A 60,948-nucleotide genomic window follows, 5' to 3' on the forward strand; every position below is an offset into this window, starting at 1 on the left:
CTCATGGATCACGGATCACGGAAAGCTTTAGCACGAGCCCTAGCTCTAGCCGCTCATGCGCACGGGGATTTAAAAATTCATAACTCGGCCACTGAAAATCCTAGCCCCGCCAAACTTTACAGGCCCCTCTCGAATATTACACTAAATAATACAATAATAATACATTCTATATTCACTGTTGTTTTTATTGCACAATGCAGTTGAACTAGTGTTTTAAGGTTGGCAGTATCTGATTGATCCAGTCAGTTGATTATGTCAATCCTGAGATCGAGATGCTGAACCTCTTCTGCTTCTCGGACCTGCCTGATCCATCTTGATGCCCTATGTCTGGCTGGAGTCTCATCACATCGCTCCTGTGGAGGCCGGCCCCATATGGACAGTTGAAAGTCACACTTGCAAGATGCTCTGACACTTACATTTACAGTAATGCTTTTATGGCTGAGGACTACAGTTGACTTGTTAACTTTAGGACTGCAGTTGGTTGTCATGAACAGTTTTGCACTCAAGTTTCCATCAATGAAGAGTTATGGCATCAACGAAACAGACTTCATGTTAAAACTGTTATTATCACGTTATCATCCAAATGAGGATGGGTTCCCTTTTGAGTCTGGTTCCTCTCGAGGTTTCTTCCTCATGTCGTCTGAGGGAGTTTTTCCTTGCCACCATCGCCACAGGCTTGCTCACTGGGGATAGTCTAAAGTCCTTCCCGCACCATATGGCGCATTAGGCAGCACTGATCTCCGTTTCTGTAGCCTATTATATAGCTAGGGTTACAGTGGGGGGTTGGTCCTCTGGTAACCATGAGAGTTTGACTCCCCACTCATATCTGTATTGCAGCATGCCAGATGGCAGTAGGTACCATTTTTAAGATGGTCTTTGGTATGACCCAACAACGAGTAGAACTTGCAATCTCCCAACTGAGAGGCGGGCACGCTAACCACTAGGCCAACTCACAAGGTTGGGAATAGATTAGGGATAAAATTAGCTCATGTTTAAAGTCCTTAAAATTCTGTAAAGCTGCTTTGCGACAATGTCTATTGTTAAAAGTGCTATAAAAATAAACTTGACTTGACTAAGAGTTCAGTTTACATGAAACTTTGCACAGTATTAGGTTAAGTGCCAAACTGCCAATCAGTGGTTCTTCTTCTTCTTCTTCTTCTTCTTCTTCTTCTTCTTCTGTGCATTTTTTTAACCCTTTGATGCAAAACATGGGTCAAAAGTGACCTGGCTGAGTTTTTATCTTCTATATCTTTGCAATAAATTAATTCCATCATTCAGTATTCAAGGTATTCCTCAATTAACTTGATTTTGATCATCATACATCCTTATTTCATTTTTTCCTTTCTTACTTTTTGAATAAAAGCCCTTTTTGTATCACTACCCTTCTAATGTACAACATGGGTCAAAAACGACCTGCATTCATTTTCCAGGATTTCATGTATGGCTGAGTGTTTCTATGATATACTTTTGAAATAAATTCATTTTGTCATTTACTTTTCCAAATATGCAGTAAATATCTTGTTTTTGTTTAACACAAATCATCATTTTTATTTTTCCTTTCTTAAGTTATGAACAAGCACAGCTTTTGTAATTCTACATCAAGTTTACACACATGGGTCAGAACCGACCCGCATGCATTTACTCCAGTGTTTGGTGGGAACTGTGAATTGTGCTTGTGTCAGACATTTCACAGCTCAGCACAGCGCCCTTTGCCCATCTCATACATGGAAGTAATGTTTTTCAATTGTTCTAACATTACCTTAGAAAAAAATTGATTATGTTTAGGTTCCCTTGAGAGTGAGTAGATTACTTGTCAGAAAGTTACAAGTAATTACTATTAGCTACCGAGCTGTTGACATATTCTACTTTAGTTAGCTAATTTTATTGTAGTTGGCTTAGCTAACTACATAGTTAATAAATAAATAACTGGCCCCATTCACTGCTAAAGTAATTACTTGAAACAAATTATTATTATAGTATTAAGACATTAAATCACACTTGGATGACCCATGTGTAGTAATATAAAAAGTATTTTTGTTCATAAAGTAGGAAAGAAAAAATTAAATTAATGATTTGTGGTAATTAAAAACAAGATATTTAAAGAATACTTGGAATATTCAATCATAAAATAAATTGATTTCAAAAGATAGAGCAAAGAAAAACTCAGTCAGCATGAAATAACCTGGAAAATGAATGCGGGTCATTTTTGACCCATGTTGTGCATTAGAAGGGGTGTGCATATGTTTTGCATCAAAGGGTTAAATTCATAATAAGAATGACAGTCAGTCATATGCTTTGTAGGATGTAGAATTATATTTTAGAGTTTAATAGAATTTTCTTCTATTTTCAAAGTTCTAGTCCAGCAGATTTGAGTCTGAATGCCAAATGATATCACCATGTCTAATTTTGAGTCATTTTAAAAGTTGTTTGTCACAAGCTACTTGGAATCTCATCCTCAGAATTTTAACTCTGTTATGTAAGAATAGTTGTATTGTTAATGACTAAATTTCTTATAGACTTATTATAAACATAGTATGAAAAAGTCATTGTTGACATATTGTTTTATGAGTGTTTTTATAGTACCTACTGTATATATATATGAGTACCAGTAAGTTGGAACCAACTGGAACATTCTTGGCCCCCCATACTAGACCCCGAAGCCGCCGCCAGGCGCCGCTAAAACCGCCATTTAGAATTTGAGCCGCCGCCAGCCAATAATTTTGTAAGCCAATTTGAGCCGCTATCTAATAAAATTTGGCTGAGCCACTAAGAATTGTGTACATCAAATAATGGGTTTATCCACATCATGAGCTACAAGAAAAGTGACACAAACATGATCAACTGTACACACTAGTAGTAACACAATAGAGACGTATAGGCATACACTGTAGAGATTTAGAACTGATATCACAGCACAGAGAGCCACCACAAGCTTGCCGTTGTGACTACCTGTCTGGCTTCCCGCCCCTCACACCGTTACCACGATACACTGGGGAACCCAGGAACCCACCCAGAGCATCAATCGACTCCGATATCGACGAGATGGCTGCATTCTTTGCCGCTGCTGAGGGAAAGTGTAAAGGTATTTTTTGTTTGTTTGTTTGTTTGTTTGTTTGTTTCACATACTTCGAGGTTGATAAAAAAAAAGTACTCCACCACTCTACTTTCATCATAGTAAGATAGCTGCCAGTCCTTCACTGGTCATTGCTAGTGAGAGTAGATAGCTAGATGCCTTCCTCGAACAATCCAGATTAGCTTATTATTAGCATTGAACTACAATCTTGCTAGATTTATATTTACAATGAAGTAAGAGACCAGGGGACCTGTGGTAATTTGCTATTTATTCCCCCCATTTGTTTGATCCATTCGCCCGGATATATGCCACACAGTGACGTCCAGTATCAGCCATTTGTAGCCATAAACATTTTGGTGGCTGCAGCAGCCATTAAGGTTTTGGCTGAGTCAGCTAGCCAGCCAATAATTTCATCAGCCAGCCATTATCCTGAAAACAAACGGCTTCGGGGTCTACCCCATACCTTTTTCTAGACAGGGAACTGACCTGTGTGTGCAACTTCTTGGGTAGAACTTTAAGTAGGTTTTTCTTGAACCTTCTGATATTTTCTTGTAAATTATATTCAATTTATAGTGTAATTAGCAACTAATGTCTAGTGTAATTTGGCCTTTGAAGATCACAAAAATGTGCCTGAAAACAGCTGAGAAGCCATCTCCAAGCATCTAAAGCCCTTCAGCTTCCAGGGCCCTAAGATGGGCCCCGGACCCCCGGCTGTACTGTTCCAGGCCTTTGGCCCGTCATTTCAACAGGCTGAAATTTGAACAGACAGACAACATTTCAGACTCGTCTGTCCTGTGACAGTCTATTTAAAATTTCTTATTTCCCACACAATCAACTACTTGATACATTCTTAAAAAGAAAGGACGCACTAATGAGCTCTGGAAAACCATAAAACCTGGAAGACCACGGACAACAAGTGTGGTGGATGACAAGAATTCTTTCCTTTGTGAAGAAAACCCCTTTACAACAGTTGGCTGTGTCAAGAACATTCTCCAGGAAGTAGGCGTATTTGTGTCAAGGTCATCAATCAAGAGAAGACTTCACGGAGGGTTTAGCACAAGATCTAAACCTTTGGTTAGCCTCAAGAACAGGAGGACTAGATTAGAGTTTGCTGAAAAGATATTTTTTTAAAAAGCAGGCTCATTTCTCAAACAACATCCTTCAGAGAGAAGACGCAAAAAAACAAAAATCAACTTGTACCCACTGATAAAAGAGAAGAGCATGGAGAAGGGAAGGAACTGCTCATGATCTGAAACGTACCACCTCATCTTCTGGTGTAGATGGACACCTCGCTCAAGAACACACTTCCAATGTTTATCGACATGAACTCAGTCCTGAACATTAATCATTAAAGGAAAATGGAAGCCGAGTGAAAAAGTTTTCCAGTCTTTTTCTCGTGAAGGACGCTGAGTTCATCCATCAGCTCCATCCAGCAGGTAAAGTGCAGCTCGCTGACAGGAGGAGGAGAAAAATGGTGAGCAGTCCGCAGCTTGAGGGCTCTCACGCTGGAAATTTCATGAAATCTTTTCAAGCTGTGTCTGTGTCCTCTACTCAGACCTCTCTCTCTCTCTCTCTCTCTCTCTCTCTCTCCAGTCAGGCAGAACGGGATATTTACTCAGTCCTTAATTTCAGAGAGAGCTATTTACATCACAAGAGGTTTCCCCCCCCACAAAATTAGACAAGAAATAAAAGCTACGTTTCACTTTTTAATCCACTGAATTTATTTCAAATCATAAATCATCTTCAGACTGCAATGAGCATCATTGATAATAATTATCGTACGGTCCAGCAGGGTATCTGTTTTGTATATCTAAGCTTTACATATATAAATACGTTCTCTGGCCACTTTATTAGGTACACCCATCCACCATACAAATCAGGCACTTCAGTTAATGTTCACTTGATTCAAACATCAGAACGGGAAAAATTGTGATCTCACAGTGAAGTGTGACTTTCTTTCACTGTGGTATGGGTGTTGGTTTGAGCCGGATGGGCTGCTGGTTTGAGTATTTCAGAAACTGCTGATCTCCTGGGGTTTTCACACACAACAGTCTCTAGAGTTTACGCAGAATGGTGCAGAAAACAAAAAACTCTCAGTGAGTGAGTGAGTGAGTGACAGTTCTGTGGGTGGAAGCAAACGCCTTGTTGGTAAGAGAGGGTCAGAGGAAAATGGACAGATTCTAGGTAGTTTGAGCTTTTTTGCCAGGAAGGATATAGTAACTCATATAATAACTCTTTACAACCGTGGTGAGCAGAAAAGCACCTCAGCATGCAACAGAAAACAGAAGAACACATTCAGTTCCACTCCTGCAGCCAAGAACAGGGATCTTAGAATCAACAACAAGTTCCTATTAAAGTGGCCAGTAAGTGTATATGTGTATGAATACAGTATATATTTCTCAAATATGAGCACTTTATAAATATAGATGCTTTTTAACAAATTAAGCTTTAAATTTTCTTATTTTATTTTACATTTTGTAGATTATTTTGCTTCTTTTGAGAAACACTAAATGCTTAATGTTAGAAAAATAATCTGCATTTGAATTTAGTGATCATATCCAGAAAGAGGTTTAATGATCTTTTGAATAGATGATTAATAATAATAATAATAATAATAATAATAATAATAATAGGGCGGCACGGTGGTGTAGTGGTTAGCGCTGTCGCCTCACAGCAAGAAGGTCCTGGGTTCGAGCCCCGGGGCCGGCGAGGGCCTTTCTGTGTGGAGTTTGCATGTTCTCCCCGTGTCCGCGTGGGTTTCCTCCGGGTGCTCCGGTTTCCCCCACAGTCCAAAGACATGCAGGTTAGGTTAACTGGTGACTCTAAATTGAGCGTAGGTGTGAATGTGAGTGTGAATGGTTGTCTGTGTCTATGTGTCAGCCCTGTGATGACCTGGCGACTTGTCCAGGGTGTACCCCGCCTTTCGCCCGTAGTCAGCTGGGATAGGCTCCAGCTTGCCTGCGACCCTGTAGAAGGATAAAGCGGCTAGAGATAATGAGATGAGATGAATAATAATAATAATAATAATGAGATAATAATAATAGAAGTAATTTTTTCTCTTTTTTTACTTTTTAAGCTCAAAATTAGGATAGGATTTGATTTTTTTATTTTATTTACATATTTACATATTCAGATTTCTTTTTTTAAACACAATTTCATATTTCTATATAGTTTTATTGTAGATATATCCCACCAAATTTTAGATTATTAATGTACCTGTGTACACAAGTCTGAGCCGTGCCTTTGTTACATTTGCATACTGCTTTTGAAGTTTGAAATAATAATTATGAAATGATAATAATCATTATTATGTAAATAGTAGGGCGGCACGGTGGTGTAGTGGTTAGCGCTGTCGCCTCACAGCAAGAAGGTCCTGGGTTTAAGCCCCGGGGCCGGCGAGGGCCTTTCTGTGCGGAGTTTACATGTTCTCCCCGTGTCCGCGTGGGTTTCCTCCGGGTGCTCCGGTTTCCCCCAAAGACATGCAGGTTAGGTTAACTGGTGACTCTAAATTGAGCGTAGGTGTGAATGGTTGTCTGTGTCTATGTGTCAGCCCTGTGATGACCTGGCGACTTGTCCAGGGTGTACCCCCCGCCTTTTGCCCGTAGTCAGCTGGGATAGGCTCCAGCTTGCCTGCGACCCTGTAGAACAGGATAAAGCGGCTAGAGATAATGAGATGAGATGAGATGTAAATAGTATAATAATAAATTATTTCTTTTTTTATTGTTAAATTTTTTATTTCAAACTTCAAAAGCAGTATGCAAATGTAACAAAGGCATGGCTCAGACTTGTGTACACAGGTACATTAATAATCTAAAATTTGGCTGGATATATCTACAATAAAACTATATAGAAATATGAAATTGTGTTAAAAAAAGAAATTTGAATATGTAAATATGTAAATAAATTTTAAAAAAAATCAAAACCTATCCTAATTTAGAGCTCAAAAAGTAAAAAAGAGAAAAAAATAACTTCAATTATGTAATAATAATAATAATTATTATTATTATTATCAAGATATTTTCACTTGCTGCATGCAGAGGAAAGTGTAAAATGTGTAATAGCTAATATAATACTGAATATAAAACCCTCAAGAAGTTCCTGCAAGTTAATTTATATTTCGATGAATATATGATTATGGTTCCACTCGAAAGCTTCTCGGAGATCATACAGAAGTGTAAGAGATCTTCACAGCTTTGCATATTGTACATGCATGATAAAATTATAACACAGTTTTCACTATAAGCCCATTGCCCTCTGTTTTATATCCTGTGAATGGACAGATGAATCTTTTGATGTGAAATGTAATGAAGTAGAATCCATCCCGAATCATTTCTAATGTCCCTCCTGGGAACAGAATGTCCATTTAAAGCTAAATACGAACAGAAATGAACAAATCCACCCTTGGAGACAGAAAGACAGGAAGTAGGACATGGGGTACCCGTGCACTAAATGCATTGACAGAAAAAAAAGTGATAAGACGTTATCACCTAGTTTAAAGGCTCATTTTTTAAGAGCTATATATGAATCTTACTTTTAGCTTTTTCATGCTACAGTTTTGAAGATTTGAAGGTTAAAGTGATCCCTGGGATGAGCTTCAGCAGGGTTTATATCAGAGCTGGCACAGGAGCTTTGCTTTTTTTCTTATCTTTTGAAGAATAAACACATTCAGCTGCTGGATTTCAGAAAAGTCCATTTCTAAATTAATTTCATGCACAACTTACATGTGGAACAGAGTGAGAGAGCACAGAGACGCTAAGGCAATATGGCTCCAGGTGTAAAGAGCACTGAGGCTGGAGTGATAATAAATTTGAGCTTGGATTAAGAAGCATTCAAGATGTTTGTTAGAAAAGTCCTGGAGTAAATACTTTACTCAAAATAAGTAAGTTAGCTATGGTACAATAGCTGTAGCGTTTAATATGAACAGAGCGATATGCTAATGCCAGGTAATGCTAGATAAGTAATGGTGGTGTTTTATTCCTCTTATACTAGACCACAGATATATACAGTGGTGCGTGAAATTTTATGAACCCTTTAGAATTTTCTATATTTCTGCATAAATATGACCTAAAACATCATCAGATTTTCACACAAGTCCTAAAAGTAGATAAAGAGAACCCAGTTAAACAAATGAGACAAAATTTTATACTTGGTCATTTATTTATTGAGGAAAATGATCCAATATTACAAATCTGTGAGTGGCAAAAGTATGTGAACCTTTGCTTTCAGTATCTGGTGTGACCCCCTTGTGAGAGGGGAGATACAATTCTAGTCAGAAGAAAAATGTAAGTTGTTCGCAAAAAATTGGCAACACAATGACCGTGTTTTGTGCAGAAGGTCGAGTTCTTTCAAATAAAACAATCAGAACTGAAATCCAGTGATAACTGAGGGAGGAGATACGATTTAACTGAAAATAAACAAATTGTTTACAACAGGAAAATCAACAAACAAAAGACCAAGTTTTGCTCCTCAAGGGAAGATCGACCCAAAACAAACATCGATCAGAACTGAAATTGGATGAGAAATCAGAAAGGAGATACAATTCTAGTGAGTGGCCTGGAAAATTCGTTAATTTGGCCTAATTAGTAACTCATTAGCAAAAAATTTGACAAAACAACGACCATGCTCATTTTGTGCAGAGTGAGGAGTTCTTTCAAACAAAACAATCAGAACGGAAATCTGTGGAGAACCGATGGAGGAGGTACGATTTAACCGAATTGTGGATGACAGACGCCTCGCCATAGCAACAGCTCATCGGCCTTACGGACAGCGGAGCTCAAAATAATTATAAAGGACGCCTGCTATGATTTGTGACTGTGCTTGAAAGATAAATCCCAATGAAAAGTGGTTTTGGCTCGACGCAGTAAGAAGCAATCCCACTCTCTCTCTCTCTCTCTCTCTCGAGGATCTGAGGTTGAGCTGAAGACACATTTGGAGATGTTCAGCTCTGGTCACATTAGTCACACTGCGTCATTCTTTCACTTTTACTCTGTTACACTGTTCTCTCCATCTCTCCATTAAGCTGTTGTGCCTCTGCTGACAGGGTTTATAATAAACGTTCCCTCTGACTGGTAATTTCTTGCACAGGTGTCCCTTCAGTGAAGCGTGATTGCTGGTGCCTCCTCCTTCCTTTACATCTCTGAGAAACGTAGTGGCCTTGGTTTAAGTAATTATGGGCTGAATTAGATTGTTGTAGGTCAGCGGTGTCCGATTCTTATGTATTCCAGCCAAGCAGGAGAACATCTAATTCCACCGCTCTGATCGATAGGTCTCGGTCTTCAAACGACTGACGACTTGAATCGATTCAGCTCAACTTTCAGGTCTTAGTTGGAATGAAAACTGGACTGTGGAGTAGCTGGAATGTGATATTCTCCATCAATATGCTCAGGTTAGTTTGATTTCTAATCATCCATCCACAGGAGTACAGCATCCATCGTGTCTGTTTTTAATTAATTCTTTTTAATTAAAAATATAGCACTAATGAATGCTCGGTTCTGATTGGTCAGAAGAGGATCATTTCCTGTAACAACAGTTGCAAATCACAGATTCGGATTAATGCACTCATTCTAATGTCATCATTTCTATAGTTTCTATCTACAACCCCAATTCCAAAATAATTGGCACGCTGTGTAAACTGTAAATAAAAACAGAATGTGATAATTTGCAAATCAGGGAAGCCTGATATTTAATTAAAAATTGTACAAAGACTACATATCAGATGTTGAAACTGAGAAATTGTATTTTTTTTTAAATATGCTCATTTTGAATTTGATGTCAGCAACACGTTACAAAAAAGTTGGGATGGGGCGTGTTTACCACAGTACTGCATCACCTCTACTTTTAACAACACTCCAATTGCTGTAGTTTTGAAAGAGGAATGTTGTCACATTCTTCCCTGATATACAATTTCAGTTGCTCAACAGTTTGGGGTCTCCTTTGTCATATTTTGCACTTCATAATGCGCCAAATGTTTTAAATAGGAGAGAGGTCTGGACTGCAGGCAGGCCAGTTTAGCACCCGGACTCTTTGACTATGGAGCCATGCAGTTTTAATATGTGCAGAAAGCGGTTTGTCTTACTGAAAGAAGGAAGGCCTTGCCTGAAAAAGATTTTGTCTGGATGGCAGCATATTGCTCTGAAACGTGTATATATCATTCAGCATTAATGATGCCTTCCCAGATGTTCAAGCTACCCATGCCATGTGCACTAATGCACCCTCATACCATCACAGATGCTGCTTTTGAGCTGTGAACTGATAACAAGCCGGATGGTCCCTCTCCTCTTTAGCCTGGAGGACGTGGTGTCCATGATGGTGTCTCCATCTTTACTTCTGAGAGACTCCGCCTCTCTGGGAGGCTCGTTTTATACTCAGTCATGTTACTGACCTGTTGCCAGTTAACCAAATAAGGTTTTGGGGTTTTTTTTGGAATTACACAACTTTTTCAGTCTTTTATTGCTCCTGTCCCAACTTTTCTGAAATGCATTGCTGACATCAAATTCAAAATGAGCAAATATTTTTCAAAAAACAATAAAATCTCAGTTTCAAAATTTGATTTGTTGTCTTTGTACTATTTTCAATGAAATATAGATAGGGTTTCCATGATTTGTAAATATTCGCATTATGTTTTTATTTATGTTTTACACAGCGTCCCAACTTTTTTGGGAATTGGGGTTGTATGTTAGATTTATCGAAGGAGTCTCCAGTGTCAGCTCTTTATAACAGTCAGAGTTAAAGTTAAAGCTGTAAGTTTTTCTGGCAAATCTTGTGAAATGCCCTCCAGTTTCTCAGCAACGTGACAAGCTTTTTTTTTTTGTCTGATTACCATCACAAACAAAAAAAAAGAGAGTCTGGTGAAGGAATGACATGAAGGAATGATGTTTATAGCTGCTATAATAATATAAATGAGAATAGGAACTAACTGACTGTTCTCTTTCTTGCTGCCTAATACATCCCACCACGGGCGATTGCTCTAAGACAACGAGGGAGGCTCAGCCTCCTCTAAAAATGACGAACATCGTGTAGGATGAATTGCGCTAGGCTTATGTTATAGCCGACCTTATAACATTGCTATTTCAGATCCAGAATCATAGAAATATATGTGCTCAACCCAACTACAGTGCGAAATCATTCCGTTATAACTTTCCCCAGTTCGCCTAATGTGCGCATGAGTTTTTCCCCGTCGTGACAACGCGATGCAGCCCAGCCTCAGTGGATTGGGAGCTATGTGCTTGTCAATCTCAAAATGCAAGACGATTATTGGACAAATACTGCGAAAACGCCCGCCCACGGAGTCTCGCGGACTCCCAGCCTCAGTGGACTTCAATGACATTTGGGAGCTATGCGCTTTTCAATCTCAAAATGCAAGACGGTTATTGGACAAATACTGCGAAAATGCCCGCCCACAGACTCCCAGCCTCACATGGGAGGGACATGGCAGTTTTCGCGAGGAGACTGGTGATTGGTGAAAGCGGCCGGATATTTTCTTTGATTGACAGCTCGTTTCAACTATAGACAGGCAGCGGTACAGTGTTGCCAGATTGGGCGGTTTCCCGCCCAATTAGGTGGTTTTAAGTGCATTTTGGCGTGTTTTGAACATATTTTGGGCTGGATAACGTCAGCAGTATCTGGCAACATCAGTTCAGTCCCATGCGGATTCGCAAGTGCTGTGGTGTATTGTAAGAGATCGGCTTACATTTCAATTTCATTCATTACATAGGGTTTCTACCAACTTTTTTAGTTTGTATATATTTTCATTGTAAATAAAGTGTAAATATAGTGTTGTCAAGTTTGCTATCTTAGTTCCAGAAATTTTGTTTATTTGAGTGACTGAACTTGAACTTGAGGGGGCTAGTCAGCTAGCAAGAAAGCTGCGCACGGATGCCAAGCATTGCTGATTTAATTTTGGCGAAGCCATTTGCCAGTCTTCCTTTCGAGGGAAAAATTAAAATTAAAGAGCAGGGTAGACCAACGCCTCAAATTGACTTGGTGAAAAAGGTAGGGAATAATACTCATTCCTTTCAGCTCTCCTGGTACGAGAAAGTGAATTGGCTAACAGCAAGTGACCCACATCAACAATAGTAAATAGGCTACTTTAGTAATATGTCATGGATGGACCAAAAATATAGAATCTATTTAAAATGTTTATGCTGAGTATATTATATTGGAATATATGTTTTTCTGGATATGAATTAAACACAGCTACAATTTGGAAAACATTTTTAAACAAAAACACAGCCGAGGTCAATTTTTAAACAACATGCCACAATTTTAAAATATAAAATGTTAAAATATACCCCCCCAACACCACCATCATGTATATTGGACAGTAGGCTAATGGGCCAAAAGAACCTGTTATTTCACAGTCTGTGACCCTGCCAACAATCAGTCAGATCAGAGGCAAGAGTATGGGCAAAACTGATGCGTTTTTTCTTTTAAAATCTGGAAATATCGTAACCGACCAGCCTCCCCTGTTTGAAAGACTACCAGCCGCCACTGCATCCCACCCCTTGGCAGGTGCCACTGGGCACCTTCCAAACTTTGGGAAATGAGTGTACTTGTACAGTATCTTTTTCTGACAGTGTTGATGCATGTAGCACTCACCATACAGCTAAAACAATAAAGTTATTCAATAGAATCACAGTAAATGCTGAATATCTTCTGGAAACCATCTCCATCAGTGAAAACAGAGCTGGACTCGTTGCTTATGCTTACTTTGCTTGGTTTAATACGCCCGGCTGCCAAGTTTGGCTCCAACACCTCAACAGATCCTGAGAGTGCTACAGAGATGAACAATTTCAGGACAAATCAGCATCTTTTTGGCCAAGATATAAGACACAGGGAGAGAGATTTTTTTTTTCACTCAGCAATAAATGTTTCACAGCTAATAGAACGCTACAAGGAGCTTTAATCAAATGATGCATAATTGAAGAGGTGGTTGCAGTTAAGTGGTGAAGATTTCTGTTCAGCTTTGACTGAAATCCAACCGATACTGTGTTTTGTGCTCAAGGTATCTTTCAGGATGAGTCTTAATAATTCAGGGCTCAGTGAGGCCCCCGGGCACATGTCCTTCTGGAGCAGTTTTCTTGCTTTCCTTCTCATAAAATCATCCACTAGATTGTCAAAATGTAGCTGTTTGCAAAAGATCTGACTCTATTGACGTAAGTGACAATGAGCTGAGACGTTTTTGGCACATGATGTTCCGCGGCGCATTTTTTATTCTGCTTAAAAGGGACAATACCGCTCACCCTGCCGTTTTGTCACTGGCAAAGTTAGCAAAAAAAACCAACAACCCCAAATCCCTGAGGTGCTATGAAAACAACAAATTGCAGAACAGTGACTTCAGACTAAGTGCCTGCAATGTTTCAGGTATTTTTATTGGGCACCTGAATCGGATGAGTTTGTTCGCAAAGTTCATGTCCAGGTCTGATAGATATTCCATGGAGAGTGTGTTTACTTTTTCACTATGACATCACTGTTATGCTAAGGTCACACATCGCCGGTTGATCCGTGAGAACTATGGCTGGAGCTACCGTGGCCATTCCAGCAGATTTTGGAGGTGATCCATTGCATAAATTTGGGTGGAGTAAATATGCAAATGAAGCCACCGTAGCCGTGATGAAAGACGCTAGTAAACCAATGGTGGCAGAGACGTATAGCGACGTACGGTATGGTCTTACGGCAATGACGGCCGTGTGTACAGTTTTCACAGCTGCAGTACGGCATAGCCATGACAAGATGAAATAAGCCACGCCCCCTAGGCAAACTTCACTTTCTGCAGAATGTTGTTCCGTGAACATTTTGAGCTCAACGGTTGTGACAGAATGCTACGGTGACCCCTGGTAGCCCATGTAAGCCTCATGTAGGCCTCAAGAATGCTCACGGATGCCTTCACGGTTGTGATGAATGAATTCATCTGGCACTTGACCCACGGCAGTTTTCAACGTAATGAAACTTTCCAGGGATGGAAGCCACACCCTTCAAGTTGTCAAGGCAGCTCCCCAGCTCTCACATATTCCAACAGAAGGGCTCAGAACACGTACCGGTTGACCCCCAGAAGGATCAAAGAAAAGTGATACCGTCTATGTAAGACCTTAGCTTTAGACACCAAATCTGACATGAACAGAGTTCCAAGAGACTCGTCAAACACTTATCATCCAAGAGAAGTTTAAGACATGCCACTAGGTTGTCCATAACCACATGAAACATTTCTATTTTTTTAAAGATTTTTTTTGGGCTTTTTCCACCTTTATTGGATAGGACAGTGTAGAGACAGGAAATGAGCAGGAGAGAGTCAGGGAGGGATCAGGAAATGACCTCAGGTCATAATCAAACCCAGATCCCCAGATTTATGGTATGGCACCTTATCCACCTGAGCCACGATGCCCCAAACAACTCTAGCTTTAACTTTCACAGAAAAAAGGTTAGATTCAGAAATCTATAGCTGTGTGTGTGGCTTGAGACCTGATTTCAAGCCAACCCTCCATACTGCATACATCAACTTACAGCGAAAACAAGCCATTTCATTACTTTTACCCCCTTTATTAATCTTGCCTTCTGTATTGTTAGTATGCTCGGTCAGTTGAATATAAAAAATGAGCACAACTATAATCAGATTACTTAAAGCTAGACCGCCTTTCAGATTTTTCAAGTGTAGGTCATAATAAGAATTTTCCCGACACCCAATTATTTTTGTTTAGTGGACCGAAAACTACTGAATTTGAATCACAGACTTCCAATTTTATTAGGTATTTTAAAAAATAGAATAATTAACATGCAGGTTTACCTTCTTCTTCTTCTTCTTTTGGGTTTTACAGCAGCTGGCATCCACAGTGTTGCATTACTGCCATCTACAGGTTTACCTTTGAGCGTGCACTGACAGTTCCATCATTCTGTCGCTAAACAAACAGCTGATCACACCGAGGTGCTCACTGAGCGCCCATATTTATTAGTTTGGTCCTGCGTTTCCTTTCCTTCGTATATAACATAACGTCTTTTCTTCTCGCTCTCTGTTACTGTAGTCGGTCTTTCACGTTTCATTCGCACACTCGCGTCCTCCATTTTTCTCTCCTGTTTCAAATTTGTATCCCACAATGCCTTGCATGAACGGGGAAAGCCCACCACGTGATGCATGACGTAGTATCTTGTATTGGGTCATGGTGAAGCAGGAAAAAATAGCAGAGAATTTAGGGCCACGTGGCCTGAAATTCATTAATTGTTCTATTTTTAAAAAATGAATAAAATTGGAAGTCTGTGATTCGAATTCAGTAGCTTTCGGTCCCCTAAACAAAAATAATTGGGTGTTGGGGAGAATTGTTTTTATGACCTACACTTGAAAAATCTGAAAGGCAGTCTAGCTTTAAAGAGCTTTTTGTCTCTCTCCCTTAGTGTTACAGGAATATATCTACAAAAAAAAAAAGTTTAGGAGATTTTCTATTTAATTTTGTAGTTTATTACATATGGGGAAATGTTAATTTTTTTTAATGATGATGATGATGATGATGATGATGTATACCCGTCCTAATCTTTGTTTTCATCTGATTAAACACTCTCTAGAAACATAGTACTGTACACTGTTATAAATCAGTATACATTAGAAGTCTATTTCTACCATCTACACTAATGTACTCCTTAGGGCTCGCTATTGGACCTCAGAGTAACTATGTGTACCTTTTAAGGGCCAAATAAGTTACATATATATATTCCCAACCAGTATATAAATGGTACAAATAAGTACCATAGAGAACACTGCACCAGTGACAAACCATTGCACAACTAAAGGTACTTTATCTTCTGAGAATGTACAGAGCTGAATGGGTCATGCTCTACTGTAGCACTTTGCAAACTCATTAGCAGCAGTGAAGGTTGAAAAACCTCATTAAAGCTCTTCAGTATAAGTTCTTTCCTAAGCTACTGTCAAGTTTTTAGATTCGCAGAGGGTGGGGTATTATTTGAACGCTACTGGCTGTTGTGTAAATCAATCAAACATTACTACACACCACCACACTGACTTCCTGCTTCAGAAGGAAATATGTTAATATACAGGATGAAATCATGCCTCCGAATCACTTTATAGAGAATGTTAAAGAGTCCTGTCTCATACAGTGACCTTGTGTGGTTTAATAACGAATTAATGAATTTTTATGATGTTCATCTCTAATGCTGAGGCTGAACCAGCACAGCTATATTTATATAGTGGGCAAATATCTCATCAAGATACAACAATTCAGATCATTACACACTGAATATATCCTCTATCTGTAATTGAATCAGCTGAACACACTCCAGGCGTCTGATTTTTTTTTTTTTACACCTTTGCCAAAAATGATACTTGTATCTATTTAAAAAACTCCATAATCTTTAATGTCTAATGATAATGCTTGAAATAATATAATGCCCAAACCTGGCATATCAAAGCAGATCGAATAATCATTCAGAAATATTTAACAGTTATTCCACACGTAGCACTGAGTTGGCTACAAACGATGTACGACGAGATTGAGTGGAATAACTATTTTATTCTATCCACATTCACTGGATTTTGAGAAACAGAGCATTTTTATTTTTATTTTTTGCAAATTCAATAAATGAAAACTTTATACAAAAACGTCCGACAACATCATTTCTGCTCAGAATGTAAATAAACCGGCGAAATGACAAGAGCAATTTGTGGAAAATGTGATAATAATAATAATAATAATAATAATAATAATAATAATAATAATAATAATAATAATAATAATTCTTGAAAAATAAAAAAAGATCTGTTCTTATCATCAAATACTTTCATTCCATATTTTGTTGCTTTTTTATATATATTTTTGGGGGTTTTGTTTTCGAGTAGTTTTTATTTCGTCCTCTGTTGCTTCAGCAACACGCTCCACTATTTTGTTTTCTCTACTCACGATATATGAGCTGATAGCCTAGTAGTAGAGTAGCCAATCAGAGTGCACGATTGCTCATATCCAGTGAATGTGGATAGAATAAAATAGAAATATTTTTTCACAAAGATATCAAGACAACTCATCGATAATTTCCATAGTGGGTAACTATTACAGTGGGGCAAAAAAGTATTTAGTCAGTCACCAATTGTGCAAGTTCTCCCACTTAAAAAGATGAGAGAGGCCTGTAATTTTCATCATAGGTACACTTCAACTGTGAGAGACAGAATGGGGGGAAAGAATCCAGGAAATCACATTGTAGGATTTTTAATGAATTAATTGGTAAATTCCTCAGTAAAATAAGTATTTGGTCACCTACAAACAAGCAAGATTTCTGGCTCTCACAGACCTGTAACTTCTTCTTTAAGAGGCTCCTCTGTCCTCCACTCGTTACCTGTATTAATGGCACCTGTTTGAACTCGTTATCAGTATAAAAGACACCTGTCCACAACCTCAAACAGTCACACTCCAAACTCCACTATGGCCAAGACCAAAGAGCTATCAAAGGACACCAGAAACAAAATTGTAGACCTGCACCAGGCTGGGAAGACTGAATCTGCAATAGGTAAGCAGCTTGGTGTGAAGAAATCAACTGTGGGAGCAATTATTAGAAAATGGAAGACATACAAGACCACTGATAATCTCCCTCGATCTGGGGCTCCACGCAAGATCTCACCCCGTGGGGTCAAAATGATCACAAGAACGGTGAGCAAAAATCCCAGAACCACATGGGGGGACCTAGTGAATGACCTGCAGAGAGCTGGGACCAAAGTAACAAAGGCTACCATCAGTAACACACTACGCCACCAGGGACTCAAATCCTGCAGTGCCAGACGTGTCCCCCTGCTTAAGCCAGTACATGTCCAGGCCCGTCTGAAGTTTGCTAGAGGGCATTTGGATGATCCAGAAGAGGATTGGGAGAATGTCATATGGTCAGATGAAACCAAAATAGAACTTTTTGGTAAAAACTCAACTTGTCGTGTTTGGAGGAGAAAGAATGCTGAGTTGCATCCAAAGAACACCATACCTACTGTGAAGCATGGGGGTGGAAACATCATGCTTTGGGGCTGTTTTTCTGCAAAGGGACCAGGACGACTGATCCGTGTAAAGGAAAGAATGAATGGGGCCATGTATTGTGAGATTTTGAGTGAAAACCTCCTTCCATCAGCAAGGGCATTGAAGATGAAACGTGGCTGGGTCTTTCAGCATGACAATGATCCCAAACACACTGCCCGGGCAACGAAGGAGTGGCTTCATAAGAAGCATTGCAAGGTCCTGGAGTGGCCTAGCCAGTCTCCAGATCTCAACCCCATAGAAAATCTTTGGAGGGAGTTGAAAGTCCATGTTGCCCAGCGACAGCCCCAAAACATCACTGCTCTAGAGGAGATCTGCATGGAGGAATGGGCCAAAATACCAGCAACAGTGTGTAAAAACCTTGTGAAGACTTACAGAAAACGTTTGACCTCTGTCATTGCCAACAAAGGGTATATAACAAAGTATTGAGATGAACTTTTGTTATTGACCAAATACTTATTTTCCACCATAATTTGCAAATAAATTCTTTAAAAATCAGACAATGTGATTTTCCGGATTTTTTTTTCTCATTTTGTCTCTCATAGTTGAGGTATACCTATGCTGAAAATTACAGGCCTCTCTCATCTTTTTAAGTGGGAGAACTTGCACAATTGGTGACTGACTCAATACTTTTTTGCCCCACTGTAAATAGAAACGTTGGCCAGTATTAGCATTAAAGTGATGGAAAGTGTTTTATGGACACCATCAGGAAATAAAAGTACCATTTTTGGTTTGTCTGTAGGTTCCTTCATCGTGTTGTGATAGACATCAGGGAGTTTTTCCTTTCCACTGTGTCCAGTGGAGGTTTTAGACTTTGAAAGTATCCAACTGAAAAATCCCACCTCCTCCCTTCAGGCCTCCTTCCAATGCCACGCCTCCAAAACACATGAACGCGCACTGCCTGACCACTGCCAGAGAATGAGTCCATGAGAGAGACAGAGCATTGTGGAGGAGTAGAGCACGTCATTGTCATATCCAATTACCTCATGTCTCGTTCACATATAAGAAAACACCTAAGATTTTTACAGACTGAATTTTTACAGCCCTGCAACTGCTACAGATGATGGATTTTTTTCCCCCGTTTACAGTGCCTTGCAAAAGTATTCATCCCCCTTGGTGTTTGTCCTGTTTTGTCGCATTACAAGCTGGAATTAAAATGGATTTTTGGAGGGTTAGCACCATTTGATTTACACAACATGCCTACCACTTTAAAGGTGCACATTTTTTTATTGTGACACAAACAATAATTAAGATAAAAAAAAACACAGAAATCTAGAGTGTGCATAAGTATTCACCCCCAAAGTCAATACTTTATAGAGCCACCTTTTGCTACAATTACAGCTGCAAGTCTCTTGGGGTATGTCTCTATTAGCTTAGCACATCTAGCCACTGGGATTTTTGCCCATTCCTCAAGGCAAAACTGCTCCAACTCCCTCAAGTTAGATGGGTTGCGTTGGTGTACAGCAATCTTCAAGTCATGCTGCAGATTCTTAATTGGATTGAGGTCTGGGCTTTGACTAGGCCATTCCAAGACATTTAAATGTTTCCCTTTAAACCACTCCAGTGTAGCTTTAGCAGTATGTTTAGGGTCATTGTCCTGCTAGACCCTGAACCTTCGTCCCAGTCTCAAACCTCTGGCCGACTCAAACAGGTTTTCCTCCAGAATTGCCCTGTATTTTGTGCTATCCATCTTTCCATCAGTCCTGACCAGCTTTCCTGTCCCTGCAGATGAAAAACATCCCCACAGCATGATGCTGCCACCACCATGCTTCACTGTAGGGATGGTGTTCTCAGGGTGTTGGGTTTGCGCCACACATGGCGTTTCCCATGATGGGCAAAAAGTTCAGTTTTTGTCTCATCTGACCAGAGAATCTTCTTCCATGTGTTTGGGGAGTCTGCCACATGCTGTTGGGCAAACTCCAAACATGATTTTTTACGCAATGGCTTTTTTCTGGCCACTCTTCCATAAAGCCCCGCTCTGTGGAGTGTATGGCTTAAAGTGGTCCTATGGACAGATACTCCCATCTCCACTGTGGATCTTTGCAACTCCCTCAGCATTATCTTTGGTGTCTTTGTTGCAGCTCTGATTAATGCCCTCCTTGTCCATGCTGTGAGTTTGGTGGGCGGGGCCTTCTCTTGTCAGGTTTGTAGTGGTGCCATGTCCTTTCCATTTTGCTATAATGGATTTAATTGTGCTCCGTGGGATATTCAAAGTTTGGGATATTTTTATAACCCAACCCTGATCTATACTTCTCCACAACTTTGTCTCTGACCTGTTGGAAGGCTCCAACATGAGAATGCTTGCTTAGTAGTGTTGCAGAGTCAGGGTCCTTCCAGAACAGGTTGATTTATACGGACATCATGTGACAGATTATGTGACACTTTGATTGCACAAAGGTGGATCTTAATCAACTAATTATGTGACTTATGAAGTGAATTGGTTGGACCAGCTCTTACTTAGGGGTTTCATATGAAAGGGGGTGAATACCTATGCACACACCAGATTTCTGGTTTTTTTTCATCTTAATTATTGTTTGTGTCACAATAAAAAAAAGTACACCTTTAAGGTGGTAGGCATGTTGTGTAAATCGAATGGTGCTAACCCTCCAAAAATCCATTTTAATTCCAGCTTGTAATGCAACAAAACAGGACAAACACCAAGGGGGATAAATACTTTTGCAAGGCACTGTATTGTCAGAGCACTTGATTTATTTATTTCTGTTGGAATGTAAAGAGAATCTAAATAAATATCACAAAAATGCTTCTAAGATGCCTAAATGGCCTACCAGAGCATCAAACCAGCCACAGCGACACGGGACTGGTTTTCCCAAACCGCCTCATGTACTGTCCGAGTAAATACAAACTGGGCCACAATTCAATACACCCAACCCCCAAATTTTGCTAATTCAAACCTACACGCACATTTTTTCAACTATATTGATATCTACATATCAAATATCTACATATGCTAACTCGGTCACACCGATTAATCTGCCGATCTGTGTAAGGATATTTTCTCATTATAATGAAGTCTAAACCATTATCCAGCTAACTCACTTGAGACAAGCAAGCTGGAGCGTCGATAAAAAAAAAATCCAATTAAGTTTTCACCAAGGACATAGACTTGGGTTAATAGCTTTTCCAGAATGGTTGATAAACTGGTTTCCATTTCTCGTACTCTTCCTCATATATACTGCCAAGTCCTAGATGAGATTAACTGATAAGTAGAAGATCTATTTGACTGGAACCTGCTCAGCCTTGTGCTTGATGAAGTTGCACCAGCAATCATGTTTATCAAAAGATGAAGTAACTGGAGTTTGAATCATATTTGAATGATATTTGGCTATATTATATTCTTATTACTAATATTCATGTTTACATTTATTATTTGTTCTTGTAGTCATGTTACTCTAGAAGCAAACCGAGCTCCTGGAATGATTGCTGAAGTCCCACTGGGGCAAGATGGTGGACCTTCTGGGTGATGGATATGGAATTTCTTGATCAGAATGTGGTCTAGGCCGTCTTGTGCTCGAACCTAGAAGCATTCTTCAGGGTCAGATTCAGTACTTGAACCTGTATCCATGGAAAATCATTGCCTAATAGTTAGGGAAGCAGCTTTGGGACCAAAAGGTTGCTGATTCGATTCCCTGGACCAGCAGGAATGACTGAAGTACCCTTTAGCAAGGCACCAAACCCCCATCTGCTCCCCAGGCTGCTCTGGGTGTGTTGTACGTAGGTTGCTCTGGATAAGAGCGTCTGCTAACTGCCTGTAATGTAATGTAATGTTTACCATTTAACAGCTTATGGTGCCATTTTTCTGCATGACATCACACTGTCTTCTCAATTCTCCCGAAAGTCATTATTGGCGTATCTGTCTTCTTGGCCGCCATCTTGGCAGAGTTTCAAGGTAGTTATTTACAGGCAAGAGGAGTCTTCTAACTAATTTAACTGAGAGAAGACTATAAACTAGAAGCTGTGAGTCAAAGTGATGCCTCATAAACATAATACAGTTGGTTAAAATTGCACAAGTAAGTAAGTAGTAAATAAGAAAATAAATAAACATTTATGGTCTTTCTTTGTATTTTTTCGGTTGTTCTTGTTACTACACATGCACAGACTTGACGATGACTACTTTCTGTACACTTTATACAGTATACGTTTATGTTAGTAGCAGCAGATCTCCATACTTAAGAGAATATAGTAAAGCATCGACCTGATTTTTGGTGGCTTTTGCGACCGTACGACCACCGTACATATAAACTACCTACTCAGTCTTGTCATACATGGCTTATAGCTCGATTTCGTGGAATAATTGTTAAATAACTTGTATATCCTGTGTATTCGCTTCATCATGTTCAAAGAAACTAAACATATGGTGAGTTAATGTTCATCAGGAACCAGGCAAGATATTAAAATTAGACTGCCTTTCGGTTTCATAAAATCGGTGAAATTTGTTTATTTCTGTAATATCTCACAAAATATCAGGCCATTCTGTGGCTGGGAAGTTATTTAATTTGAGGGGATTAAAGCAAATAATGTGCATGAAATCACTCGCTTGGTGCAGTCAAGCAGACAGAGGAAGTCCGTGTGCGCATGCGCAGGTTTACCTTCTTCTTCTTCTTCTTTTGGGTTTTATAGCAGCTGGCATCCACAGTGTTGCATTACTGCCATCTACAGGTTTCCCTTTGAGCGTGCACTGACAGTTCCATCATTCTGTTGCTAAACGAACAGCTGATCACACCGAAGTGCTCGCTGAGCGACCATATTTATTAGTTTGGTCCTGCGGTTCCTTTCCTTCGTATATAACATAACGTCTTTTCTTCTCGCTTTCTTTCCGTTACTGTAGTCGGTCTTTCACGTTTCATTCACACACTCACGTCCTCCATTTTTCTTTCCTGTTTCAAATTTGTATCCCACAATGCCTTGCGTGAACGGGGAAAGCCCACCACGTGATACATGACATAGTATCTTGTATTGGGTCATGGTGAAGCAGGAAAAAATAGCAGAGAATTTAGGGTCACATGGCTTTAAGTCACTGTTCTATTTAAAAAAAAAACTAATAAAATTGGAAGTCTGTGATTCGAATTCAGTAGCTTTCGGTCCACTAAACAAAAATAATTGGGTGTCGGGAAAATTCTTTTTATGACCTGCGCTTGAAAAATCTGAAAGGTGGTCTAGCAATCTGTGCATTTGTTGAAATACTGTTTGTAAGAATCATATAAATGAGACTCTTTTTCCCGTTTCCTGATTGTTTTCTCAATCTGATCTGTGGATATCGTTCTCTTGAGATGTTTCTGTTTGTCCGATGTAGATTAGCTCCGTCAGACCAGACGATATCATCTAACACACTTCAGTTCACTGTATTGGAATGCGCCAGTGGAATCTCTGAAGCATTCGCTCCTCCTGCTGGTGAGGACGAGCATGTTTCTCACACAGCACTTCAGTGTTTCTCGTTCGACTTTCTTCACTGTACAACATCCAGGCCATTGAGGTTCATCACATAACCAATGGCTTCGACCAGTTAGTCTGCCGTTCCCATGCAGCCAGACAAAACAGGATGTCACATTCATGTTGATTATGCTGTGCATGTGTGTTTGAAATGCCTGTGTGTGTGTGATACTTGTGGCTCTGCCTCAAGTATCGCTGAGTGTAATTCAGCCGGGGCGGCCAGCCATCACTGGCCCGGGTGTGATTTTATTAGCGTGTGCGCACGGGGGGCATTAAAAGGTCATCCTCATTCAGACAGACCCTGGCAGGGACCACCAAGGCTAATAAAAGCACCAAGGCCCAGTGATGGTTTTAAAATTAAACTTGACTCCAAGCGCACCATGACGAACACCAATCAGGTGCGAGAATCACATTAAACCGTTAATTATACATCCAATAAATCGCAGGGTGAGAGGAAAGTGACCAGCCGTCCTGGCACAAAGGTTTCTCGAAGCTACAGGTTACAATGGGGCTTCTAGGGAAGGGTGACGATGACGTCATTGGGAAACGAGAGCCCTGATTGGACAGACAGGAATCTGAGAAAATCTATAAACAAGTTATTAGTGAGGGGCAGATGAGAAACAAGCGTGCATCTCTTTTGAAGAGGAAAAGGAAGAGAAGATCGACGGAATCATCTCGTCAGTGAGATATCTGAGGCTGGAGAACGGTGAGAGAGTGTAAAGGATGGACTGCTTTGGAGGATGAAGTAGTTTTAATTGGAAATTATTGGTATAATATTCAAGAATATCGACGTTAATGCATGTTAATGTGCATATTATAGGATAATAAGTGTGTTAAGGTTCTGTTGATAAAATATTTAGATTGGATAATGAACTTGGACGCAAAGAAATCATAATGAATGTGATGATTATGAAATTATTTATTATTAGTAGTATTAGTAGTAATTATCAAGCAACTTTCGGTTTGAGAAAGGCACTATATAAATTGAAAGTATTAATATTAATAATAATAATAATAATAATAATAATAATAAATTGTTTACTTAAAATGACTGAAATTACAACCTGCTTGTCCACAATTTCGTTTTTATTTATTGTTTTTCATTGTGGTCAACTTCCAATCAATCCACAATCTGATTAACATGCAAAAAAATATCCAATCACTTGATGCAAGAACTCATGACTTATTATGCATTATAATAACTTCTTCTTCTTCGTTCTCTGCATGTTCGCTCGTACGCATTCCAGCGTGTTCAATGTCAAAGCGAGATGCTGCCTGTCTCAGTCTATGCCTAATTGAATTTCCACAGGCTTTTTTAAAGCAGCATTTTCCCGTAAACTATTTCTGGCGAGGGTCAGTCTGAGTTGAGACGATTAGCACTGCATCCTCTGCCAGCATCGGCGTTTCAACAGATTTGACGTTGTCAGTCTGATGCTTGGGTTGATCTGGCTGCTCATGCGGGGAGGAGGGGAGGGGATTTCTCCAGGGGGACGCGGTGCCCCTCTGTTCAGAAATAGCCGAATTATTTCCATCACTTTGACCTTTTTAATGAAGATGAGACGCCAGGGCTTGGACACATGTTGCTGCCTGGGAAGGGCAGGACTAATCCAGAGTCGCATTCCATCAAAAAAAGGTCTTGCAGGGCCTCACGGTGCAGCATGTGGGGACGTGTGTGTGTGTGTGTGTTCATTTCCATTGTCACACTCCGAATAGTGTGTAGAAGCATTTCTGTCCTCGTGAAATGTCCTCCTCATAAGTTTAATAAAATTTGACATACTCAGATTGTCTGTCTCTCGCTGTCTGTGTTTCAGATGCGGATTTGGGAGTGTGTAACCCTGTTCTGTATCTTCATGATCAACCCACCACACTGCAGCACGTCTACCATCCAGCAGCAGGTAACGGGATTAAACATTATCATGATATTTCTTTTTAATGAATCACACAGTCACTATTTAAGGCTCTGTTTTAGTAACAAGGATGAGTTCCAATCCCAAAATCCCTTAAATCCAGACATCCATTCTTCACTGAAAAAAACCCAACAACTTAACTTTAAAAAAAAAAATCAGTCTGTTGCTTATTGTTTAGTGTAACTTATAAAAAAAAACATTAACGAACATGGGGGAAGTCATGGCCTAATGGTTAGAGAAGCAGCTTGGGGACCTAAAGGTTGTCAGTTTGATTCCCTGGACCAGCAGGACTGGCTGAAGAACCCTCAAGCAAGGCATTTAACCCCCAACTGCTGCTCTGGGTTTGTTGTACATTGCTCTGGATAAAAGCATCTGCTAAATGTAATAATTTATTTTCAATTGAGAAAAAAAAAATTACCTTCCAGAAGTTTAACTTTGATCCAAGGTTAATTTCTTTGTGTTAAACCATTCAGTTGAACTTTAACAGCTGCTCAGCTCTGTATTTGGATGGAATGACGTCGCTGTTAGAAGAGAAATTCTACTGGAAAATGTACCCATACATGTCAAACCCTCAAGGTCATCATGAACTTGATTTGTCCCAATTTAACACAAGCTTGGTTATTAAAATGTAATAATACAAAGGCCATAAAGAGTAATAATAATAATAATAATAATAATAATAATAATTATTATTATTATTTAAAAATAAAATACTTATTTTTTCTCTCTCTTTTTACTTTTTAAGCTTAAATTAGTATAGGTTTTGTTTTTTAAATTTTTTTATATTTACATATTTATATATTTAGATCTTTTTTTATGAAGGATGTTTGTTTTATGAGTTTGTGGCTCAGCTGCATGCTGTTAGCATCAGGACTGCTTATGTTTATTAACACATACTGTATTTTATTTACTTTTAGTGTGAATATCTTTTGTATTAATACTATATGATAATAAAGCTTATTATTATTATTATTATTATTATTATTATTATTATTATTATTATTATTAGGAAAAAAAACAATAATTCATTTATATGGTGCTTTTACAAACATTAAGGTCACTGAAAAAGTTTTAAAAAAATTAAAATCCTTGAAGACTTTAATAATGTTTAAAGTATTTAATGGAAATATAAATTAATTCAGTGGAGATTCATGTGATTATCTCAGGCTGTTTGTTTTTCTGTAAGCAATGAAAATGCTTTATGTTAATTTTATTTATTTATTTATTAACTGCTCTTGTGACTGTGAATTGAAAAATGAAAAACTGGCTCATTATTATAAGATTTCTGCACCTGAGTCATATTTGCTGATTAACCCAAAGCAGTCAGTTTTTTTTTTTTTAATCGTTAACACGAGACTATTAAGTTTTCTGGAAAAGCTGCAAGTCGTCTCAGAAAGGTGTTAACTCCAGGCAATTTTAAAAAAGGCTGAAATTAGGGATCATATGCAGCAATTAAACATGCTTGGCATTTAAGGTTTCACAAACTGGGCTGAACATGACCCTAATTCAATCAATAGAATTCTGCTAATTTGGACTGAAAGTGATCCAACTGTAAGTTCTGGTCCATATCCAGTGACACCTGAGATAAGGTCTGATCTAACGTCTTGAAGGATTATTTTATACCTCAGGAGCTGTAGATCTTCAGAATGTATTTAGATTTCTGAATCTGAGCCCATGATTATTTTTTATTTTTGAGCATTACAGGAGTCAACAGGTCAAACTGTGGAATGTATTTTTGTTAGCCAGTTTAGAAAGTTAGACCTTTCTCAAGCCAATATATTAAAGGCCTTAGACGCTAAGGTGCATTCACCTGCTACAAATATTTTCCTATAAGATCACTGAAAAATTATATTTTATTCCTGAGCCTGAATTTATGATATTCTACTTAGTGTTTTTTTCTGTCAGTAGGCGCCATTAGCTGAGCCTAGGAACAATATATTTTATAATTTATTTATTTAAGCACTGCCTGAAAGCTGAGCTCGTGACAAGTGTAAAATGTGTTAGTAAATAATCCCATGTTATTTTTAAAAAATATATATAAAAAATCAGAATCAGTGCTGGATAAAAACCTGCTCGGATGTCGTTCGTATGTATGGTCGTCATACGGTCGCAAAATCCATCAAAAATCAGGTTGATGCTTTACCATATTCTCTTAAGTACGGAGCATCGCTCTGCTATGCATTCAGATGTTTAGAGGATCTTGTGTGTAACCACGATTATGTTTTCTTTACCACTGATTGGAATCATTGTGGAAGCACTTAAAGCACTGAACACAAACTTTAAAAGCCTGAGGTGTCATTTGACTGAAATTTCAAGTGGGCCTGTTCTATTTCAAACTTACAGAGTGTGTGCTTTAGCCAATGGGAAGCCTGTGTTCAACCAAAGAAAAGTCCTTTTGCAATGATTTTAATAGGAGCTGCCATATTGTTTTGGGGCAGTTCTGGAGGTGCCTTGTATTGGGACAAATTGTTCATAACTAGCTAATATGATTGTCTGTAGAGAATTAAGTGCATTTCCGGAAACACTCAGTGTTGAGAGATTCAGACGTCCACTACAGTCTGAGATAAGGATGTGGGTCACTATATGGGTCAGATTAAAGCAGCTACAGTGATTGCTATCTATTATCTATCCATCCACCTATTATCTGTAGCCGCTTATCCTGTTCTACAGGGTCGCAGGCAAGCTGGAGCCTATCCCAGCTGACTACGGGTGAAAGGCGGGGTACACCCTGGACAAGTCGCCAGGTCATCACAGGGCTGACACATAGACACAGACAACCATTCACACTCACATTCACACCTACGCTCAATTTAGAGTCACCAGTTAACCTAACCTGCATGTCTTTGGACTGTGAGGGAAACCGGAGCACCCGGAGGAAACCCACGCAGACACGGGGAGAACATGCAAACTTCGCACAGAAAGGCCCCCACTGGCCGCTACACCACTGTGCCACCCGCTAGCTATGTCAATCATATATAATTTAGATTTATACTTTTAAGCAACTCTTTAACCACATAGTGAATCAAAACCACCTTCTTATCTTCAGTCGGGATCAAAAATCTAAAATAAATGAACATCAACATGGTGTTTAAAATACTCTGATTGGGCGAATGAAGAGATGATGGGCAGTGAACTGTGCTACAATAAAAGTAACCTGATCAATCACCTTAAATGTAAAACCCAAAACGAGATGTTCCAGAGAAGATGCTTGGTGAGTGAAATCAATGAGGTCTTTCCTATGTTCCCAGAGTCCTATGTTCCTCAGCTCTGTGTGAAATTAATACAACATGGACTGGGGGGGTTATGGTTAGGGTTAGGCTAAGGTTAGGGTTAGTTGGGTTAGGTTGGGGTTAGGGTTAGAACATAGGACCCTGGGAGGAGGGTGGTTTTTGGTGTAATGTTGCAGATGAACCCAACAGGGTCAATGGTGCACCACCTGATGGCATATGGAAGAGCCACTCAAATGGCCAACGGACTGCATCACTCAGCAAATCAGTTGTCACTGCGGGGCGACTTCCATACCCGTCAGGTCTGTGGCACTTTTGTGCGCCACTTGGCATGAAGTCTAGAGGTCCAGAGAGACAACACAATGGGGGCATGACATCATTTGTCTTACCTTACTGTGCAAGGTGCTTCATTAGGAAAGGAGAATAAGTGTGGTGCACTCTGGTGTGGGCTTTGTGGCCCATTTGCGTTTCTGTGCATCCTAATGAAGCAGTCATCATCGCTAGCGATGGACAGCCGATGAGGACCCTGGGAACATAGATACACACCCTCAAAACAACAGGACAACATGGATCACCTGGCCACTCACCAGGAGACATTCCGATTCAAGGAAGACAATAAAACTTACATTAGTTACAGCAATACAAAAGTATACACGACAAACCTTACTTGAGCCAAGGTAGCTCATGCCGCTAGCTAACGCACTCCATTTAAAATTAGATCTATAATGTTATAAAGCACAAGCTTATTAGCATATACACCTGGACATGTGCACTTTTTATGGCCACTATTTGAACATAACAGAGCTAAATAACATGTTCTCTTATTAATTAACACTAATTTGGTCATTTCTTATCAGTATCGGTATCAATGAATTCCTAAAGGTAATTCATCTGAAAAAAATGGCACCCCTGAGACATGGTACAATGCAATACAATACAATACACAAAACATAAAAATTCAAAGCAATGCATTTACAACCCTGATGCTTAATGTGCTACAAAGGCACTTTATTTCGCCAGAAATTTAACCCTTTTATAATATGTTTTTTTTAATTCCATCCGCAGAATCAAACACCTCTCTTGCCAAGCGCAATCCGTTTGGCTGATGTCACCGTACAGCCGTGCAGCCAAGCAGACACCAACAGAAAACTCCAGCAGGATCAAAAGAAAACGAGGGGCTTTCCTGAAGGAAAAAGTCCTTTGGACCCTCTGTCTATCAGCCCCGTGAAGCTGAAAAGAAACCAGAAAGACAAAAGGTCATTGCATGCGCTTACGTGATTTCTCTGTAAATATCTGTCACGCTTTGGAGAAGTCTGAAGTGATGAACTTAGCTGCCGATGCTGAGATCACGCAGCGTCTAATTAAGGTGCTACGTTACCAGACGGTGTGTAATGATAACAGACTGAGCTGGCTGCAGCTGATCTGTCAGAACAGTCTGTTTGAGAGGAAATGTTTCCCAGAAGTTCGTCATCCACCACGAATAGATCTAACAGTGAGGGTTCTCTAGAGAACAAACGCTACAGGCTGTGGGTTCAACAGTGGATTAAAGGAATATGATTAGAGATATGAACGGATAAACAGGAGGTCCTGTGGACCCTAGTAGTGGAAACAATCTACGTTGGTGTACACATACACATAGACAAGCTAGCATTCAGTTTATAGAACGAATCAGAAGGGCCTACTTAGATAGCTAGACACACACACACACATATATATATATATATATATACTAATTTGGTCATTTCTTGATGTCCGAGCTCCATCTGGGACGTGGAGAACCAAAACCGTGACATAAATCTCTATATGTCACTTGTGAGGAAATAAATGGATTGTTTTGATAAATTTGGGGACTTTTTGTTTGTCAATGTGTCGATATGATAAAAAGAAAATCACATGTTGGCTTGAAGATATGAAGTTTATCTTCTCGTGTCAAAAAACTCGCATTTTTTCATACGAAATACATCGCGGATCTGAGTGACATATTTAAAAAATATTGTCTGGCTTTTTTTCGTGGTCTATCAGATCTGTTCCATTCAGCTAGCATGATATTGAACGAGTCGAAGATGAGTAGCTGAATGGAATATATCTGATATGAAAAAAAGCCAGCCAATATTATTATTATTATTATTATTATTATTATTATTATTATTAATACAAATTCCTTTCAGGTGTTCAACGCATCTTTCTCTTTCAAAATTCTCTCAAAATCTTCCGTATTTAATGAAGCAAACCTGGCGGCCATAATTGTCACAGTCATTCACTAGCACGGAAGTTTTACATCTCTGACGTGTGATGTCATGTTGTTTTGACAACCATGCAATATCGTAAACCATATTCAATGCTCATTCTCCATTGGGTAGAGTGACGTAATACACGTAGGATAGGCGATATGCTAACAATACTGCATGCTATCAAACCAAATGAATGAAACCTGCTAAACGGGAATAGAACACATGGTTTTATTCCATCGAAAAAGTGTCCTGTATGGATAATAATTAACTGATATGATGTCACTCCCAGTGTTCTCCGGTTGACTAGATGCACGCTGTCAAAATGGTGAACGAGTTCAAAATTAAAATCATTTTGATTAACTTGCATTTTTTTTTTGTGGATGTGTCCCTATAATATAAAGAACATTGCACGGTGGTGTGAAGATATGAAGCTTATCTTCTCATGCTGAAAAATGTTTTCACTCGTGAATATATACATTCACCACTGAAGATAAACTTCATATCTTCACACCACTGTATAATATCCTCTCTCTGTATATAGACCCCTTTCACATGACGTCACCGCGCCACGAGATTTTGTTAGGCGCCATATTGGAAGACCAAGTACATGTACTCACAATATAAAACAAAGTACGAGCGAGAGTAAAGTGACATGATGGATGATAATTCTGGTTATGTGAGTACATTACCAGCTGCAGAAAGGGCACAGTATGTGGAGAAACTGGCTGTGATTGATGGGTTTGACTCATGTGATAAGACTCAGAAAAAATTATGTGAATCCAAGCACACAGTTTAACGCAAAAGTTCGTTTATATCCCGACCTTGTCAGCTGTCAGATTTATGTTAATGGACCCGGTAAGCTGGTAAATAATATATATTTTTTTCTTTACCAAATTCTAACAGAAAACGAGAGCGCCCGAAAGGGAAAACCGAGCCGAGCCGCCTCACGGCTGTAATGCAAATTGCTTTCCTCCTCGGTATACAAGTGCGCTTCCATGGCAGGGAAAAAGAAACTACATTCTGCCGCCTATGTAGTCCCCTATTTAAACAAATAGGAGTCATTCAGGATTCAGCCATGTTTTTGCTCCGTGTTTTTACTTGACCAAAGTTATACAGTATTATGAGCTTTAAATTGCATAAATAAAACCATTTGGTGAAACTTTGAAGAAGAGATTGTACTGGTTTAAAGTTTTTACCTAACGTTTTCATGTCGACTCCAATTAATACACTAGTAGAATCGATGACTAGTTTAGTAGGCCAAAACTTTTTTCAATTTTTGACTGTACCAGCCTGAAAAAACTTGCGACAGTCAAATGGAAAAAAAGCAAGCTGGTCATGTTGTACTGGACTAATCTATGACTGATGAGTATAGTAAGTGATACTAGTACTGATACAATAAAACAGACGACTGTAATCTGGTAGGCAGCACGATTTATATTATTTCTCCGTGTCAGATACATAAGGAGGACCGGACACCAATTCTGCCATCTGTTTGCTACCCAGACATTGTAAACTATTTGTTGTTTACACCCAGTGCCTACACTGCTGATGACCTGAAAGCCTACAAAGGGCTACAGGCTTACAATTATGTTGTTAGCGGCTTGGTTCGTGATATTACAGCTGTTGTTAAGAAGAACCTACACATAGTTATGGCCAAGGTAATCTTGTTGATATTTATCTTTTAATAATATATCTTTTCAGTTGAAAAATTAATACTTTTTGTTATTATTAAGGTATCCATAATTTAGGTTAATTTATCCAAATTATACATATGTATTTATGATATATGCCTACACAACAACTATGCTTTATTTATATAATAGGAGGGAGAGCAAGCCCCAAACCATCCTTTATTATTATTATGGCGGCACAGTGGTGTAGTGGTTAGCGCTGTCGCCTCACAGCAAGAAGGTCCTGGGTTCGAGCCCCGGGGCCGGCGAGGACCTTTCTGTGTGGAGTTTGCATGTTGTCCGTGTGGGTTTCCTCCGGGTGCTCTGGTTTCCCCCACAGTCCAAAGACATGCAGGTTAGGTTAACTGGTGACTCTAAATTGAGCGTAGGTGTGAATGTGAGTGTGAATGGTTGTCTGTGTCTATGTGTCAGCCCTGTGATGACCTGGCGACTTGTCCAGGGTGTACCCCGCCTTTCGCCCGTAGTCAGCTGGGATAGGCTCCAGCTTGCCTGCAACCCTGTAGAAGGATAAAGCGGCTAGAGATGAGATTATTATTATTATTATTATTAAATTGTAGAAGTCTGGGAGGCTTGCTCCTCATACAGTTATCAACTTGGGGCCAATTTAGCATGTTTTAAATCTGAATTTCTTGCGTTTGCTTACCTCAAAGTGTCCGCAGATCATGCACAGACTTATCCATTATATCCACAGTTTTTTGCCAAGTATCACACAGGTTTCTTTCAAGTCTACTGTTGGGCCAATAAATCATAAATAAAACAGCTCAGATTTGTTTGTTTAAGTCGTTTGCCACTCCACTTTATTCTCGTGGGTTCACATACTGCTGCCGTTATTTCCCCCTAATCACGTGTTTGTTGGTCTTCCAAAATGGCGCAGGGTCTGTTTACTTCCGGTTTCGGGTGACGTCAGTGAAAGGGGTCTATACACACAGTACCGGTCATAAGTTTGGACCCACCTTCTAATTCAATGTGTTTCTTCATTTTTATGAATTAAAAGTCACTTCATGTCTTAAAGTAATGATGGATGTCGTTTCTCTTTACTTAGTTGTTCGGTTCTTGATATAATACTGTATGGATTACTGCAGTTATGGTGTATAATAGGGCTATTTTATTATTTGTATTTTTATTATTTACTGTTGACTGTTTGATCTCAAATACATGAAGAAGGCAAGAAACTCGTTCACTAATTAGCTTTTGACGAGACACACCTGTCAACTGAAAAGCATTCCAGGTGACTACGCCATGAAGCTGGTTAAGATAATAACAAATAGTGTGCAAAGCGTCATCAAGGGAAACACTGGATACGCTGAAGAACCTAAAATATCAATACAGTCACAATACAGAAAAACCTATGAATGAGTAGAGTTGGGGTGTACAAACTTTTGACTGGTGTTGTATATATAGACACCAGTCAAAAACCTGAAACCTTCTTGCTGTGAGGCGACAGTGCTAATGACTGCACCCCCGTGTTGTGTATTAATACCGTAGATATTGGTTTAAATGTGTTTCTTGTGCATTTGTCATACTACAACATTAAAACATTAAATATTTCCTCTAGATAGATTTTTATTGAATTTGAAAATGTATCTAAATCCATTTAATATTCCTTCTTCAGCAATCAAAGAATTGATCTTAGATTTTAACATCAAAACAAAGTAGAAACAGTTTTTCTATGATTTTTGATTCTTTATGCCAGAAGAGCCAAGTCAATACAAACACAAATCTATACTCAGGCAACATCACGTCATCACACTGCGAATCCACAGTGCACAGCTCAAACAATGCTAACTGATATTACCGTATTTCCCCAGCAGGCGGATCAAGGGTTCTCAGAAGAGACGAACAGAAGCCGGTTCACCTCAGATCACGACCGGGCAAAACGTCTCATTCCCTGAGTTCAGATCTGGAGAGCGTGCCTCTGTCGATCCGCTCGAGAAGGTCAACAACAACACCAACCAGCAGCATCTGGAGATATCCAGAGCCACTGCTCGCATCGGGAACACGGAGAAAAAGCCATCTGGCAGAACTAGAACTTCCAAACAGGGTTCCAGGACCAGCTTCGGTCTTCCAGTCGATCGCATTGGGCTTGGACGTCTACCGAGTGGAAGGCGCTAGGAAATCAACCTGATCATTTCTTGAATAGAACACTGTTTAGTTTATGTTTAAACGCTTTTAAACCTTTAGGAGATTCAGATTTCAGATTGTTTGCAGTGTAAAATCTGTTTATTGTCTGATAAATCACTGTAATATTGTAGTGCACTGGGTTTCCAATACACAATACAGGAAGGATTCGTTTTCATGCAGAAAATGGCATGAGTAGATTTTTGGTTGGATTTTGTGATTTATTTGATGCAGTAAAGAATTATTTTTCAAAAAAAAAAAGTGGAATGAATGTCATTTTTCAGGAAACACCCTGAAGGGAAAACTGAATGGATAAATTCATCAGAAAAGATAAATCAGGGGATGGAATTGTAAATGTAGTCTGACCAATAAAAAGGTGTTAAACGGTATAGTGTTAATTAAATGATATTAAATCATATTTTTGAATCATAGTATTTATTCAGCTGTAGACCAAGAGCTCATTCAGCTGCTGGGATTTCCACAATTATCTATTGTGAAATATTTATTTTTTTAAATTTTATTAGCTTTGCCATCAATACTAAAATTAATAAAAATAAATAATATAAAACTTTACAAGTAAATAAGTAAAATTATGGCAGGGTGACCACAACAGCCTTAACCAATTACTGTGGGCCCACAGCATTTATTAAATAAATAAATAAATAAATAAGCAAACAAAAAAGTGCTAATAAGCTAAAGATGTCTACCAACAATATAAGACAGGATGTGGAAGACTACGGACTAAATTACATTTTGAACCTCATCTCATTATCTCTAGCCACTTTATCCTGTTCTACAGGGTCGCAGGCAAGCTGGAGCCTATCCCAGCTGACTACGGGCGAAAGGCGGGGTACACCCTGGACAAGTCACCAGGTCATCACAGGGCTGACACATAGACACAGACAACCATTCACACTCACATTCACACCTACGCTCAATTTAGAGTCACCAGTTAACCTAACCTGCATGTCTTTGGACTGTGGGGGAAACCGGAGCACCCGGAGGAAACCCACGCGGACACGGGGAGAACATGCAAACTCCGCACAGAAAGGCCCTCGCCGGCCACGGGGCTCGAACGCGGACCTTCTTGCTGTGAGGCGACAGCGCTAACCACTACACCACCGTGCTGCCCCATTTCAAACCTATAGATTTAAAAGTATGAAGGTTGTTCCAGTCATAATTATTTAAAGCAGAATAATAATAATTATAATAATAATAATTATAATAATAATAATAATTCAACATGGTCAATTTAAAAGAGTGAAGATTGTCCACATTTCAATTCAGTTCATCAGAAAGAATGTTCCAAATTATTGTAGTTTGAACTACAGTACAATAGATGAAAAGATTTAAAAGATTTGTGGTAGATTGTGGTTTTACACTTACAGACATTGAGGAGGAAGTCATGGCCTAATGGTTAGAGAAACAGCTTTGGGACCAAAAGGTTGCTGGTTTGATTCCCAGGACTGAGCAAGGTGCCTAATCTCTAACTCCTCCAGCAAGAGTGGTGGTGCACCGTACTTTGTGTCTAATTAGCCAAAGAAAAGCTACTGATGTGATAATCAGTTTGGGCAGGAACTCAGCCATGATAATAACATCATACTCAACACTGCTGCTCGAGGATCTGGTTGATCTCGAGCACTGAGGAACAGGTTGCACTGAAGGAGATAGAGTTACAAGATTATAAGACATTTTAAAAAAGAAAACCACATCCCAAAATCCTCTTTTTAAAAGTAGCCTATGCAGATATTAGTCTTGGTGTTACTTTGTACACTGGATCAAATTTTAGAAAGAAATGAAATGATATCACTGACTTTTTATCTCATATTAACTACATGTAAAGGTCTTAATATTGTACACTTCTGAACAAGCCATGAGAGGAGGTTAATGTGTAGGTAGGTAGATAGATAGATAGATAGATAGATAGATATTTAACAGTTATTCCATGAAATCGAATCATACATCAGCTGATAGCTGATGAGGAGCGTAGCACTGACTTATCTATAATCCATGTACAATGAGATTGAGTGGAATAACTGTTTTATTCTATCCACATTCACTGGATTTTGAGAAACAGCATTTTTTTTTTTTTTTTTTTGCAAATTCAATAAATAAAAACTTCATACAAAACGTCAGACAAAATCATTTCCACTTAGGTGGACTTCTTAAAAACCTATCGATGGCTGCACATATTGGCTTTAGTGTTGTTGTTTTTGTAGAAAGTGCCATCTTGCTGTCGTGCCGAGGTATAGAATAGCTTTATTCATTTATTTAATTCCTCCTTGGACATTTCAGTGAAGTAATTTTCAAACTTCTTTGAGTTTTTGAACCAGTCTAAAAAAATTCAACAAATTTTAATGCTTAAAGATGAAGAATGTAAACAAACCGGCGAAATGACAGGAGCAATTTGTGAAAAATGTAATAATAATAATAATAATAATAATAATAATAATAATTATTATTATTATTATTATTATTATTATTAAAAAGCTAAAAAAAAGATACATTCTTACCATCAAATACTTTTATTCCATATTTTGTTTCCTTTTGGGGGGGGGGGGGGGTTTCAAGTAGAGTTTTTATTTTGTCCTTGGTTGGTTCAGTAACATGCTCCACCATTTTGTTTTTCCTCTACTCACGGTATATGAGCTGATATCCTAGTAGTAGAGTAGCCAATCAGAGCGAGTGATTGCTCATATCCAGTGAATGTGGATATAGTTAATAATTAACATCAATAGGAAACTGTTAGGCTTCATTGCAGCTGGGTACGTGAAGAAAGAAGAGTTATACAGTCACAGTTTAATTATACAACACACTTAAAACCAGGTATAAAACCACCTGTTACTTGACAGCAAGTTTAACAGAGTGAAGGATGAAGCTGACTGGCTCTTAGAGAACCAAGCAGCACCAAAGAAAAGAACAGATGGTAAACATCTCGGTCCTAAACTGTATTTTCACACTGAGTGGTGACAAGAAACAAATGAACAAACAAACAAACAAACACTAGATACTACATTACTAGTCTCACCAGGAGGTAAAAAGCAATAAACTAGCTGCGGTGATGCTTCTCTATCAACATAGACTTTCTCTCTAAAGTAAGAATTGAAACAAGGTTTAAAATATCCAAACGTTGGCAGATCCAGACTGTAAAAGTGTGATGGTATGTTAAGGACCTTGGAGAGCGACACACAGCAACGACGTTTTTGTTTTTAGCAACTGAATGTACGGTATGTATCTTCAGTAAAATGTTTCATCCTGTTCGGGGTCCCGAGGCGAGGTGTGAATACACCCTGAACGGGACAGCAGTTCACCACATAGCAACCTGAACTTGTGGAAAACTCAAATAAGTTCAAACAAGTAGAAGTGGTGCGTTTGGGTGCTGTTAGATTTCATTCCAGTTAAGTCATGATAAAATGTACACTGGAAATGTGATAATTTGTGAGAATTGATATGAATTTGATATGCAAGTGGGATTTTTTTTTTAAGAAGTATGGATCTTTTTTATAGAAATGCAGTTAACATTCTTAAGACTGTAGCTTCTTTGATACAGTGTATGAAGGGATATGAAAATGTGTCATGTGAAAAGAAGATCTGACAAAATTTTATTGGTTTGTCACCTAAATTTCTGAAAGAAACCAATTACATTTAGCAACGAGTTGTTCTTTGACCTCTAAGAACTTTTCCTGCAAATTAAGTTACTAAAAATAAAAATAACTAATAAACAATCTAAACATGTTACCACAGATTTTTTTTTTTGTTCCTAGAATTTGATCTCTTTAAATTGATTCTCTGGATCTGGACATACTAGAGATATATTTATCTAAAAATCAATTTTCAAGAAATAAAGTCTCATACGTCTTTGTTTCAAATAAAATATGAGGTCTGTGAAAATGTGATACAAATTTATCAGGTCAATAATTACAAGCAAACAGAAATGTAGGATTAATAAAACTCCACCGGTTATGAAACAACAAAAAGGTTGAAAATGTGATGACACGAGGCTTCTTTTGCTGGAAGCAAATGTGTCATGTGTCAACGAGTAGCTTATTTGGGTTCTTTTCTTTACTATTTTCTGTCTAGTATTTCTTTCTTGCTTGCTTTCTTGCTAGACAATTTTGTTTTTCATGCATGTCCATCAAGTCTTCACAGTCTTATTATTATTAGTGCAGGTTTGTAGTTCCATTCTGACTGACTTGTTAAAAATAATATTTTAATTTTATAATTTAAAATCTTATTCCGTTAATTAGAAGGTGCAGTGAGATTTCATTAAACAATTTCATCCATATTTACACACAGAAAAACAGTCATTATCTTAATATAATGTCTGCTGTCTGAGAAAAATGGCAGTGAGCCGTGTGAGATCTGAAAGAATTGAGTCTTATTGGTGAACCAAACCAAAATTTTAATTACCTTTATTTAACCAGGAATAATCCCATTGAGATTCAGAATCTGCGGCATGGTGGTGTAGTGGTTAGCGCTGTCACCTCACAGCAAGAAGGTCCGGGTTCGAGCCCCGTGGCCGGTGAGGGCCTTTCTGTGCGGAGTTTGCATGTTCTCCCCGTGTCCGCGTGGGTTTCCTCCGGGTGCTCCGGTTTCCCCCTCAGTCCAAAGACATGCAGGTTAGGTTAACTGGTGACTCTAAATTGACCGTAGGTGTGAATGTGAGTGTGAATGGTTGTCTGTGTCTATGTGTCAGCCCTGTGATGACCTGGCGACTTGTCCAGGGTGTACCCCGCCTTTCGCCCGTAGTCAGCTGGGATAGGCTCCAGCTTGCCTGCGACCCTGTAGAACAGGATAAAGCGGCTAGAGAGAATGAGATGAGATGAGAACAACAAAACAAACATAAAAACAGTTAAAACAAATTGGCAAATCACATCATTACATTATAATGACCAGCTGCATTCAGTAAGAGGACATGTGCATTCAGTATTCAAATAGTCCTTGATCCTAGCTTTAAAATCTTCCATACTTGGGAGGTAATCCAATTTAAGATGACTCTGTAATTTATACCAGGACGAGGGTGCGAATGCTTTAAAGGCACTTTCATCAAAGACAGTCCACGTTCGAGGAATGGCATACATTATCAATGGTCCGAGCACGCAACAAAAGAGAGAATTTATGGAAGCCTACCCTCTATTTCAGATACTCTAATGCGTCGACGTCTCCAGTTTGCCGGACACTGCTTAAGAGCAGAGAGCGAGGTCATCTCAACTCTTCTGCTATGGAACCAAAGTCTCCCGATCCATAACCGCAAAACGGCATACCTGCAAATGCTATCAAGGGACTCGGGTATCGAAGTTGGTGAACTGAATCAGGCCATGAGAGACCGTGCTGTGTGGCATGCTATTGTTGCCGACATCCCGGCCTCGGTTGCCGAAGGATGATGATGATGATGACATTATCAATCTATCGAGCCGGAGACTACAGCTTTTGGTGATGACTTTAAGAGTCAAAACAGAACATAAATAAGGAGGCAAGTCACACAGGATGGCCTTATAAAGAAAACTGTATCAGTGTTCCCATCTACGATTGTGCAGAGAAGGCCAACCAACGCTCTCATATAGGCTGCAGTGATGAGTACGAAAACCAGAATCCGTTACAAACCTCAATGCTGCATGATACACTGAATCCAGCATTTTCAGAGAGGAGAGATTTGCATGCACGTATAAGATGTCACCGTAGTCAACTATCGATAAAAAAGTTGCCTGCATCAATCTTTTTCTCGCACTAAAGGAGAAACAACTTTTGTTTTTATAGTAGAAACCCAGTTTAACCCTGAGTTTCTTTGTAAGACACTCAATATGGTATTTAAAAGACAGATTTTCATCCAAGTAAAATCCCAAGTATTTGTAGACTGAGACTCATTCAATCACTTTCTCATTTTGTTTAACAATCTGACAAACATCATCTGTGTTCCCTGATTTTGAAAAGCACATCATTTTAGTTTTGTCAGAATTGAGCATAAGTCTTAATTGAGTAAGATTTTTCTGAATAATATTAAAAGCAGATTGCAGCTTTTCTGTGGCACTTGCTAACGATGAAGCAGAACAATACAAAACGGTGTCATCTGCATAAAAGTGAAATTTGGTGTCAGTTACGTTTTGACACAAGACATTTATATAAATAGTAAATAAAATGGGCGGCACAGTGGTGTAGTGGTTAGCACTGTCGCCTCACAGCAAGAAGGTCCGGGTTCGAGCCCCGTGGCCGGCGAGGGCCTTTCTGTGTGGAGTTTGCATGTTCTCCCTGTGGGTTTCCTCCGGGTGCTCCGGTTTCCCCCACAGTCCAAAGACATGCAGGTTAGGTTAACTAGTGACTCTAAATTGCCCGTAGGTGTGAATGTGAGTGTGAATGGTTGTCTGTGTCTATGTGTCAGCCCTGTGATGACCTGGCGACTTATCCAGGGTGTACCCCGCCTTTCGCCCGTAGTCAGCTAGGATAGGCTCCAGCTTGCCTGCAACACTGTAGAACAGGATAAAGTGGCTAGAGATAATGAGATGAGTAAATAAAATGGGACCCAGTATGGACCCCTGGGGGACACCATTTTGAGTCAACAAAGGATTGGAGGACACACCATCAACTTGAACACTTTGTGTTCTGCCACTCAAATAGTTGCCAAACCATTTGACAGCTTTTGAAGACATTCCAATATCCCACAATCTCTGGCACAAGACTGAGTGGTCGACCGTGTCAAAAGCCTTTGACAAATCTAAAAACCAATGCAGCGCAGTATTCTTTAGAATCAATAGCACTTATGAGATCATTTAAGACTTTCATAGTGGCAGTGACAGTACTGTGTTTTGTTTTGTTTTTCGGAAACCAGACTGCAATTCATTTAAAATGCTATTTCTTGTTAAAAAATCTTTCAACTGGTCACTTATAATCCCTTCTAAAACTTTGGCTAAAGCAGATCATTTGGATGTCGGCCTATAATTATTGGGATTTGATCGGTCACCACCCTTCAATAAAGGAGTGACATATGCTGACTTCCATACACTAGGAATTATCCCAGTTTCTATAGTCAGGTTGAAAACGTATGTCAAAGGTTCTGGAATATGTTCAGCAGCAATTTTCAAAAAATATGGGTCTAACCCATCAGGACCAGAGGATTTCTTGGTATTTAACTTAATGAGAACATTGTATACCTCCTCTCTAGTAATAAGAGCAAGACCAAAATCACAAGGTACATTTTCACCAGACAGAGAGTAATCCTCTTGACTCATCTCTTGTTGCATTTCCTGGGTGGGACGGTGGTGTAGTGGTTAGCACGGTCGCCTCACAGCAAGAAGGTTCTGGGTTTGAACCCAGTGGCCGGCGAGGGCCTTTCTGTGTGGAGTTTGCATGTTCTGTTTGTGTGGGTTTCCTCTGGGTGCTCCGGTTTCCCCCACAATCCAAAGATGTGTGGTTAGGTTAATATGGGACGGCCTTGGGCTGAGGCGCCCTTGGGCTGAGGCACTGAACTCCCAACTGCTCCCTGGGCGCTGTTAGCATGGCTGCCCACTGCTCTGGGTATGTGTGTATGTGTGTGTGTGTTCAGTACTTCAGATGGGTTAAATGTAGAGAGGAAATTTCACAAGTGTGTGATGAATAAAGTTGTGCTTGCTTTGTGCTCCCAGAAGTCACTTGGTTGTTCATTTGAGCCGAAGAACCTGTGAGTCGACTCTTATTGTTGAACTGAACCAAATAAGCCGATTCATTGAAGAGAATCCGAATTTCCTCTTATCGAATATTTCGAAGCCTCACAGTTTAGACTGAGCATGCGTATTAGGACCGGAAGTAGCTTCATGCTCACTTCCAAAACAGACATGGCGGCTGTGTGAGGAAGAAAAACATCAACGTTTGAGGAATTTATCACGTATTTTCGGTCATACTTTCTTGAACTCTCTTCATCAACATGGGAGGCGGCGACCTTGTACGTATTTTGCTAAATTAATGAAATAAATTTCACAATATTTGTTTTCTTCTGGTTGAAGCTATTTAGCTTAGCCTTCCCTTCGACACAACCTAGCTTAGCAAGCGGCTAATATACTCCTGTATTAGATTAAAGTAGGTGTAGTTCGTTTAGATTGTAAGGATTAATATGGAGAAATTAGGTTTAAACAGCAATATTTAAAATGTCTATTGGTAAATATTAACTACCGAGCCCAGTGTTTACGGGTTGTGATGACGTCATCAGCTCATTAACATAACTTCGGAATAAAATTAGTACTAGAAATGGAAAACTTTAAAATGTACAATATTTTGGGACTCAAGTCATAAATATTTAGCCTTGAACCATGTCAATTAATAATGCTAGCCCAGAAGCTGGGGTTTTAAGGCAAACTTTACCCTGAAACACATTAAATATCTCATCTCATTATCTCATCTCATCTCATTATCTGTAGCCGCTTTATCCTGTTCTACAGGGTCGCAGGCGAGCTGGAGCCTATCCCAGCTGACTATGGGCGAAAGGCGGGGCACACCCTGGACAAGTCGCCAGGTCATCACAGGGCTGACACATAGACACAGACAACCGTTCACACTCACATTCACACCTACGCTCAATTTAGACCCTGTCCACACTAGGGATTTTGTACCGATACGATACTACTTTCGTACCGCAACACCTGTCCACACTAGCAACTATACCGGTACTGTAGCGGTATAACTATCGGTACGAAACCCACAAATGTATGGGTTTCGTACCGGTACTGTAGCGCTTCGCTGTAGTGTGGACAGATGAAGCGGCTCTGTATCAATACAAATATAATGCGCATGCGCAAAGTCACACACCTCAATCGATGTCTTCGCTGAATAAAATAGTGAAGAACGGAGATTCGTTTGTTTCTTTCTCAACTGCCTCACGCGTTTTATACGATTCGACTGAATAAATGACCACCAGAAATACAGACTGTACACTGACAACAAAAAGCACACACACGTTGTTTCATCCGTACGGAAGCCGAGAGAGGCCCTTCATATAATCCTTTTTTTATTCACCTTGTTATCCCGAGATAACGACATAATTAATTCAGGATCTCAAGAAAACAACACAGCTAATTCGCGATCTCGAGAAAACAATTATTCCGTGATCTCGAGAAAACAAAACAATTATTTCATGATCTCGAGTAAACAGCTGAGAAATGGTTCATTCAGGTGCACCAAGAGACTTGTGATATGCTGACTTTGGGGCTATTTCTCATTCTGTATAGACGCAACTTTGGTCATTAGAATGTCTGGAATAATCGATCACCTAATAAGGCAATATTTTGATCAGGGGTTGACACAGGGAGAGATTGCATTAAGTCTTTTAATAAGGGATAATTTCAAAATTAGTCCGCGGCACCTCCGCAGAAGACTGGCCCGGCTTCGTCTCTACCGACGGAGATACAGTGATCCAGCTGAGATCATGAAATAATTTTGTTTTCTCGAAATCTTGAAATAACGGATGCCATATATTCTTGGAAGGAAGTTACTCGGTAACCACGGAAACATTTCGCGCACGCGCATTTCAACTACCGTGAAAGAAAACCGCAAACATTTCTCGTTAGTGTGGACAGATGCACTAAACTGTACCGGTATACTTTGTATCGATACAGTTATACCACTATCGTACCGGTGTAAGTGTGAACACAGCATTAGAGTCACCAGTTAACCTAACCTGCATGTCTTTGGACTGTGGGGGAAACCGGAGCACCCTGAGGAAACCCACGCGGACACGGGGAGAACATGCAAACTCCACACAGAAAAGCCCTCGCCGGCCACGGGGCTCGAACCCAGACCTTCTTGCTGTGAGGCAACAGCGCTAACCACTACACCACCGTGCCGCCTACACATTAAATATGTTTTTATATTTAAATATAAACACATTAAATATGTTTCTATTTAAATATAAACAAATATTTTAAATATTTTTTTATACTTGAATGTTTGTTCGTATTTGAATACGAGATGACGATAGCGATGGTGTTAAGATTAGGGATGGCGAAAACTAAAAAAAATCTTGACCGACCACCGAGCCTCATTAGCCGGTTAAAGTCGGTTAACTTATGAGTTTAAACAGGGATGCAAACGGCGCGCCTTTTTCACGGCTTGTGCAGATCCGATTTTTTTTTTGGGGGGGGGGGCGTTGGAGTGTCTGAATAATTTCATCAGAGGAAATTCTGTATTAAAATTACTACATAAGCAAATGCCATTACAGTCCATGAAAAAGTCGGCATCTGCGCCTTTAGTTTGTGTGCAGAGATATGATCTGCAATAACATGCATTGTTGGCTACAGACCGAAACATACTTTCAGAATGCACTGGCCAGGGCAGGACTAAACTCCATGTGCCTTCTAATAATAATTAAAAAAAAAACAGAATAGTAATTTGTAAGCTAAAAAGCCTGTCTCTACACTTTTTCTTTCGCCGAGTGGCAGCGGGAGGGCGGGACATGACTGAATGGGTGTTTCTGATTTGTCAGCTTTCTTTAACTGGGGCGGGAGGGCGGGACATGACTGAATGGGTGTTTCTGATTTGTCAGCTGTCGTCCTTACACCGCATGGCATGCCCAAGCGTTTACAAACACAGCATTCCAGGTTCTCCGCTCCAAAATCGGCAGCTTCAAAACGATTGATTTTTTTTTTTTTTTTTTTCACCGACAACCAAAAAAAAATTAACCGGTTGATGTTGATTCGGTCAACCACCGGTCAAGCGGTCATCGGTTAACATCCCTAGTTAAGATCTGTTTGAGCAGAATGTACAGATGGTGAAGGTGAGAGAGCTGAATAGATTAAATGATTAAAGCGCCGCTGCATCGCTCCCGAAGAATCGGAAGAGAGTCTCTCGAAGAATCGGAATTCATTCTCATGAGTCCGTCTCAGAAACGGGTCTCTCATTTGGGACATTATGGTCAAAAAATACATTTTCTAATGTTACTTTTTTTTTTTTTGCATTTACCTAACACTCAATGTTTCTTTTGTCATGTTTAATAAGAATAAAGATAGTATCTTGCTTTATCTGGCCTCCACTGTGGAAATTTTTTTTGATTACAATTCAAATGCTTTTGTAAAATTGATTTCCATATAAAATAACTACGTCATGAAGAATTAAAGCCCCTCCTTCACAGAGGAGTGAAAATATTGAATAAATTTCCTCTTTTTGATCGCTTGGGTTAAAAATGCCAAGTTATGATGACTGAATTGATTATTCACTTAAATACGAATAATATGATACATTTTGGGTATTTGATATGGCGAAATAGGACACAATGGAAAAATCAAGAACACACCGGAAAGATGAGAATAACGGCAGTGGTAAAAGAACAGCGGCTGTACCGGCTGAAGGTCGCGCGGGTCTCTGCTGCGGCGTGCGAGCAACGGGACATCGCTACCGCACCGGCGGGGGCGCGAGGCGGGGGCGGGGCAAAATGACTGGCCGTAGATTCTATCAAAAGTTCGATCTAAATTGACCATGGTTGCAAAATATTGGCCAAAAATATGCAAACACTACGAAATATGAAAGTAAGATGGAAAAAAAACATTCTATTGCCTTATACTGCAAGACTAAAACAAAATAAAACTGTCAAAACTCACCTTTTCAGCGATAACGCCCGAACAGATCACCCACGTAACAGAAAGACCGCAAATGGAAGCACGATCAACTTCTAACTGTTGGAGTGGAAAATTCCATTCTACACATGCAGATTGTTAATGTGTGTCCTTCCCCGCACACAAATAACACGCTACGGTAAAAAATAGACCACAACTCATTTTATAGCTCAGAAATTCATATAAGACCAGCTACCATCATAACATATTCTGTAAGAAACATATTCTATACCTAACTTTCAGCTTTCATTTTAAAAAACAAAATCGCAGATTTATAACTAAATGTTTATATGGTGTAGTGATTTTAAGTTACTACTTTTGGTGAGGTAGTGACCTCGACCCTGAGGCTTTCCGTTTAGATCAAAACACACGATCGTATTGGTTTAGGGTTTGCGGAAAATGGAGTTACAACGGTGATCAAATATTTTGCATGATGTTTTATTACGGTTATGATTATTCTGTGAGCGCACCAATCCTTAGGTGTATAAAGTTACAACTTAAAATACAATCAGTGATAACTGTAGACTTTTCAGTGGACTACAACCTTTTTAAGGGAATGCGATGTAGTCGACCATTTATCATGTCCCAGATCAAGCTGCCATTTTTCCACAAATTTGCAGAATTTTTGCCAAATTCTGAATATTCACATCAAAGATTTAGTTTTATCTGTATTATTTCTTTCATCATTTTATTTCAAATTAAAACCAACATCACCATTCAAAACCGTATAGTTTATTGACTGTGAGTATATTTAGCGGGGTTCCCCCACAGTACCCAGTTTCTGAGACAGACCCATGTACGTGGAATTTGCTTTGGTGGTTGAACCAAAGAGAGAAGAATTTTTAAAAAAGACAAAAGTAGAGCGGCGGCTACAATTATTGACACTTTAACGATCTTTTGGCCGTTGCAAAAGTAGAAAAGTCTTTCAGTACGTAAATTGTGCGTGAATAATTACTCAAACTTCCACTGCAAAAAAAAAAAAAAAAGTTGATTCCCGATTACTTGGCGTATCAGATCACGTGACGCTGCCCCACAATTATCGACACATTTGTCCACAGTTATCGACACCGTTCCACAATTATCAACATCCAGATGATTGTTTATAAAAAAAAAAAAAAATCAGTATGTGGTATTAAGTTAACAAGACAGTTTTTATTTAAAATTTGTTTTACACAGACTTATATTTAGTACAAAATATCTTTTATATAAATATATGGATGTCGGTGTTTATGTAAATGAGGAAATAATTCTACTGTTTGTCAGCAAATGAACTGAATGTTTAACCTGTCAAATCTTTTTGTTCTACTTTCTAAATATTTTCATAGATCACATTTTGTTAATCATTCATTGTTGTTTGTATTAATTTCTAGTTTTGTCGTTTACCAATAAATGTCAACAGGCAATTGACATCATAACCACATGAAAATCCAGGTCAAAGGTCGCATCTCGTTCCTTGAACCAAAATATAAAATGCCTATTGATATTGTAATATGTGGTAGATATTTACAATAAACTGCAAAAAAAAAAATTCTGAATGGAATAGAAAAATCTGAATATTTCAAGCATGTAATTTTTTATATGCTCAGAATTTTAATTCTGGTCTAATTCTATTTACTGCAATCGAATCCCAAATGCACTCTAAACAATTCCATTCTGTTATGAATCAGAAAAAAACTTATTGTAAATCGCAGCACTTTTATTATTTTTTTAAAGTACTTCATCTACTGGGCGGCACGGTGGTGTAGTGGTTAGCGCTGTCGCCTCACAGCAAGAAGGTCCGGGTTCGAGCCCCGTGGCCGGCGAGGGCCTTTCTGTGTGGAGTTTGCATGTTCTCCCCGTGTCCGCGTGGGTTTCCTCCGGGTGCTCCGGTTTCCCCCACAGTCCAAAGACATGCAGGTTAGGTTAACTGGTGACTCTAAATTGAGCGTAGGTGTGAATGTGAGTGTGAATGGTTGTCTGTGTCTATGTGTCAGCCCTGTGATGACCTGGCGACTTGTCCAGGGTGTACCCCGCCTTTCGCTCGTAGTCAGCTGGGATAGGCTCCAGCTTGCCTGCGACCCTGTAGAAGGATAAAGCGGCTAGAGATGATGAGATGAGATGAGACTTCATCTACTTCAACAATGTTACACAAAGATCGATCCATAACAGTTGTAAATGTCACTTAATCCCACAGGGTGTCGATAATGGTGGACACTGGTGAAGGTGATCACTATTATCGACGCCTCACGTGACTTCTCAAACGTGCGTTTAGATACAAAATGGCGACTGTCAAATGAAAGTCAGAAACAAAGTCGTTTTTGACGAGGAGATCATGAAATATCAGTGAATTTGATCAGTAAAAACACGTCCATGATCTTTCCACCATGAATACCTGCGATGATAATTTTCCGAAAAATTGCTGATCGTGCTAAAAAAAATTCATCTCAGGTAACGAGCTGTGTCATCAGACGATGAGATAAAAGGGCGAGGCGGGTCTTCCGGTTGATTAATAAACCAATAATAACTGTTGGAACTGAAACTCACCTTTTGTAAAATTGTTTTTTATTGGTAAATCTGAAAAAGTGTCGATAATTTATGGACTGTTGATAATTGTAGCTGCCGGTCTAGTCATATAAATATAATACAAAAATAAGAAGTATCTAAAATTATACAGATTTGAAAAGTGGACATATTTAACTTATGGAGTATGTGCATGGGTTGTTTTGACGTCCAAGCTGTACGGTGTGAGCCGAAATGTGGAATAAATGTTCACACAATGAAGATGACCGTGAGATGAAATGTGCAAAATGGCGGTTCAGAGACGAAGTGCATGAAAGTGTGAGATTAGAGTTTGGCGTCAGTGATGGTCTCGGGCCTTATTGATGAGAAAAAGCTGGTCTTGCGGTGTGAGGTTTTGGTTCTAATGGACCACAACCTCCTACCAGAGAGGAGTGACTCAAAAAGTTTGTGTCCGAGGTGAAAAGGGTCGGCCACAATCCTTTCTGCTCTCCTCAGGGTCCTGGACTCGTACAGGTCCTGAAGAGACTGAAGGTTGCAGCCGATCATCCTCTCAGCACTGCCCTCGTCCCTGGCAGTGGCAGCAGCGTACCACACGGTGATGGTGGTGTAGAAGTGCACCATCATTGTCTTTGTCAGATCAAACTTCTTCAGTGCTTTCTTGGTGAGAGAGCAGATATTCATGTCCCACTTGAGGTCCTGAGTGATTTATAGTGTCCAGGAAGCGGAAATACTGCATCCATAGAGGTTACTGGGGAGTCAAACAGGGTGATGGGGGTGGAGGGAGGCAGGGATGAGAATTTTCCGCCGATTGGCGGATTTCCGACTTTTTCAGACCAAAATGATCGTTTTTGAGATCGATGTAAATCCGTTGAGAAATTTTTTTTTTGGGGTGGTGGTATGATTAACGATCTGTGGTCACCTTATAACGCAGACATCCCAAGTCTCCCGGAAGTTCCGGGAGTCTCTTGCATATTGATAGAAGCGAGCAAGAGCGTGCGCGCACAACATTAAGGTCTGCATCACGCATCTTAAGGCCAATTTATGCTGACAACCCAGTCCTCGCAGATAGCGTCGCAGACAGTGTCTGCGTAGCCCCCCCCCCCCCCCCCCCCCCTTCGCAGATGCTCTGCGCGCACCTCCCAAAAATTGTGACCACCGCAGAAGCCTCGCAGACAGCGCCGCAGACAAGAGGGCTCTGATTGGTCCACTCTACATCCGCTGTACACGCACTTCCGCTTCCCTACTTTCCGGTTTGGTTTGTTTGCATTTTTAAAAACACGAGCGAAGATGGAGCAGCATGAAGAGCGGTTGATTGAGGAAGTACATACATCTATACGACTCCAGTTCTAGTTATTATAAAAAAAAAAGTTCTAGTCATTATAAGTAACCGGAGGATAAACACTCCACTAACCACACCCACCAACTACTCCTAGCGACTTCGCGCCCCCTTGCGTTGTGCTGGTGAATAACATCGCGCACGCCTATTACTCCCCGCTCAACGATAAATTACAACTATCTGCGAAAAGCTATCTGCGAAAGCCTTGTCGCAAGAGCATGCAGAGGCTTTTAGAATGTGCGCGCGCGAGGGGGTGCGCGAGGGAGACTGTGTGTGCCTGTTCATGTAGCGCATGCCAGGCAAAGAGCATCTTGATTGGGTTACTCAGCAAAATAAGCCAATCAGCTTTCAGTGTGGGCGGGCTTTTATCTCTTTTCTCGAGGACCGGAGTTTTCAGTTGAGTCAGTGCAGCCTACAGGATCGGCAGAGAGAGAGCGCGCGCCCCAAAAAATATATATCAATTTCATGTCATATATAAGTGTGTATCTTTTTATAAATGGGGTTAGCTTATCTAATGTAGCATGTTGGGGAGAATCATAGTATCATATCTATATTTCTGATGAAATTTTAAGTATGATAGCATGTATAACTCTCCTACTTATTGCTCATTTCATAGGGGGACGGAATTGCTGGCATGTGCCGCGCAGGAGCGTCTGCCCAAATTTTTTAGGCCGAGATGAACTTATAGTTTTTGATTTAAAAAAAATTTCCAATATGTAATGCCCATTGTACATGCCTGTTCTTTAATTCAAAATCACCATCTCGATCTTCAAATTGACCATATGGTATATGCACGCCTGGATCACCGCACAGGCTTCATATGGCTTCAGCCTAGGGGCCCCCACGCCCCCCGCCTCTCAGGGGGGCCCCCAATTGGTCAAAAGAAAAAAAAAAACCTTCATATTCATTGGCTCAAAATCTCATCTCATCTCATTATCTCAAGCCGCTTTATCCTGTTCTACAGGGTCGCAAGCAAGCTGGAGCCTATCCCAGCTGACTACGGGTGAAAGGCGGGGTACACCCTGGACAAGTCTCCAGGTCATCACAGGGCTGACACATAGACACAGACAACCATTCACACTCACATTCACACCTACGCTCAATTTAGAGTCACCAGTTAACCTAACCTGCATGTCTTTGGACTGTGGGGGAAACCGGAGCACCCGGAGGAAACCCACGCGGACACGGGGAGAACATGCAAACTCCACACAGAAAGGCCCTCGCCGGCCACGGGGCTCGAACCCGAACCTTCTTGCTGTGAGGCGACAGCGCTAACCACTACACCACCGTGCCGCCCCTGGCTCAAAATGAATATTTAAATAAACGGACGCTGATTGGGTGAAACAAATCCGCCTTCCATATATAAACGTTAGACATCACGCACGACGTCACTCCACAGTTGAACATGTGTGACAGAAAATACGAGAGCGGTGCTCAAAAGCGCAAGGCGCAACGGCAAAAAGCCCAACGTGACAAAGCTCTGTTGAGCAATATACCCAAACTAACAGGGTTTTTTAAACCTAAATTTTTATTATTTATTTATTTTTATTTTTTTTCTTTACCAAATTCTAACAGAAAACGAGAGCGCCCGAAAGGGAAAACCGAGCCGAGTCGCCATTTTGGATCCTCACTCACGGCTGTAATGCAAGTTGCTTTCTCCTCGGTATACAAGTGCACTTCCATGGCAGGAAAAAAGCTACATTTTGCCACCTATGCAGTCCCCTATTTATACAAATAGGAGTCATTCAGGATTCAGCCATGTTTTCGCTCAGTGTTAGTACCATTAGTTTTGAGAACGAGGAACTTGCTGCCGGTGTTCCCAAATGTTGACATTGCCCTACGACTCTTTCTGACTTTGCCTGTGACTAATGCCAGTGGAGAGCAGTCTTTTTCTAAACTGGGATTGGTTAAAAGTAGGGCTGTAACGATACACCCAACTCACGATTCGATTCGTATTGCGATTTTTGACTCACGATTCGATACGCCCACGATTTTTTTAAAAATGTTTTTTTAAAGTAGTAAATTTGACTTATTAACATTTACTTACTTACATTAACTATTTAATAACAAATAATTCAGACCACTGCAGAGAATGAGTAATATGTATGCAAAAATGAACAAATGTATATCCAAAGATTGTTTTATTTCTCAAAATAATACTGTTGAGCCGGAAGCTCTGTTTTTTTCGGTTCTGAAAAAGTCATTTTTCCAAATCGTGTAAATCCGTTAAGATTTTTTTTTGGGGTGGTGGCTCTCTCACTGTCTCACTCTCATAGGGCCAATGATTTTCTGTGATCGCAGAAAATAGATGGAAATTACGGAATTTTTATGGTGAAACATTGCTCGCGTGTCAAAATGTAACTGCCGCAGAAGGCTTCCGCCCAAGCAGACATGCCTTCAGTGTTGCCAGATATTGCTAACGTTTTCCACCCCATAATATGTTCAAAACCAGCCAAAAAGCACCTAAACCTGCCCAATCTGGCAACACTGCATGCCTTTCCGGTCAAGTGATTGTGATTGGCTTGTGGCACACCTAGCCAGCCAATGAGCTGCTTGTTTACAGATTCGCTCCCCGCGTCGCAACCAGAATGGCGACCGCTTAAAAGAAATGAATGCTCTGCCAGTGGCGAGTGTGGACGTTGCGTGACTCGCAGAAGATTGTCGCAGGTCGGCGAAAAAACGACTTACTAATAGATATATAAAAATAAAAGTAATTTAAGTAAGTTTAAAATGTAATTTAAATAAAAAGTAAAGTATTCATAAATTGAAGTTTGGAAGCGCCTCTGTTTTTGGGCTGAGGAGAAGTTTGAAAGGGTGTACCGCGATTCTGCCTTCTTGTATCGCGACACGGATCGTGGCTCTGCATATCTCGATTTCGATACGCATATCGTTACAGCCCTAGTTAAAAGTAGACTGAGATCCACCATGAGCCAATGCAAATTGAATCACCTGTCTCTAATGTCTCTTGAAAGTGACATTCTGCGTTCATTGGATTTTTCAAGTCTAATTGATGACTTTTCTACAAGAAAAGCTAGGAGGACAAACTTTTAAGAATGATACTGGTTGTTGATCATTAGTTTGTTTACTTTGTCTTTATTGCCTTTCATTATAGCCTCTTCATCGTGTACTTGAGAGGTTCAGTTGCCTAAAAGGCCTACAGGCACATTCAGTTGACAGTTGCATAAGTTGTGATAAGTTGTTGTCAATCTAAACCTTATAGTTTTTGGTGTTCTGTTTTTGCTGGCCCAGCTGTACAAAGTTTAATAATGAAAAAAAAAAAACTTTAAAATGTAGAAAATAGACAGTTCTTTACAGGTAGATGGGATAAGATGGTGGTGGCGGGGGCCTACAGCAACTTGTAGCCTAGGGGCCCCTGGCCATGTTAATCCGGCCCTGGGTATCTGTATTACATTACACAACATCCTGTCCAGATAAATCCTAGTTAGTACACACAACAGTTGAAAGGGAAGTGATAAGTGATGTTGAATGTTGCCTGCTTAAAGGAACAGTCCACCGTATTTCCATAATGAAATATGCTCTTACCTGAATTGAGACGAGCTGCTCCGTACCTATCCGAGCTTTGCGCGACCTCCCAGTTAGTCAGACGCAGTCCGACGCGCTGTCACTCCTGTTAGCAATGTAGCTAGGCTCAGCATGGCCAATGGTATTTTTTGGAGCTGTAGTTAGATGCGACCAAACTCTTCTGCGTTTTTCCTGTTTACATAGGTTTATATGACCAGTGACATGAAACAAGTTCAGTTACACAAATTGAAACGTAGTGGTTTTCTATGCTATGGAAAGTCCGCACTATAATGACAGGCGTACTAACACCTTCTGCGCGCTTCGGCAGTGCATTGATACAGAGCTCAGACATCAATGCGCTGCCGAGGCGCGCAGAAGGTGTTAGTACGCCTGTCATTATAGTGCGGACTTTCCATAGCATAGAAAACCGCTACGTTTCAATTTTTTTAACTGAACTTGTTTCATGTCACTGGTCATATAAACCTATGTAAACAGGAAAAACGCGGAAGAGTTTGGTCGCATCTAACTACAGCTCCAAAAAATACCGTTAGCCATGCTGAGCCTAGCTACATTGCTAACAGGAGTGACAGCGCGTCGGACTGCGTCTGACTAACTGGGAGGTCGCGCAAAGCTCGGATAGGTACGGAGCAGCTCGTCTCAATTCAGGTAAGAGCATATTTCATTATGGAAGTACGGTGGACTGTTCCTTTAATATGCAAGACCTCCTGCTACCATGATAACATCAGAAGAAAGCTTAAGAGAATTATATGATAGAACTTTTTTCTGGTTTGCACTTCATTTTAAAGGATTAGAGTATTCAAAGACATGAATAGCTAAAATGCAGAAATATAATACTGTAGAGCTCGTTTATATTAAAAGGTGCATTGATTTTTTGAAATCATCAAATGTGAATTGATTAAAAACAAGTCTCTTGTACCATATTAATCATTTTCACCTGGGAGTCCACCAAGAAGGGGAATTTATTTCCAAATAAATTGCAAATTTTTGCTGATAAAATTAATGGTTTTGGGGTAAAAAAAAAATCATTAGGCCCCCCCCCCCCCGGCCCCGCCCCGGTTTTTTCAGACTTTTAAAATATTTTTCATTCTCATCCCTGATTTATGGGTCTATTGTTCCAAAACCTAAAAGGTTGCACTGAACATGCTGAAAAAGTCAAACAAGGTGGGATATGATATTTAAGAAAGAACACTCGTCATGATACAAAAGTTTCAGTTGATGGCATGTTGAATTGGGATATCAACTTCAAGAAAAATACATATATTTCATTGCTAAAATTAATGGGTGTTTAAATCGCCAAAATCCATCAGCTTCGCCCCCTGGTCCCTCACCGAGACGTTGCCCCTGGACCCCACTGGGGACCTGCGGGCCGGGCCCCCCCGCTACTTTTCAGATTTTTTTCTCAACATGCACTCTCATCCCTGGGGAGGGTGTGGCAGAGTTCCTCCTGAAGTCTACAATCATCTCCGCTGTCTTTAGAGCATTGGACTGGAAGTCGTTCTGCTTGCCCCAGGACACCAGATGGTCGATCTCCCAAGAGGTTGGTGTTGTCTCATTGGACTCATCTCTAATGCGGAGGAATTGACCATCTGGTGTCCTGGTGCAGGCAGAACAACTTAAGCTAAGATGACGTGAAGGTTAAATCCCACAGCCCCCTACAGATGAGCAGGTAGCAGAATGGCATTGTGGGTAATATCAGAAACCATTCAACCAGCTGAAAATAGAACATGTTGATGAAAATAATATTTCATTACTCGGATAAAATTGAAGGTCATGTTTTATGATTATTATCATCTTTTTTTTTTTCCCCCCTCCATTTCCTCAGAACTTGAAGAAAAGCTGGCATCCGCAGACGCTGAAGAACATCGAGCGCGTGTGGAAAGCCGAGCAGAAACATGAAGCCGAAAGGAAGAAGATTGAAGAGTTGCAGAAGGAGCTGAAAGAGGAGCGAGCTCGAGAGGAAATCACGAAATACGCGCAGGAAACGGGCGCTGTAAAGTGCGTCTTGAAAATTGATCGTTGAAATTAAATTACGCAATATTGTTATTTTTTTAAATGGAAACTTTGCATTGTTGTATATAAACTTTCCCCGAGTCCCTTCATGAACCCTAAGCCTTGTTTTAAATAAATATCAGCAGCTTTGGTTATAGATGAGGATTTTTTTTTTTCCACCATACCTTCTATTCGAACCTTACAGCTTCTGAGTCTCTCGTTAAGATACACGACGTTGTACTTTGGTGTTTTAGGAAGAAGGATGAGCGCTTGGACTGGATGTATCAGGGTCCAGGAGGTCAGATTGACCGTGACGAGTACCTCCTGGGCCGTCCCATTGATAAGCAGATCACACAGCAGTACGAGGAACCCGAGAGCGGCCCGTCTGCTGAAACCGGCCTCCTGCCGGGCTCCATCTTCAACTCCAACATCAATATCTCCAGCATGGACATGGCCTCGAAGATCAGAGAAGATCCGCTGTTCATGATCCGGTGAGGAGTCCTTTTCTCATCATTATTATTTTATTTATTTTACATCATGTCATTAAGGTTAAGTGTGTGTAAGAACATCTCCTGTTCTGTCCATTTCTAGTAAACGTGAGGAGGAAAAAAAGAGAAGCATTCTCACAAATCCTGTTAAAATGAAAGAGATCCGCAAAATGGTGAGTCATCTATTAAAAAAAAAAAAGAAGAGCTTCAGAACTCGGCGAAGGGTTAAGCGATTTACAAAGTGTCAGACCGAGCTTTCTTTCTTTCTTTCTTTCTTTCTTTCTTAGTTACGTGAAAATTTAGAAAAGGAGAAAAAGAAGAAAAGGAAGAAGGACAAGAAGGAAAAGCGGAAGGACAAGAAACACAGACGGAGGAGTTCTGGCTCTGATGAAGAAGGACCCCGAAAACACAGGTCGAGATAAATTCAGAATTAAATTTTTTTTTTGCTTTAACGAAGCTTGGGATGGTCGGTAGATTCTTTAATTTGCGATAGTTGTTTACTGAGAGAGAATTCTGTTCGTGTTCAGGTCAAAGGAAGAAAATGGAGACACAAACTCTCATCCGCGTCAGAAATCTGGCTTCGGACTGCAGGTGTGTAGCGACGTTCACTCGCGCACCGTTTCTGTTGATGGAGGTAAGCAGGAGCTGATTTGTGTTTCTGTTTTGTTGTAGCTCCCAGCAGGCAGGTCGTATCAGGCGTCCGAGTCGACCCACAGGAGGGAGCGGAGTCGGAGTCGCTCTCCGCTGGGCTCCAGAGAAGAAAAGAGGAACCGTTCACCTCATGATCCAGACAGGAAACGCAACGCTAAAGCTCCGAGTCCGTTCAGATCCAGAGAACGCTATCACAGACCGCAGAGCAGCAACTACAGCAAGTACGTCTCTCATCTCTCTCACACACACACAACTAACGCTGCTGCTTTTTAATTTCCAACACTTTTTATTTATTTTTTTTTAATCCCCCGCTGGCTGAAAGGCCCGAAGGAGGATGATGTCGTGGCGATGTCCGTCTGTCCTGGGAAGGGTGCTCACTTTCTGAAATCGACTCCTCTCACAATTTTTGGAGGAATTTCACCAAACTTGGCAGGATTCTTTGTTATATGTCGGTAATACGCAGATTGCAATTTCATTCAATTCAGTCGCATTTTACCAGAGTTACAGCCCTTGATTAAAGGTCCCATGGCATGAAGTTTTCACTTTCTGAGGTTTTTTAACGTTAAAATGAGTTCCTCTGACCTTCTTAAGTCACCCCAGTGGCTAGAAATTTCATAATGTGTAAACCAAACTATGCCCAACATTTGAGAATGGCGCGTCAAAACGGCGCGTTGATAAGCTCTTCCCTTTACTACGTCAGCAAGGGAGATGATCCCCACGCCCCCCCCTCTGGATTCCCACCCACTGTATGGATTGCCCCGCCCAGTTGTAGTGAGGAGACCATAGAGGACACAACAACATGGCATCACCTAAGCGAGCGAAACATGGAAATTGCGCTGTACATGGATGTGACAACACAGAAAAGAGTCTGTTTTTACTGCCGACGGGAGAGCCCCTGAAGACGCAGTGGCTTAATTTTATTTACTTCAATAATACGCCGTCGAGTCTACCTAAGACGGTGTATGTTTGTCGGAAGCATTTTCCTGATGAATGTTTCCACAACTTGGGACAGTACAGGGCAGGTTTTGCACATCAACTGTCACTGAAGCCTGGGTCCGTACCAAGCATCCCTGCCGCATCAGCCACAAACACCGAACAAGTAAGTGTATAACTGGTCGTTTTGCCGTGTCTTAAAATCGGTGTGTTAGCCTAGCAATGGCTACATTAGCTGTGCAGCTAACCGCTTCCTGCAGTTAGCCAGGTAATCTGCGCTACAAAACTAAAGAGCATGCAGCATGCTCTGTTAAACTGAGTTCAGTCTGGAAATTGACTGTAACTTATGAGCTTATGTTTGACTGTTGCTCCGCAATGCATGTCTTCTGTTGGATAAGCGATATGTTGCTGTAGTTGCTGCTTCTATCCTCTTTGGTTATGGAGTGCGTGTTCAAGCCTAGGGTATTATACGTTCATAAACTACCACTCCGAACACTCTCACTCTCTGTTCTCTGTGTCACGTTGAGTTTACGAAAGGAGTCCGAGGGAGAACGGGGTTTTGTCTTAGCAGCGTGGCTACAGGCGCTGATAGCAGCGAGTATGTGTGCGCGCAGCTTGGTCAAGCCCCTCCCCCTCCCCCCATGGCCCGCCCCCACCCTCTACCCTTCCCCGCCTCCTGCTTCTCATTAGCAAAACGACGCACTGGGAAAAGCGCTGAAATGGGGCTTTCTCCCAGGAGGCTATATTTACGTGCCGAGGGTTCATTTCGAGAAAGGCTGCGGATATAACATCCGGAAGCCTCCACGAGCCCGTTTAAAGCATCAACAAACCACCATGCCATGGGACCTTTAACAAAACTATAATTTGACAATTTCATGAGTGTTTTCCGTCTGAAATTGACTCCTCTCACGAATTTTGGGGGAATTTCACCATACTTACTAAAAGCCATTGTTCTATGTCAGTAATACGCATTTTGTTCAATTCGGTCGCATTTTACCAGAGTTACAGCCCGCGATTAACAACCTTGTACTTTCACAATTTCATGAAGGTGTGTTTTCCTTCCGACATCAACTCCTCTCACAGTTTTTGGACGAATTTCTCGAAGCTTGGTAAAAGGCCTTGTTATATGACGGTAATACGCAGATTGCGATTTAATTTAGTTTGTGAAAAATTTTCCCAGAGTTTTGACTCTTGATTAAATAACTTGTACTTTGACAATTTCATGAGGGCGTACGTTCTTTTGAAATCAACTCCTCTCACAACTTGTGGAGGAATTTCACCAAACTTGGTAAAAGACTTTGTTATATGACAGTTATACGCATAATTAAACGAAATTTCAATTGGGCAGATTTTCCCAGAGTTACGCCCTTGATTATTAACAAACTTTGGTAATTTCATCAAGGTGTGCTCGCTTTCTGAAATCAACTTCCCTCACAATTTTTATCCCCTGCTGGCTGAAAGGCCCGAAGGGGGATTATGTCGTAGCGATGTCCATCTGTCCGTCCCGGGAAGGCTGCTGACCTTCTGAAATCAACTCCTTTCACAATTTTTGGACCAATTTCACAAAACTTGAGAGAGGATTCTTTGTTATATGTCGGTAATATACATATTGCAATTTCGTTCAATTCGGTCGCATTTTACTAAAGTTATGACCGAGTTGCCAGCGGGGGATATTGTGCTCTCAGAGCGCTCTTTTTGGGGAGTGGGCGTGGTCAGATCTGCTCGCTTTATGCAAATTTCATGGCCAGGCCAGGAAGGATAACGCCGGACACAACAGAAATGATTTTTGTGGGTATTTTATTCCCCCACTGCATTTAAAAAAAAAGGCAGTGTTAAGTTTATAATTATAATTAACATTTGTGTTTTAACGTCGCAAACGTGTGCAGACAGGAATGTTTCGGCTCTGACGTGCCGTCTAGCAGATGTTGCTTTTAAATCTTCTGGATGTATGTAAGGTGAGTGTGTGAACAATGGTGCTCACATTACCGATACTTTTGCACACACCATCACGTGTCCGGTCGTATCGCACCACCCCTGTGAGGAGCAGTACTCCTTTGGTTGTTCCTCACTTACGTTACTGACAGAATGAAATGTTAGTGATAACTATATGATTAAAAAAAAGTTCTGTGGTCGAAGCTCAGATTCACAGAACATTTCGTCATGTCTTCTTGCCCTGAACATTTGAGAACCTCTGATTGAGTAAATATAACTTCCTGTCTCAGGCGTCTCTCGGCTGAAGAGCTGGAGAAGAGAAGGAAGGAGATGATTGGTTTCGCCCGCGAGAGAGAGGAGGAGCGGGAGGGCAACGTGAAGAGGTACAAACGACAAGACGAACTGGAGAAAGAACGAGAAAGCAAGACCAAACACGACAGCCAGGCCACGTTCATACAGTAAGTGTGTGTTGGGATACGTCTAGTCCTGATATTGTCATGTGTGCGCTTTGTTCCTGACGTGTGTGCGCGCTCTCTGTGCAGTAACATGAAGCTGGAGAGCGCTGCCACCTCGTCTGTGGAGGATCGCGTGAAGAGGAACATCCACTCCATTCAGAGGACCTCTGCTTCTCTGGAAAAGAACTTCATGAGAAGATGAAGAAAACGTTCCATCGTTGCGGTTTAATCCCAAACTTGTACAGAATTTTAATTCTTATGTTAAAGCTCTTGAACCCTGTGTATCATGTGCCTAGTGGTTCATTTGTACAGAAAAAAAGGGTCGACTTTGTCATGGTTTGTGTTGTGACCAGTTTTTATTATTTTGGAATTGTAATCCATTCATTTCTGTGAATTTTTGTATTTTTTTTTAAAGAGATTAATTAAAAAAAAAAAAACATGAACTGGAATTAATCTCTGCACGAGTGTTTTACTGGGAAATACACCACTCGTATTTTTCATACGAGCTCTAGCTGGGACACGGAGAACCAAAACCGGGACATGTCGGTTGTGAGGAAATCGATGAGCGAGTTGTTTTGATAAATTTGGGGACTTTTTGTTTGTGAATGTGTCGATATAATAAAGAGAAAATCACATGTTGGCGTAAAGATATGAAGTTTATCTTCTCATGTTGAAAAACTCACATTTTTCATATGAAATACATCACAGATCTGAGTGACATATTTTATTCATTGACTCGTTCAATATCATGCTAGCTGAATGGAATATATCTGATATACCATGAAAAAAAGCCATTTTTATCTCATCTCATTATCTCTAGCCGCTTTATCCTGTTCTACAGGGTCGCAG

At 40.2% G+C, this 60,948-nt stretch overlaps 1 protein-coding gene across 1 annotated transcript; it reads left to right on the top strand.

The window, feature by feature from the left end:
* The first annotated feature begins 42,481 nt into the window (after nucleotides 1–42,481).
* On the top strand, nucleotides 42,482–60,548 carry cwc25 (CWC25 spliceosome associated protein homolog). Its single transcript, XM_060906462.1, has 9 exons — nucleotides 42,482–42,615; nucleotides 55,474–55,646; nucleotides 55,895–56,131; nucleotides 56,232–56,301; nucleotides 56,416–56,540; nucleotides 56,656–56,719; nucleotides 56,801–57,000; nucleotides 59,935–60,102; nucleotides 60,187–60,548. The coding sequence occupies exons 1-9, from the start codon at nucleotides 42,598–42,600 to the stop codon at nucleotides 60,299–60,301; spliced, it is 1,170 nt and encodes a 389-aa protein (XP_060762445.1). The 5' UTR covers nucleotides 42,482–42,597; the 3' UTR covers nucleotides 60,302–60,548.
* Nucleotides 60,549–60,948: the final 400 nt, after the last annotated feature.

Source organism: Neoarius graeffei, chromosome 23 (genome assembly GCF_027579695.1).
Source record: "Neoarius graeffei isolate fNeoGra1 chromosome 23, fNeoGra1.pri, whole genome shotgun sequence".
Classification (NCBI taxonomy): domain Eukaryota; kingdom Metazoa; phylum Chordata; class Actinopteri; order Siluriformes; family Ariidae; genus Neoarius; species Neoarius graeffei.

What these genes read in the sequence shown, in the direction of transcription:
- cwc25 (XM_060906462.1), top strand. An exon ending in GATCCGCTGTTCATGATCCG is followed by an intron (nt 56,132 to 56,231) that starts GTGAGGAGTCCT and finishes GTCCATTTCTAG; the next exon opens with TAAACGTGAGGAGGAAAAAA. An exon ending in CAGAGCAGCAACTACAGCAA is followed by an intron (nt 57,001 to 59,934) that starts GTACGTCTCTCA and finishes TTCCTGTCTCAG; the next exon opens with GCGTCTCTCGGCTGAAGAGC.